The sequence below is a fragment of the Malus domestica genome, chromosome 15, assembly GCF_042453785.1.
Source record: "Malus domestica chromosome 15, GDT2T_hap1".
Lineage (NCBI taxonomy): Eukaryota > Viridiplantae > Streptophyta > Magnoliopsida > Rosales > Rosaceae > Malus > Malus domestica.
The window spans coordinates 30,600,485-30,672,573 of NC_091675.1; the positions used below are offsets into that span (position 1 = coordinate 30,600,485).

At 37.3% G+C, this 72,089-nt stretch overlaps 3 protein-coding genes across 3 annotated transcripts; 2 read left to right on the forward strand and 1 right to left on the reverse strand.

The window, feature by feature from the left end:
- Positions 1–10,993: 10,993 nt before the first annotated feature.
- LOC103401550 (probable mannitol dehydrogenase) lies at positions 10,994–13,342 on the forward strand. Its single transcript, XM_070814141.1, has 5 exons — positions 10,994–11,201; positions 11,421–11,534; positions 11,641–12,154; positions 12,521–12,674; positions 12,760–13,342. Exons 1-5 carry the CDS (start codon positions 11,098–11,100, stop codon positions 12,963–12,965), a joined length of 1,092 nt encoding a protein of 363 aa, XP_070670242.1. The 5' UTR covers positions 10,994–11,097; the 3' UTR covers positions 12,966–13,342.
- A 12,641-nt stretch (positions 13,343–25,983) lies between these two features.
- LOC114821759 (cytochrome b-c1 complex subunit Rieske-4, mitochondrial-like) lies at positions 25,984–33,911 on the forward strand (the record flags this gene model as incomplete). Its single annotated transcript, XM_070813159.1, has 6 exons — positions 25,984–26,184; positions 26,277–26,321; positions 27,120–27,601; positions 27,914–28,217; positions 32,141–32,657; positions 33,890–33,911. Coding segments are annotated over exons 4-6 (723 nt in total), but the record flags the coding sequence as incomplete, so codon positions are not given.
- Positions 33,912–49,279: 15,368 nt separating this feature from the next.
- LOC103425155 (dof zinc finger protein DOF5.7-like) lies at positions 49,280–52,281 on the reverse strand. Its single transcript, XM_008363228.4, has 2 exons — positions 50,787–52,281; positions 49,280–49,824 (listed from the first exon to the last, which is right to left on the reverse strand). Exon 1 carries the CDS (start codon positions 51,950–51,952, stop codon positions 50,801–50,803), a length of 1,152 nt encoding a protein of 383 aa, XP_008361450.3. The 5' UTR covers positions 51,953–52,281; the 3' UTR covers positions 49,280–49,824; positions 50,787–50,800.
- Between the last annotated feature and the right edge of the window lie 19,808 nt (positions 52,282–72,089).

Consider the following 72,089-nt stretch of genomic DNA (forward strand, 5'->3'; position numbering starts at 1 on the left):
GAGAGGGCCTTCATTCCTTACTTCTTAGCTCCATGGATTTCTTAGATGAGGATGGTTGAAAGGATTCTCCAAGTTTCCAAAGTTGAGAACCTCTAATTTTTCCACACCAAGGAGAGACTCGAAGAAGAAATTAGTGACCTTGGAGGAGGAAAGATTGCTAGCTAATCTCCTCCAAGGGGGCCGGCCTCCTAGAGAGAAAGGGAGAGACATTGTGTTCTTATCTTTTCTCTAAAAGAAAACCCTAATGAAGAAAAGGCTATAAAGTCACATTTATACCTACCTTCATAGGAGTGGCAAACTTGTAATAAGTCCAAAACCCACTCCTTTATCAATATGGCCGGCCATAGGGTTTTATTGGACTGTTTCAGCCTTTGTGAATTATTAGTCATTAAGTTGTCATACAACTTAAGCCAATGGGCTTGACGTTCGAAGCCCATTTGGGCCTTGAGGCCTAAAACTAACTCGAGGTCTTTAACGAACTTTATTCGTTTGATTAATTAACATATTAATTAATCCTTGCCATAAATAATTAAACCATTTAATTATCCTTACTCATCTCCGTTGTTTCTTCAATCTCTACCTTACACGGTGTACAATCCATTAGGTTCCTTTTAGTGAGGCAGTGGGCGATTAGAACTCTTTCAAATCGATTGTGAATTGAAACTTACTTTCAATTCTCCCCTTAGTGATTATACACATTTAGGGCTTCCACAAACCATGAGTGATACCTAGCAGTATGTCATGGTTACCCAAGCTAATCAGAAGAGGTGGAGAACCTATTTAGTTTAGGATTACAATACAATACAGTCTTTCTCTAATACAATACTCTTGACCACCTTGTTTGGTTTTATATTTTATTCATGTCTACTATCCAATGTGATTCTCTTACTTATATGATTACCTTGAATGTGAATTGGAATGATTTCCTAAATCTCATTCATATTCTAGCCATAGATTCTTAATCATATCATAGAGTATTCTCCCTCAAACAATTTGAAGGTTAGAGATCCTTTTTTGCGCATTCACTTGCCTCCATGGCTAAGTGGCTTAACCCCAACTATGTCGTGGACACCCTCGGATGGAGTAACTTTGACATAGTCAAAGATCAAGGACCTAACCACAAGACAACTATGATGCCTCAGGTCAAATAACTATTTTGCATTATCTCAACCATGAGTTCTCATGTGACATGAGTATGAGAACTCCTTATTGATCGCGTTCAATGAACTCATTTTCTATTGAGTACCTACGTACTTGTCTTGGTGTCAGTCACACCAATGACTCGAGATCAGTCACTCTCCCTAAGAAAACATATAGCACATATTGATCTTAACGGATTGTCAATGCCCAATTGGCAATCCTATGATGAGGAACATTTAGGATATGTATACGAAAGAGAATGGTCTCATAAATCTAACTTCTTTAGATCACATTCTCCCAATTACATATTCATTGGACTTATCGTTTAAGCGTATAACATTTATATGAGACGGCTTCAAACAATAATCTTTGCCCTTTAAATTAAACTATATTAGTTTAACATGTGAAATGTCCGTAAAGTGTCATCATATGATTGGTTTTAGGGCACATTTCCAACAATCTCCCACTTGCACTAGAGCCAATCAGCTTGGTCATCAATGATGATACCTCTTTTGTAGTCATTTCAAAAATGGCTGAGTAGTAGGCTTAGACAATGGATATCTATATGTTATCCATAGAAGCAATCTTGAGAATAATGACATCACCATTATACATGATTCTTAATCATGTGGTTTAGTCTCTCATTTGAGTTCGGATCATGATGAGACCTTGATTCCCTGGCTTGGGCTATCGCCCCATTAGTGTCGTAGTGGCGGTACACTAGAGACACTTTCTGGTTGGAACCGAATAGAGAGTTCATGAATGAACTTTCTCATCCAAACAACATTGTTGTAAGCTTCTATATGGCAATATATTTTGCATTCACAATGGAACACACTAAAGTCATTACTTTTAATGTTTCCATCCAAATATCTCTTTAGTCATAATAAAGAGATATCAGATTATCTCTTCATTCATAATGAAGAAATATCCAATGATGGATTAGATTCATAATCTAATACATTTACGCTTCCATTACGTTACTCTAATTCTTCCTCATTCTTGAGGAATCCATCCTTTATTATTTCTCAAATACTTAAAGATTCACTTGACAGTTGCCATGGTTCTGATCCTGGGCTTGCATTGATATCGTCTTGTATCAATCTTGTACAACTCATATCAACGTTTTCATACAATATGAAATACATAAATCACCTTTCTGCGTATACATAAAGGATTCTATTTACGCATTATTTCTTTGGGAGTCAAAGGGTACGTTCCCATTGAGAAGAGCTACCTCCTAGTCTTACTAGAGTTGTTCTTCTGATTGAAGTTTATCATCATATGAGAAACTTCCTAGTATCTTTTGTCTATCATTAGGGCTTGATATAATCCAATTATATTCTGAAATCTATCATTATAGATTTCCATCCCATGTTTATAGACTATGTCTCCCATATACATTCTATCGTTATAGAAAGTTTAAAGTCATAACTTTAACGAAGAAGTATTCTCTTCATTTCCAAAATTAATATATCATATATGTGTGTGTGTGTGTATATATATATATATATATATTCAAATTTAGGAACATGATTAACTCCCACTAATCTTTTGTAAACCTAGTAAACAAAAGATTCATTTACATCTTTATGAGAAATCAAATGATTTGATCTTTCTCTCATAAGACGCTTATAGCTCCTACTAGCTTGCTAAGATTCATGATGGATGGATCTCTACAACTTACATGTCTTGTGATTCATAGTTTCAGACATATATTATCAAGACTATCTTAATAATGGTTTCGGAAACCCATATTATGTCCAAACATTGAATCACCATTTAGTTGTAGCTAGCAATCTTTGAATTAATTGAAACCAAGACTATGTCAAAGATGGTTTCTTCCAAGTCAACCATTCTCTTTGATTGTAGTCACCTTAAGCTAACAATTAGCTATGAAGGTTTCATTATTTCGGGTCAAATGGTACTTTACCATTTCCTTGAGTATATGTCGTATATACACTCAATGTATTCATAAGGATTTTCATTCTTATTTCTTTCGAATTAAGAGGTGTAACTCTATGAAATAGTCATAAAGTTCAAACCATTCAACTGAGACAGTTTATAAATCATTCTCGACTACCTTGGAGCTTGTGGTGTAGGAATTAGGTTGTTATATTTGTTGATTATCATCTTGTCTCTCAAAGAACCCATTCTTTGAGTTCTATCTCTCGTTCATTTGCGCTTAGGCAAATCATATTGTAGGATTACAATGAACTACCCAACAAAACAACATTTGTTAGTTGGTTTATAGAAGTGATATCCAAAGGTTAATTTAAGGATATCCACAAGATAATTCTTAAACAAATATTGCTTATTAGCACACAACCCCAAATCTTAACACGATTAAGACTTATTTTTCTTTCCAACTACATCCTATGGAGTTATGAAAATTTTGGAATATCTTCTAATTGACAATCATATTGTCTTAGAAGTATATATCCTAAATATGGGTAATTGACAACATCCAACAAACTAAATCTTATTCAAGTTCGTTCTTCTCCTAATGGATAAATCCATTATCTTATGATACTTCTTTCCTTGATATCTTTCAAGGAAACTGTTCTAAAGTGTTACCTTTCCTTAGATCAAATCTAAGGAGGTAAATACTTTAGAGGTCTTACTCATCAACTTACATTCTTGAATTCTTTGAAACCTTTGCAAAGTATTCGAACTTGTGTTTATTCAAAATAAACGATAGTCCAACCAAGAGCAATCTTCGGTGAATGTCATACAACATGAGTAGTATTATGTTGTGGACAAGTGCCACTAACATCTAAGTGAATTAACCTCAACAACTTTGTGATTCTTTCTTCCTTTCCAAAAGAATAAAGATTCAAACATTTTGCCTTTATACAATTTTAACAAGAAGGCATTGGATCGGGATCTAACGATCCAAAGCATCCATCTATGACCAACTCGTAATTTATGTTTTAGAGGTATCACAACACAGTTGGGATTGGTCGCTACCTTGCAACCTTTTGGGTTTTAAGCATCGTTATATTCTAAACAGTTAACACTACCATTTCTCATATGGAATTATGTTCCTTTATTCAAATTGGAATGTAAAGACAATCTTTGTTTTTCCATTTTCTTTGGTAGTTCATATGAGGAAGTAAGTACTACCTGCTTTCATAGAGATCTACATTTGATTCACGTTCCGAATGTGAAGTATTTTGTCTTCTCTCATTAATCTTCTACTTCTTATTAGCCACACTTTTACAACGATTGTAAAACATAGTTACTAATACGGGATCAAGCATTCAAGTAGAAGAACCAACTGTTTTGAACTATTCAAAAACAATTTACAACACCTTCGAAAGGTGTGTTCTTGACACTTGCAAGACATTTCTTGCAAATACCCATTCCAATGTCCATCCTTTTATAAAGAAAGTTTGTTCCCTTGGAGTTATTTCACCTTCTTCAGTTAACTTCTCCTTTGACTACAATAGTCATGGTCCTTAAACTCCCACTATCTCTCTTGAAACTTATTTCAATTGTGTTATATACATCAAACAATTTGGAGAGCGTGTGGTTATTGTTCACTATATAGTTTACAATAAACTTAGTGAACCATTTGGATAGGGACACGAAAGTGAAGTCCTTCCCTAGTTTTCGTCTCTAGAAATGGTTTAACACTTCAACACTCAATGATTCAAAATCATCATAAGTCCATGTTGATGGATTATTTTTGTCAACCAACCATTATGTTCTAAACACAATTACAAACTTTCAAGGGTTGTTCAAGGCAACTCTCATTTCTTCATACAACAATTTGTAAGTGAAGAATCATGGCACATAAAGTGTCCATGCCCTTGTGCTTACTTCTCAAATTCCTTGTTTATGTAACAAAGAAACGAGCACTAATGTTTGCATTAACTAAGGGTTGTTCAAAGCAACTCTTACTTCTTCATACAACAATTTGTAATTGAAGAATTATGACATTAAAAGTGTTGTCCTCTTTATGATAGACTTATCTAACATGTTCTTCCAATGATACATTATCAATAGGAAGATTGTGAGCATGAGACTACTTAGGTACATATACAAGCCATTAAAGACAATCTATGGGATTGTAGTACCAAGTCCGGAAACTAAAGCTTTCGGCTTTTTCTTTGTCAAGTTTTGGATAGCGTTTGCAAATATATTGGTAAATAAATACATAACGAATATAAATTGATTGATTTTAAGCCATTTGATCCGGATCTTTAAATCAAATAGCACCACCCACTATTTTTTGGCAAATTCCATATCCCTCATCAGAATTCGAGAGTTTTGTAGGAAACTCTTAGTAGGGTATGGGAGACTCATCATTACCAAGCCCACCTTACAATGATACGATGTTGGCTAGCATCAATAATAATGAGAGAGTATGCTTACTTATTTGCATCTCTTGCAAGTACCCATCTTATTTGGCCTCTAGAGAATGAAGCCTCACAATGATATGATGTTGGCTCCATTGCACTTAGTTAAGTCATTCCCACCATGCAAGTTCGAGTAGGGGTTCAAGAACAACCTCACAATGATATGATGTTGATCATTCTCGTTGCCTACCTTAACAATATCATGTATGCATATAGAACTCCTCTTGAGTGTAAGCACGCACTTTGTACTCCCCCACGATAGGGTGAAGTCGGTGTACGAGTCACAAACGATCGGAGCCTACCACAGTGGAAGGCCACGAAAAAGTGTTCAAAGCACTCTCACACTTATCAACTTAATAATGGTTTGGTTGAGGGTTTTAGGTCTCATCACATATAAGCATGCATTTTAATCTTATTAAAACAATTTGGTCCTATTACAACTATTAGTCCATGTGATTGATTTAGTTGTATATGATACTCCCACTATGCTTGTAAAACAGTTTTTAAAGTAAGAGTATATGGTACTACTAACATAAGGTTTGCATTCATTGAGGACTATATAGTTGCCTTAGGACCTTAGGATGACTATGAACTTTTGATTCGATCCAACACAAGCCTAGTGTTGAATCTTGGTCTAGGGATGGTGATTGATTTTAGTTACGCATTTAATCACATTAAGGCGTGTTTTCTTATTGGGCGTTGGACCCTCTACTTCATTTTCATGCATATCAAATAAAGCAAGAAAGATATACTTCAAAGTAAAGAAGAGCTTATACTCTTTTACAACATTTGATCAAAACAAATTACTTTAAAGTAAAGAAGAGCTTATGCTCTTTTACAATATTTGATCATATCAAATTACAACCAAAATCTAATCTACACATTCCCATGGTTCAAACAAATTTGAGACGGCCTTTCACATAGCTCAATTATAGTAGGCTTAGGTTCATAATCACCCTTTCTTTAATTACTTAATGCTTTAACTAATTAAACTTGAATGCAATATTTTCATTTGGTTTTTGTTTCCATAGAATTGATTTAAATGGAGCTAAATGAAATGAAAATCCAATTCTCATTTAAAGATACAAAACTATTTTGTTCTCAACTAATTTGGGCCGAAAAACAATAACCTCAACCATTGGGCTATATTGCAAAACATAAACTTTTGAGGTCCCTTTGTAAAAACACAAAAGTCCACTATTTCATGTAATTACAACTAGAACCCAAAAATTTCATCAAATACAAAAACTTCATTAAAGGAGCAAAACAATTTGTCCTTTAGTGACTTTGGGCCTTTACGTAAAAACGTAAACTTTCGGGTCAAAACACAAATACACAAAAGTGTCAAAACTTTATGTAATTGTATAAAAGCACCAAAAGTACCCTACTTTAATAGGATGGCCGGTTTTGGTATAGAGGAGTGGGGTGAGACACTTTTGCAAGTTTTAAAACAAAAAATGATGGGTGATGGGTTGGTTTGAAAAAGGTGATTTCCATGAAACATGGTTTCATGAAACATGGGAAAGTAAAGTGTTGAAAGAAAATAGGTATGGGTGTCCACACCTAGTGATGATTGAAAAACATACCATCCATCACAAAACAAGACTTTATTTAAACAACCAAAAACTTTGAATCAAAATTCCCAACCTTTTTATTCTTGCCAAGAACATAACAAGAACAATGAAGAACATCCATGAAAACCCATAAGAGCTCCATGAACATTTTTCACCCAAAGACACCCCAAAAACTCTCAAACTTAAGGGAAACAACATATTACCATACTAGGGTACTTTGGGGTTCCTAATGTCACTTTAAAACACTTTTAACAAGACAAACATGAACCCAAAAAATCCACCCTTTGGATTTGGCCGAATTTCCCCAAAAACATGGCACCAGGTTTCAAACGCTCCTTACCCACATGAGCTAAAATTGCTCAGGGCATTAAGTCTAGACAAATACCAAATATCATGAACTACGAGTGACTTGATCTCTCAACGAGGGGACGTAGGCAATCTAGGGCTCAACCTTGGTGTAGTTGCAAAATCAAATAAACACCCAAATCCCAAATTACGATTTATTCAAATTAGAATCAAAGGGTATTCCTTTCCCAAAAGAAAGGTTGTAATTAATAGGCGCGTAGCCTAGAATGGGTAGAACTCGAATTAATAAAAACCCTCTTCGAAAAAATGAACGAGGGTGAAATTGTGTCAAATGAATTATTTGTTTACATATTGTGTACAATTTTTGCTCAACAAATGGTAATTCATGCGTTTGGAAAACTCTATTTGCGTGGTGATGGAATGTGGGAGGTGTTCAACAACACAAAACCTTCAGCCTGGATAAAAGAAGGCAGGAAAGCATTGATAGAGCAGATGCTCTGAGAACAACACAAGGATGAAAAAACTGATGCTCGACTAATCGAATTGTAGTTCTGTAATCGTAACACAGATAAACCCTTCAATCCAGCAAGAATTTATATATTACAACTCATTTAAATACACGAAATTATTAAAAAAAATCAGTAAATAAAAAACCAATACAGTCAAAACTAAATAACTTGGAAATCACTGAAATTAAAAAGCTTCATAAACGATAAAGAAGGGAGAGGGGTACAGACCATGAAAAAATTTGGAATTGCTGAAATTAAACCCCAATTTCCAGAAAGTCCAAATGTAAATTCACAAAAATCATTCAAACGAACTCCACATCATTCACGATCATTATTCAATAATCCAAGAAATTGAAATTGCTCACCTTGAATAAAAAGGCCCATAATCTGAAAACCACCGTCTCTGAAAACCAAACAAATTGCTTCATCATTCACCTATACTCCAGCAGAGGTTGAACTAATGAGTCTAAAGCAGCAGACCACTAACTTCAAATGACAAACCACAATTTCTCTCTCTCTCCCTCTACCTCCCTCAGTTGTCAAACCTATTCTCAACTATCAAATCTAATCAGTGCAGAAAATTATAATCAAAACCAAATAAAAATCTACACCCAAGCTCTGATTTCAATATAATTGGACAACAAAAAAGCAAATTCAAGTCCAATATAACCAAAAACCAAACAAAACTCTAAATCAGAACTCTAAAATCTTGACATCGCTAACCTTAAATACACAGGCTCTGAAGGCTGCAATCAAAAGCCCCAAATCCAAAAAACCACGATTTCCTAAAGCCAAAAAACAAAACAAAATTATACAGCATGATGGGGAATCCGAACCTACAAACAAAATCCCCAAAATCACGATACCCGAAATCACAATAACAAAAGCCCCAAATTTTAACAAAAGAAAATTACCCAGATGCACAACCCGAAGAACTCACCAAGAAACCCTAGCTCTTCTGCGCAAGAAATTCCTTCAAATCAAACCGAAAAACTGAACATGGGTACCTGAATTCAATAAAAATTAAAATACGATCAATTTACTGTTAACCATTTTTTTTCACCATTGAAAAAAAACTCCAAATCAGCCCAAACGATCCCAAACTCTAAAAGCCGTTCAAACCAACTGAACATCAAATCAAAGCCACTTCACAAATCCTCTTCAAGTCCACACCGAAAATGACGAAAAAGAAGTGGAATGCGCGGAAGAAACAAAAGATCAGCGGAAACAAACTGAGAAAATCAAGTATCCGAGAGAAAGAAATAAAAACCCCAAGAAAATTTGAGAGAACGATAGACGCGAAGCAAACTGAGAAAATAAGGGCTGAGAGAAGCAAATGGAAAGGCGAAAGAAAATTGGAGAGATCGAATCGAAAAGGATGATCGACGTGTGGAAGACAATGGATGACGCATGGGTAACGCTATGCAAAAGAGAAAAATAACGGGCAGAGCACCTTCCAAGAACAGCAACACGCAGCACCAGAAATAAGGAAGGGGCAAAATCGTCAACTCACCGCACAATCCAAAAAAACCCTAAAAATTACACAGCAAGAGAGGGGTAAAACCGATGGGGCACTGCTAATAAACAGTAGTTTTTCACCGTCTTTTAGAAGAGTATAATATATGTATATAAACCCCCAACAAAATACACAACAAACCCTCAACGCAATTAAACAGAACATACTCTTTTTTGCGATTTCAATACTTTCAATCACTCCATCTGTGCAACTCCGCAGTGAAAGCTATTGAGTCTATGACTGGACTTCTGTGATATTTATATTCCGATCTTCCTTACTTTATCTCTGGAAAATCATGGTCCCACATTTACCAACATTAAGTAATGATGTTACTAGCATTAAATGATGAGTTGGATAAATACTAAAGTTGGTTTTCACTAATCATCGTCTTTGGAGCTCTAATCGCCCAAATTGACCCCTTTTAGCCAAATTAAACTGTAAATTTGCTTAAGCTAAAATGGGTTGATTTGGAGACTGAAAGCTATATAAATGACTTGAGAGTTAAAACATACATTCATATTTGTTCATGACATCACTTAACACTAGTGAATCTAATAGATATCCATTTTCCAAAACTTTATGTAATTATTTAGAATGTTTTAAAAGGTTAAGACCAATTTAAAATTTAGTTATCCAAACTTAATCCTATATTAATTTAGTGAAATTTAATTAGTAAAATCTAAATAAGGCAAAGCAAATTTAATTCCACCTTTTTTAATGTGATTGGAGAAAATTTTCAACCTATATTATAACATGTACGCAGTGGCGGATGCATTGAGGGGCATGGGGTCTGATGACCTCCCGAACTTTGGTGAACGTTTATAGATACCTTGGATGCTAACTCTTCGAACTTCGGTGAATGTTTATGGATACCTTAGGTGCTGCCCTTTTGAAGATTAGAGTTGGCTTCATACATGCCCTCCAATTGTTTGATAAAATGTCTGGAAGAAGAGTGAATAAAATGGTTATCTCAGTGAATAACAAAACATCATCATTTTTGGACAAACATATTAATGGGATGCAATGATATCAAACATTGTTAGTGTGTTCAAGATAAGTGTGTTTTTTTGTTAAGCATCCATATGGGAGCAGCCTTGAAACATGTTAGTTACCTTTGCAAATAAAGCATTAACAGGTGTGCAGTATGCCTTTCCAAATGAATTCAGGCCTACCAAGACTCGATGAAATGACGATATGCATGCTATTTTTGGTAAAAAAAAAAAATTGCGCGCTAGACTCGCCTAATATTATTTCCTAGATCCACCACTACATGTACGCACTTGGAAAATATCTCCATGAGATTGTAACTTTTCTCACCATCAAAAACGTGCTATATCATATACTAACCAGAAAAGGAGTCGTCCAATTGATTTGGTCAATGTTCTTTATTCTTTGGCTTGGGAAAGGGTGAATAGGCGAGGGAGATTTTGGAAATGTCCACGAACCTGAATTATCCGTCACTGATGACTCTAACAATTTCAGAAAGATGTATTTGGTCGTACTCTTACATTTCTTGCATGTTACCCAACCATATAGTATATATATGTACGTACACCCCCAACAAAATACACAACAAACCCTCAACGCAATTAAACAGAACAAACTCTTTGCGATTTTAATATTTTCAATCACTCGATCTCTTTTGAAATTAGCTATCAAACACAGATACACAATATCTTAAATACAAAATGTCTCAAGAAATATCAGTTGCAGAAGAGGAAGTAGTGAAAGCCTATGGATGGGCCGCTAGAGATTCCTCGGGGGTTCTCTCTCCATTCCACTTCACTAGGAGGTACTCAATTATTTCTTCATATCAGCGCTACATTGATGATCAAATTTTTTTCAACAAACAATATCGTAGTTTTTCATCTTTACCGTTCATTTATGGAATATGTGGTTACATATCTTTTGGTGACAAATTTAGCAACTCTAAGTTACTGATGTATAAGTAAGATACAGGTTTCATTAGTAGTAACAAGTTGGTGTTATGTGTGTTTCTTTTTACTTGCAGAGCCACTGGTAATAATGATATCCGCATCAAGATACTCTATTGTGGCATTTGCCACTCAGACCTTCACCTTGCCAAGGACGAAGTTGGAATGACAATCTATCCCATCGTCCCAGGGTACGTACCTACTTTCCTTACTCAATGTATTATCTCTAATAATTAAGCTGATTTTGAGTAATTCTTTTTCGGTTGTCAGTTTTTACATCATAAATTTTTTTTGTAGTCATGAGATTGTAGGCGAAGTGACAAAGGTTGGGTGCAATGTCACAAAATTCAAAGTAGGAGACATAGCTGGAGTTGGGTGCATGGTGGGTTCATGTCGCTCATGCAATAACTGCACGCAGGACTTAGAAAATTACTGCCCCAAAATGGTGTGGACATACAACAAACACCACGAAGACGGATCAAGAACATTTGGTGGATACTCGGACAAACTAGTAGTCGATGAACACTTTGCTGTCCAAATCCCAGATAACTTGTTGTTACAAGGTACTGCACCTATGCTGTGTGCTGGGATCACAGTGTACAGTCCAATGAGATACTTTGGACTTATGGAGCCTGGTAAGCACTTGGGTGTTGTTGGACTTGGTGGCCTTGGCCATCTGGCCGTGAAGTTTGCAAAAGCTGTAGGAGCAAAAGTGACTGTAATCAGTACTTCCCCGAATAAGAAGAAGGAAGCAGTGGAGCAACTTGGTGTTGATGAATTTCTGATTAGTCATGACCAGGAGCAATTGCAGGTATATTTATAACATTTGACATTTCCATTTAACCTGCAGAATTCAGTTCCTTTTTGGGTTAAATGAACATTTGATAACAAAGTCCAAATAAGGCGGTTGTGGACCTGCACCAGTGAGATCTTTGTAACAAGAATTCACTAATTTGATTAACAGTATCTAATTAAAGTCCAACAACATAACACGTCAAACTGTTGAGCAAAATTTTTTTTCTCATTGTGACCGTTTCATTTGAAGTTTGTGTTTATTACATACTTAGATGTGATTACATGCAATTAGGTTGCCATGGGTACAATGGACGGCTCATTGTGACCGTTTCATTTGAAGTTTGTGTTTATTACATACTTAGATGTGATTACATGCAATTAGGTTGCCATGGGTACAATGGACGGTATCATCGATACAGTTTCGGCCCCTCACCCTCTCTTGCCATTGACTGAGTTGTTGAAGACCAATGGAAAACTAGTTCTGGTGGGTGCTCCAATCCAACCTCCCGAACTACCAGTTTTCCCGTTAATCTTGGGTAAGTTCATTTTTTTTCCCTAGCGGCTAGTTCTGCTTACATTTTTTGTTTTAAGATTGATCGAAACTCTATAAATCTCTAATAGGGAGGAAGCTTATTGCTGGTAGTGCAATTGGGGGAATGAAGGAGACACAAGAGATGATAGATTTTGCAGCAAAGCATAATATCACAGCGGACGTCGAAGTTATTCCGATGGATTACGTCCACACCGCCTTTGAAAGAGTTGCCAAGGCTGATGTTAAGTACCGCTTTGTCATTGATGTGGCAAACACCTTGAATTCTCCGTATTGAACAATGCATGGACAGAAAATTGGAGTGGCTTGAACCTTCGTAGCCATCGTGTGATGAGGGAATTGGAAGAGAATTGCTAGAATCGTTCATGCGCATTGCGGCAGTTGTTTTAATTCAGTCATCTTATATTTGATAGATGAAGGATGTGTTCAAGGTGTGTGAGTGAATTCTAATTTTTTCGTGGCGCTTGTTCTATTGGAAATAAAAACAGAATGATTTCTTAGAAGCAAATTAATTAACTCTGAAAATAAGTTGAACGTTTTACTCAGTATTTGTCACAGCCCGTCCCGGAAGATAATTTTCAATGACAATTTTACCCTTGGATGTTAAAGTGTATTGTGTGATTTAAGTTGGATTTGGACCCATTTATTATTTTTTTCCCTAAGTTGTTGGACCCAATTGGAAGTAAGGCAATTATTGGTTTTTGATTGGTGGCTTTTGGACCACACACATACCTTCTCTCTCTCTCTCCCGTGGACTTCTCTCTTTCTTCCTCTCGGCATTTTCGTACGGGAAATCCAAGAACCATCTCAAACCTTGCAGATCGAAACCAAGGTAAGCAATTTCGTGTTCCTTGTGACCTCAGGAGTCCATTGGTACAAGTTTTAGAACCTGAAACCTTCGAAAACCCCGTGAAACCTAGCCCTCGAATTGTGCACTGTTCATGCACACGTAAATATGTTGTTTTCAGGGAATTCTAAGCTCATAGGAAGCTTAATGAGGTCCTCACGAGTCTCGGGGTTCATTTGAAGAATTTGGACGTCGGGATCGTGGGAAACGAAGAGTTGCAGGTTTAGTCTGAATTTCGAAGCTTCCCGACGTGATTTCGTGAGATTTGAAGCTCCAAATAGGTATAACGCCATTCTTCTCACTCTAAGCTTTCATTTGGTTCAAATTTCATGAAAAATGGTTGAGAAACGAGTGAGAATAGTGAGTTTAAAGTTTTACCCAGTTTTCCGACGACCTGCGACTCGCCAGGGACGAAGACGGAATATTTCGTCAGTTTGGACAGAATATTTCTCACGGCGTAAGTTAATTTGGACAGTTTCCGTTGGGTTTTAACGTAATATTCCGAGGAATATTCCTAACGGCAGTTAGGGAATCCATCAAGATTCCTTGCGCGTGGTGGCGCGTTTTGCCGTCCCCTTACCGACACGTGAAGGCGCGTGGGAGGTCCAAAAATAATTCTAAAAATATGGGGATGATCCTGAGGTTGTATAGATCACTATGGTATATTCATATACCTATTTTGAGCAATGTATGAGAAGTTATTAGCTAGTTTGCCTATGTGCTTTAAAAATAACGTTTTTATAGTTAATTCGCATATAGGTGAAACTTATCCCAAGGACGAGCGTATCCACGGGCGACTCGGGGGCTACGACCCTTCGACATATCAGTGAGTGGGCTTTTGTTTTCAATATATATTTATATACTTGATATATTTCCCAGAAATGCTTTTTTAAAGAAAGTATGCTTTGAAATAATATGCCAAATGCTTCTATATTTTGATTATGCATTGCATGGTTGCATATATGTATAAATGTGGTGCCGTGGAGGCGCAGGTGAGTTCAGGTAAGTTATGTTTGGTTGTGTGAATCATCGATGATGTTATATGCGATATGTGATTAAGTAATATTGAGCTCATAAAGTTGCACCTAGGGTGATTGTGAATTAGCCAGAGATATGAAGTACATGCCTGTTTATTTACATCACCTCTCATACTATATGCTCATATTGGATCCAACTTAAGTACACAATCTTGTCGTATAAACCTTATTATGGTTCTGGCTCGTAGGTAACTAGCGATTTATCGCCTGGCTATTATGAGAGAATAAAATTGAGCATGATTATATTTCACCCAATCTTGTCGTACAGACCATTTTCAATGGTTCCGACTTATGTGTAGTATATTGCCGTATAGGTCATCGTAGTGAATCTGGCTAGATTGAGTTTGAGCTATGAATTCAGCCGTACAGACTACCACCGAAGTTCCGGCTAACATATCACATTTCTATGAAATTGTTCTTACCTGAATTGCTTACTCTGTTATATCTTGGCATAGCATAAATATGAATATGATTATGTGAAGCATGAACTAAATTTATATGATTTCAGATACATTCATTTATGTATATGCTTATATTCTGATTCTGGGAAAAATTATACATGTTTTACAGCGAGGGGTTAGTATATTGATAAATGAAATGATTTTGTAAAACATTTGTTTTCGTCCACTCACGTTTTTTGTTTTGCGCCCCTCTAGGTTCTAAGTAAGCTTGTTGTTGGTGGCTTGGGATTGTCGACTGTTCTAACCTAATTCATTAATAGTAGGACATTCCTGGTACTGTATAAATAGTACTTGTCCTACTGGACTGCACCTAAACTTTATGCTCTGATTAGGATGTTTACTGTTGTAATTAACTCCTATCACTTTCTATTTGGTAATGCACTCTAGTAATCTGGTTTTTTTTTATTATTCGTATAGTTTCTATCACGTGACGGCCAACATGGCTACGTCACCCTCGCATGACGGCCAACATGCATTGACCTCGGTCGGGGTGTGTCAATATTCTTCGATATGCAAGGACCACATTGGTAGTAGTACTATCATCTTCCTTTAAAATCATGGTTCTTTTTATATTAACTTATTGAGTCGAGTGCCATGCCCGCTGCGATGTCAGAGTTAAAGATGTTAGAGTTAGTTAAGCTATTCCTTAATGACAAGAGCATCTCTAAGATAAGCTGTAAAACCACTAAAATTATATATTAAAGAGTCAAATTTAAAAAATAATCATCTTCAAGAGACTCAATAAAATTTGGCGAGAATGGTTTCTTTTTTGTTTCACACAAGAAAATTCACAACAAGCTGAATAAACTGAATATCACTCTATTTAAGCTTTTGCTTGTGTAATTTATTTATTTTATTTTGTGCAAGCTATGAAACTAAGTTTGAAGTGCTTCTTATACGAGCCAAGCTCAATTAAAAAATTCGAGTTGTTTCGAGCTATTTATATAACTTGGTTCGGTCTGGAACAAAAATGGCAACTTGTTAGCATATTTTAGTGATATTTTATTTATTCTAAAACCCGATGGATGAATAATGTTCATTAAAGGGGCGTTTGTTTGCACTCGTTAGGGATTAAAGATTAGTCCAGTACCGTGTTTGTTACTCCCACATATTAGCTTTAATGGTATTAGCCTGGATACGCCTCAACTAAGGGCCTCGCTAGCAGGTCTTAGTGAGATCCCCACAAAACCACGGGACTGCTATGACGCATCTGTTCTTGCACGTCGCTTCCTCTCTCTGCCCCTTGCTATATCTCTTTGCACCAATAACCCAGACTCAGATTGATGTCGGCGCACCCACTCCTCTTCGCCGAGGTGACAGAACGCTTATTGGGTGGTGAATCAGTTAGAAAAGGGAAAGTTTATTTGACTATCGCGACTGGCTGGGGGTTGGGGTCGACAGAGACGACTCGAAGGTTGGGTTCAAAGACCTTGAAAGCTGGGTTCGAAGGCTGAATTGGAAGACGGCTGCCTAAAGGCTGTGGTCGACCACAACTGCCCAAAGGTGACGAAGATGGATTTGTGGTGCTGTCAGTTGGATTTACGGACTTGTGGTTGTGGCGTTGTCGTCGTTCCAATCTATGGCGCAATTCAATTTCTGGGCTAAGATTTCAGAGCCTCAGATGCCGATGGACAAAAGGATTGATTGCAATACAATTCCACCCCCCCCCCCTTTTTTCTTGAATTTGGGAGAAATTTATTATTATGTTTTAATTCTGAGAAATTGTTTGGTTTTGGTTTTAATTGGGTGTTGTCATAGAAAAGTGGATTTAGTTAATTTCAATTTTTCTTCTGTAATTTGAGATTTGATTGTAGGTTCAGGTTGGTTAGTTTATGATGTCGTAGTATCGAATTCTTTTATTGTGATAATTCAAATAGGGTTTATTCTTCTTAATCCGACACTGCATCAAACGTTTCATTAAGTTAGTCCAGCTTAGTCTATGCTAAGTCAGTCTAGTTTAGTCCTTGAAGCTAGTCCAGTCCGAGATAGTCTGGTGCAACAAACGCACCCTAACAGTGCCCACCCGGTTCTACCCCTCGTTCTCTTCATGCTTTTTGGGCTTTAATGGGGTTGGCTGGTGAATTGGCCATTTTGTCCTTCTCATTTTTGTTCTGTCTGTGTTAGGGGTGGGTTCGGTTCAAATTGGTTTGGTTTTTTGCCAAAACCAAAACCGAACCGAAATTTCAGTTCGGTTCAGTTCAATTTTTTTTCGGTTCAATTTTTTCCGGTTCGGTTTCGGTTTTTTTTCAAAAAATGAAAAAAAATTTGAAATCTTAAATTTTAACATATCCAATACAATCATAACATAAATATTCCGACTAGACTTAAAGATAATGAAAATAAACATTTAAAGTTCAACTAGAATTATAACATAAAGGTTTTTTTTTAAGTATTTTGGGTTTAAAGTTTAACTGTAAATAGATTTCTTTTTTAGACGATGATGATGGAGTACTACCTTATTCATTTCTCTCTCTCTCTCTCTCTCTCTCTCTCTCTCTCTCTCTCTCTCTCTCTCTCTCTCTATACATGTATTCTTCACTAGCAATAAGATAAACATTCTATAATATACTATTTATTTTGATTATTGTCTAGGTAACAATTTTTGATATTTTCTTTATCTTTATGGTCCGAATTTTTCTTATCCATATATGTGGTTACATAATATAATTTCTACATTCTGTGTTCAGCTTCTACCACCAACAAATTTTGAAGAGGTGTTCATCAATATTTTTGAATATATTGATATACTTTTCAAAATTGTTAGGCCACGGAAGCTACTATACTTGGCCATAGGTGAGAAAGTTTGAATTTTGTTTTTGATCTCGTAGTGTTTAATAAACTCATGAGACTTTTACACGCTGTTTGCTTTCCCTAATCAACCGCAGTGCAGTTGAGATATGTGTTCTTATATATGTGTTGCACTTAATGATATAAACTAGAAATATTGCATGTAATGGTATAAATTCTAATTTTTGTTGTAGATGGAGAAGCTTGGAAGACAATTTGAATTGGAAAGCAAACAAGTCCTACCAAAGCAGCAGTCCAAAGTATCATATTCTAATATAATAAAATCAAATAATTAAATAAATAAAATTTAAAAAATATTAATTTAATTATTTCGATTCAGTTCGGTTTGGTTCGATTTCTAGACCATCAAAATCGAACCGAACCCAAAGAGTTCGGTTCGGTTCGGTTTTTTCAATTCGGTTCAGTTTTTTCGTTCGGTTTGGTTTTTTGGTTTCAGTTCGGTTCGGTTTTCGGTTTTTTGAACCCACCCCTAGTCCGCGTTGTATTTTCTAGGGAACAGCATCTTCCACTTTTAAACTTTACTCTTCTTTTCTTCTCTCTGTCTTTTGTCGTTTCTCTCAATTTCTCCGTCTGTCTTTCGGTTTTGATTCTGATCGGACCATGTGGAAGAGTTTTTCACCTGTTTTCGTCGCTATTTTCCATGAACCAATCATTCTGCTTTAGGTGTGTTTGTTCATGCGTTGTTTTATTTTCTTTATGGTTAGGAAGAAATTTTTTTAATTGATTGTTGTAAAGTTTGGCTCTTCACCTATTTTGCCAACGTTTTCTTTATTTCTTCGTGCTTTGCATTTGGTTCTTTCCTCTGATTTCGTTTTTTGGTTGGAGGAAACTTTGGTCTTCCAATTTTAGGGTATTACTGCGACCTTAAATTGATTGTTGTAAAGTTTGGCAGTTCACCTATTTTGCTCAACGCTTTCTTTATTTCTTCGTGTTGATTTGCATCTGGTTCTTTCGTCTGATTTCGTTTTTTGGTTGTGATAAGACCCAATTCTCAATTCCTTTAATCAACCTGCAAGTCGCACAAGAAAGCTATGGAAGAAGAGGGAAGGAGCAGAGCTCCAAATATTTTTTGTATTTAATTTCTTTGTTGTAAATTCTGATGTGCCACATTACAGGAAGCTGGGCTCCTTTTATACAGACTCTACTCTTTAAAATGCCAGTTGGCATATTTAACAATTCTTAACAATTCAAATTAAAGCATAAACCTCAATTACATTTTGGGTTCATAACAATATTCCCCCCTTGAAAATTAGCCTTGTCCTCAAGGCTTAAAATGGAATTGTGGAAGTCCTCCCAATTAGCTACTGTGCTCAAAGCACCAACAAGTTGAATCCGAAGAAGGCACTCATTGGCAGATTCTTCCCAAGCCTTCTTCAAGTCAAACTCTTGAACTTCCTTAATCAACTTAAGGCATAAATCCCAACATATAGGGAGAAGATTGATGAATTCTCTTTCTGAAAAACTAGCATCTTCACTAGGCAAACAAAGAGACCTACAAGCTGCCAATCTTACAGATAGGTCTTTGTCTTGTAGCAATTTGATAAAAGACTTTTGGATTCAAACACCTCAATCCTTTTGGCAACCAACTCTACCAAAACTATGCTCCCATAAGTCCTATACGCAAAAAGCAGAGATTTCCATATAACCACATCAGGTTCAATAGGTGTATCTCTGATGAATATTTCAACATCATTTAACAGATAAGCAAGACCAAGAAGATCCCCCATGCATCTATAGTGTTCGATTCAAGGACTGAGCTTATAAATTTCAATAATGGCTTCGAAATGGTGAAAACCTTTATCCACAAACCCACCATGACTGCATGCAGACAACCCGCTGCAAAATGTCGGCTTCACATCACTCAACGCTTCCATTTGTGATAACATTTCCAGTGCTCCAACAGATTTCCCATTCAAAGCAAGACCAATTATCATGCCAATCAAGCCATTCTTCACTAAGACGTTGGTGTAAAAGCCGCCTCTTTTGCAGTATGTATGCACACATTTTTTATGGTCTAATGCACCCGAATGCTCGCACTCAGATATTACACAAACAACCATTGCTGCGTCAAAGTCATTGATAACCCAAGGTCGAGGGACAAGGTGTTGACAACTAACCAAATAAGACATACTATACTTTGAGAAAATTTCTGCAAGCTATGCATAACCAATACCAAATATTCCTCTAATCAGATTCTTTACCCTCTTGACTTCGTCTTCAATAGCATCACTAAGATCCAGTACATTCTCAAGCAGGGATACGGCCTTGGCATTCTCTTCATCCACATGTCCCAACCAGTCCAAAGCCTTAATTCTTGACAAAGCTGAGATCATATCCCCAAGAGCTGAAATAGAGTTGTTGATGTTTTGAGCTTCTTTAAGACTTTTCCCTTGCACTTCAGTTTTTGCTTGTCTTTCACAGCCACCCAAATGCAAAAGCCAAAGCTTGCTCATTGTAGACCCTTCATCGAACTTAAGCTTAAGTACATCAGACTGTGTAACCATCGCTTGAATTGCTGACACCATATTGTTGAATTCGGAAATCCCATCATCAAATTTACGCACTTCAGAAAAGAGTTGAGAATAGTCTTCATCCCTCAACTTGACATTACTTTCTAAATTGTCAGTAAGAGATATACGATATTCAAGAGACATAAACTGATCAAAAGATTGAAATCTGCCCACATGCGTTGATTGTAAAGAAATTGTCAAACTCAATGGGGAGGCTTCTTTTATTTCTTTGAGACATACAATATCAATGTCCTGATTGCAGTCTCTGTTGGCCCAATATGCAGCAACCATTGCATCAGTGGCAGATGTTGCAATTGCTTTAACAGCTGATGCTGAGTCTACAAACTGCATATGTCCTTTTTCACCACCACTACTTGTTCTGCGTGAAGAACTAATGTTTGGCTTATTAGTCTTAATAGATTGAGGCTGCACACTGTGCACAGGCATGCTAGTAGTACTACCAAAATTGCGTCCTTGTATAAGCTCTTCTGGAGGCTTGAACAGCTACAGTTCAGATTTCGATGTATCCCACTCAATGTGGTATTCCTTGGCTATCTCCTTCAGGAGTTTCAACTTTACTTCGCCCATAGGAATTCTAACAGATAGCTTGTCAATCAGCATGCGATTCACACCATAGCTGGGATGTACATCAACAGCGGTAGATACAAAATCTTTACCATGCTTTTTCTCAAAAACATTCGTTAGTGCAATCAGTTTAGAAATCTCAGAACACCTAGGAGAGGCAAATATTAAACTAGCAATTCCTTCTTTGAGACCAGGCGGACACTCCCATTGCTCTGCGATGATAAAAAGTCTAGATACTACTAATTCATAGAAGAGCTCAATGAACTCATTGGCAACCAAAGTGTTATGTTCTCTGATCACATATTCAACTCGGATTCGAGTAGTAGCGTTTTTACCAGATTGTAGGAGCAAGGCAATGTCACGCCTCATTTGCTTCACTACCACCTGCCCCTTATTCCTCAGTAGCTTTATTCGAGCCACTGCCCTCTTCAATTGCATTTTGTTGAATGTAGAGCCTCTACCCTTATCCTGAATGCCATTACAGTAACACATGTCACCAATTGGCATGGAGGAACCAATTATACTGCCCCCAAATGCCGCATGTGATGTTTGAGTTGGACTTTCAAAAGTACTTGTTCGAGCAAGATTGGACCTAAATACTCCAAACATAGGCTTCTGACTAAAACCAGATGAACAAGCAAAAGCTCTACCTAAAGCAATTGTACTTCCATATTCAAAACCAAGGTAGCAATTTAAGTCAAAAGAATAGAGCTGGATGGCAAGACAATCGAGATGGAGAACTTCAATACTGTGAACCAGTGGCTGAATGAACATATTGTCATTCTGTCTCTTAGACATTTCATCAAATAGTTTCAATGCACAAAAATTCTTCTTCACAAATTTACCCACAAGATACCAATTAACCCATCCAAATTTATCTTTCAAGTATGCACCATAGTAATCAGTCAAAAGATAAGGGAATTTAGCCTCCGGAGTTGTTGAAATGATACTCAAATTAAGAACTACCTCAGGTCCAGTTTTCGTAGTAGCTGAGAACGAGTGTTTATGGAGTAGCTGTGGAGTAGAGATCATCGTCTTCGATTCCGGAAGCAAGATGGTAGATGCAGCAGACTTGTTCGAGTGTGGCTTGATCGTCGAATTTGCCAATGCTCGCAACATTGGTGAAGATAAGAGCAATGGCGGAATGGAATGGTCGTGGATTGTCGACGGAATTCGGAGTGGGTTGCCGTCTCCGTTGTGAGGTTTTTGGTGACCGACCTCGATCGATGCAGCTTCCTCGGAACACAACGAGGCTGGATCAGAATCTCCCTCGACGCCAAGAGCCAAGTCACGGTGTAACTGAGCAAGGTCACTGCGGATGTCGGCGAGTACAGGAGTCACAACCTTGTGAATGGCGGTGAGTGTAGAATCTAGAGCTGCGTGGATCGCATCACGAATCGCAGCACGCATCGAAGCTTCAAATGAGTCGATTGCAACGGAGAGGCGTGCATCCATGGCAGGAAGACGGGTCGGGTGGGTGTGCACATGAGGGAAACCAGGATTCGAGAAGGATGGTACCATTGATAATACCCAATTCTCAATTCCCTTAATCAACCTGCAAGTCGCACAAGAAAGCTATGGAAGAAGAGGGAAGGAGCAGAGCTCCAAATATTTTTTGTATTTAATTTCTTTATTGTAAATTCTGATGTGCCACATTATAGGAAGCTGGGCTCCTTTTATACAGACTCTACTCTTTAAAATGCCAGCTAGCATATTTAACAATTCTTAACAATTCAAATTAAAGCATAAACCTCAATTACATTGTGGGTTCATAACAGGTTGCAGGGAACTTTGGTCTTCCAATTTTAGGGTTTTACTGCGACTTTGCAAGCCCTTTTTAGGTGAGGTATATAATTTATCTCTTTGCTCTTAAATTTTTTTTTTTATTAGGGTTTTTTGATTGTTTGTGGTTCAATTTTTGCCTGAAAATACCACGATTTTTCCCTCAAAATTCAAAAGAAAAAGAAAAAAAAGAGGAATGGGCATGATTAGTTTTTGGGTTTTGCCTTTGATATTTACGATTTTTGTTGTGGGTGAACAATTTTTTATTTCTTTTAGTGTTTTTAAAAGCCCTGAGTTTTGTGAGGAATAGATACGGATAGCCATGATTAATTTTTTAGTTTACTTTGACAGTTTCCTTTGTTATGTGGGTGAACCAAATTTTATTTTTTATTTGCTTAAAAGCCCAAAGATTAGTGAGGCATGGATATGCCTAGGACAGTAGTTGGTCCAATGTGTTTGTCAGTGTGGTTGAAGTTGTGCTAGCTTCATTTTATAGCTTCAGGACCATGGCTTTATATGTTATTCAAAAAGCTAAAAAAAGGGATGATTTGATAAATATAAATACAGGAAAAAGGAGAACATTTTTTAATTTAGAGGGTTTTGTTTATGTGTTTGGATCCCAGGTGTAACTGGATAAGTTGGTTTTCTTTTCATTTTGAGGAAATAGCAGTTTAGTGGTGCTTCGTTTCAATCTGTTTTCAAATATATTGTTTTGTGAAGTGATGAGGCAATCAGATTTCTGGACTTGATGAAATTGTTTGGTGCGATGCTCTTTCTTTGTTTGTATTAATTGAGTTTATAATGTATTTAAAGCCTGGATTATAGATTTGTTTTCTGTATTGAATGTCAAATTATTGGTGTATAGATACAAAAAAATGATTTAGTGTATGTATTTTTGTAACATCCCACATCGCCTAGTTGTGTGGATCATGTAAGCCTTATATGTATATTCTCATCTCTACCTAACACGAGGCTTTTTGGGAGCTCACTGGCTTTGGATTCCTTAGGAACTCCAAAGTTAAGCTCGTTCACACAAGAGCAATCTCATGATGGGTATCGTGCTACGACGGAGTCTAGCTTGGGATGTGGTGGGAGCCCGGGCTGGGATGTGACATTTTTTTTGTATGTTTGTGGAGTCTTTGAAAGGTTTAAGACATCGATAGATTTTTGGTTTGTCGTTCTGGGGTGTGATGGCTACCGTCGCATATAAGAGATTGAAGGGTTTTAATGAATTTGATAATTAAGAATGGTCAGTTAGCAATCTACATAAGAAAATTGTTAATAAATAGGTTAATGAGTTCTCCATTCCATTTTATTATTGGCTGTCATGTTTTTGTTTGGCTTTTGTGTATGGTATGATTGGTATGTGAGATTGCGTTTTCTGAATTTATTTTATTTTATTTCTGTGTATGGTGCAAGAAAATTATGAACCAAGAAACTCTAATCTTTTAGTTTTAAATTTTCCTTCTGTGAAGACAAAAATATAAGTGCAGGTGTATAAACTCAATTTATTCACATGAAGAATTTTCTACAATGCAAATAGTTAGTGCTATGAACAAGAAGAAATCGTAAGTATGGTAAAATAATTTCTATTAAAAAACTACAAATGACAAATTGTCACAAGACTATAGTAAAGTATGATGACTTCGTTCCCAGTTTAGTGTTCTTTTTATGCGTTGTCTTTGCTTTCGTAAATTGATAGTTGTTGTTGATAAAACTGATTTGGCTTTGCAGATCGGATTTTTTAACCGACAAAATTAAGCTGCAAATTCAATTGAGGTATGAATGCTTCCACTTATTTAGCTTATTCAATTGATGTTTTCGTTCACTGGATTTAATTTTTGCATGTTGTTTGATAAAACTAATTTGGTTTTGTAGATTAATTCTCAATTCTTTGATCAGAATTCCTCTTAATCTCAGTTTCTCAATTCTTTACGGTTTTAAACACCCATACCAAATTGTTTATGTTTAGCATAAAATAGATAATGATGCATGATAATGGATTACAAATTGTTTTTTATTTATTCAAATTTAGTTTTTACTCTTTCATCCTACATATGACTCAATTTTTCCATCCATGTCAACTAATTATAACATATTATTTATTAACTGCCATAAAACATTTTTTTGAACACTTTGTTTTACAATTTTAGGAAACGAAAAAACAAAATTGCTAACTCAGCAACGAACTTACAACGTTGACAAATACGTTTTCAAGCAATGACGACACAAACATTCAAAGGTATGTAAAATTAATTATTACTTTATTAATTTTGTTTTATTGACATTTTACATTTAATTTCAATTTTTACTAAGCTTTCTATTTAGGGGAATTAGCTAGTACTAATATATATACAAACTATCTTCTTTTCACATGATCTAAATACATGACAAACTACCTGCTTGCATATTGAAAGGTTAGATTGAATACCCAAAAGTATAAAAGTAGACATTTGCACAAAAGATATACCCTCTCCACACATTTTAATCTAATATGTTCTTTCACAGATTTAGAAAATATGGACAGAGCATATCTTTAGTGGAACAATGGCTTTTTATACTTTTGAATGTTGGCCTTAAACCTTTCACTAGACAAACAAATAATTAGCAATGTATTCACAGTAAGTTAGAAGAAGAAAGTATGTGTACAAATTGGTAATAGTTAATTCCTCTGAAGAGAAAAGACGGAAATGATGATTCTTACTCTAGATAATCAAAACTGAGTTTATCAATTTACATAAATCTGAACCGTCTTCGAATGACATTTAATTTCGTTTTAAAAATTATATTATTGGCAAATAAACTTCTATTTAACGATAGCATGATTTGCAAGACTTTTGAAACTCTTATATAACGCTATCACTAAATATATTTTATTGCATGACACACCAATTTCCATCTTTGTTGTACTAAATTGTAACAAATTTATCTTTTTTGATATTGGTCAAACTAAGACAATGAATACGCGTTCTCCAAATTCTCTACCCAGGTATGTATCCAATTTCACTTTATCTTTATTTCTCAATGCATTTGTTTGTATAAATTAATATAACATTAGTCAAAACTCCAAAACTTAGAAATTATGTTGAATCTATTTTTATTAATTTTTTAGTTGTTATTACCTACGAACTTTCTTATCCCGCAGCGGGCATCACTTCCTAATGAATTATTATATACTAAAACCCAGCAAAACACTGTTCACCGATAGTGTTTTAACTGTTTTGCCCCTACTTCAGTGTATTTTATTTTATTTTTTAATTTGAACAGCTACATAACTAAAATGCCCTTTGTAATATGTTTCATTCCGTTCTGTTCCCTTCCTTTTTCCTTTTCCTTTCTTTCTCCTTCTTTTCTCTCCTAACTTCCTCTCTCATCGCAACTCACTCTGGTTTTTCAGACTAATTTCTGTTGAATTTAGGCACAACGTGGCTCGAGATCACCACCAAACGATTTCTATTGAACTAAGGTACATGTAGAACAATTACATGTGAATTTTATCTCGATTTTTGTGTTGATTCCAACGAAACCTTAACGACTTCGTTTTCCGACGAGTTGTAGGGGTTTGGCAAAGCTTTTCCGACCAAATCTTTGGATTGCAGTTGGGTGTGTTTGCTTTCACCCTTATTCCTTCCGCCTCTATATAATATTTAAGTCGTCTAGGTTTTATTGCTTTCCCCCTTTCTTATTTAGTCATCTAGGTTTTATTGATTTGATTGTATTTCGTAAAATTAAGGGGGTTTTGTATATTTTTTTGGTGTCATTTGGTTGATTTGTAAATTTGGTCGGTTCAATTTTCTCAAATTCCATTGACTTCTCTGTTGGCTTTCACTACGTGCTTTAAATTTTAATTATATTCACAGGATTATAAGTACATAGTTAGAGATCACATGTTTTCTTGGCTTCCAAAGTGAAGGGAAAGAAATTACTTACCATATGTGGGAGGAGATGCACCGGGATTTCTTGTTAATTACAAGTAAATACTAGTATTATTATTGGTTGTTCTGGTATGATTTCTGAATTGATGATTTTAAATCAGACTTCGTTTAACTATATATTATAGTAGATACTAGTATGTAGTTTTAAACTATATATGGTTGGTCAAGGAGAAGCAATGACCTTGGTTTTCGAAGGGGATGCGTTACTTGTGATGGCAGCTCTTCAGCAGGACGGTCAACAGGATCACTCGCCGTTCGGAAATATTCTAAATGATACTCGCTTGATGATTCAGGCATTGACCCAATGGAAAGTTGGTTTTAGCGGTAGGGAGACGAATAAAGTGACACACAGATTAGCACGAATGAGTCTGAGTTGTGATAATTCTATTCTTTTGTTTGAAGAACTTCTTGATGTAATTGTGGATCTTCTCTTTGAGGATAGTAATTCCTGGTTTGTTTGGTGCAGGACATTCTTTTTCCTTTTGACCAGGTTGAAATTCCCGGCAAGGTTTTATCGAGACCCATTGTATGCACCCTATCCTCATTGATTGTATGTATTTCTATCGTTGATGAATATCGTACATTTTCTCAAAAAAATTGTATATGGTTTCCAAAAGGGAGATTAATATGTTCGAATGATTTTGACTAAATAAATGACTATGATCCACTCACACTTTGTTTATGGACCTAGTGAGAACAAGTCAACGTTTGAGAACAAGCGGGCTTGGCAGTAGTGCGGACTTCCTACTGTGTAGCGTGACTCAAATTTTCTTTGTTTATCTTTTTTTTTTTTTTTTTTTTGTAATAATGCATGATCGTGCTGTTGATTATGCTTGGCACACCACATACTATGTGATTATTGTTGTGTGCACAACTGGTATGCTTTGATGTGATAATGATAGGGTTGAACTCTAATTTGTCCCCAAGTGTGTTGTGTAGGAACTTGCAGTTGTAAATAGCTTTTAATATTTATAATAAAGAGCCATTTGGTTCAAATCTATTCACATCTTTCTTTCCTTACTTATAGCTTTATCATGAGGGTGATGGTATTTCATCACCCTTACGGTGAGGTTATATTGTCGATTTAGTGAAGGCCAGCACATTTTCGCCCTTAGCTTGATGGTTATTTGGGTTGCGATTGTCAGTAAACACTAGTTGTATCTCTAAAATATGCACATCCAATCAGTCGAGTTTCTCGGCAGCATCTAAAAGCTTCAAAATGTGATCCCTAATTGAGCCATTACCCCCTCACACTTATATGTTGTCAAGAGTGTCATAAGATGCTCAATTCAGCTTCATGTGGTTCCTGGAATTTCTCCTCAATAGCCTTGAAGTAATCAAAAGCAAATTCATGTTGTTTGATACCTCCTAACATGATATATGATGCCAGTCTCCAAGATTTACAATGCCAATTATTTGATCTCCACCACTTCTCAGGCTCTGTTGTATGAACTGTTATCAGTTAGTAACGAGGGTTATGGATTGTTGATTGCAGTATCAAATTCATTGAGTGTGAGCAACAACTTGATATCACATCCCCACTTCTTAAAGTTACTGCCACCAATAAGAATTGGAACGCTTGCCAAATTCAAGGTTTTCAGTGAAACTGCAGCAAATCATAATGAAATCAGTAAACTTGAACTAATTAGTTCTTGATTTCTCTACTGCTAGTTAAACTTTACATAACAAATTTGAACCAATTTGACCATATACGTAGTTTCAATGATAAATGTACACATAGACCAAACAATTCAAAAGTTGTCCAGTTCTCGAATTGTATCAATAGATAGTTCAACACTCATCACACATAATTCCTTTTGAATAACAGATTACTCGATCTTCAAAAAAAAAAAAAAACAAAATATAGTCTATAACGCGCATTCATTCTTGACATTGAACTGTAGAGTATTGTTTCTGAATCTCATATAGCATTCATTAGAAGATGGCACTCAAATTCAAATTCACGAAGCAAATCATCAAATAACATAGTATTTCAATTTCACATAGAGATTGGAATAATAGAAATCATAATACATACCCATGAGAATCCAGAGTGAAAACGAGAGAGCACAGGGAAAGCAATTTTCAATTTATAAATAGGGACTGTTTTTTACGAATCATAGTTATAAGAACAAGAAAAAGAAAAAAAAATCCATATTGTTGTAGGCCTCATTTACTGAATCATTATAAAGGATAGAGATAGGGGATGCGGCAATAGTAGAGAGAAAGAGAGAAATGTGTAATTGTGATGTGTGTGTTATCTCAACCCATTGTGCCTTTATTTATAGTAGTAGGGAAGGTAATTCCTTACCACAATAAGATTACAACTCTACTAGGATAATATCTAGTCTAAGAGATTTGGTAGAATCCCATAAGGATATCCCAGAGATGATAGGATTCACACAATCACATTCCTTATTTAATAGGGTTACAACACTCCCCCTTGAGTGTGTAAATACTCAAGTAAATAGCGCATAAGGTCTTTAGCGGTGAAGATAGTTCAGTTGATGAATTCGTCGGCACAATGAGCAAATGCGAGTCTCAGATCAACGAAAAAATGCATAAAAGTCTCGCTATGGTAACATCCACGATGGGATAAAAACCCATAGACTAAGAAGAAAAGTGAGAAGTCGGATTAAGTCAAAACTATATGTCTTCTGGATGCAAGTAGAAGAGCTTACAAGGGTATGATCAGCCCAGGATGGGTACCTCGTCAAAACCTAGTGGAAAATTGTAGGAAAAAAATAGTTCATTAAGATCAAGTGAATATACTTTGGAATACTCCCCCTGAGTTTGACAAAACTTCCAAATGAGAACTACAAGCATTGCATATAAATAGTTAGGCATACCAATTCCTCGGATAAGCTTCTGGAAGGTTGACTCCAGTAGTGAAATCGTGTAGAGGTCGGCAAGGTTATCTAGGATCGGCTTGCATGACTTCAAACTCTTGATGCTTTGCTGGTGTGATGTAGACACAATATGTCTTGGCGTAGACTTCGTTGATGTGTCATGTCTTGGTCGGGTGGATACATATGGCATAGTCTTCATGGACCATCGTTGAGACTCAATTATGGATGGATACAGCAAATACTTCGAATATGCTCAACAAGAGCTCTCAACCATGTCTCACATGTGGAGTAACGAAGTGAGGTGATATCCCTAACAAAACAACATAACCATTTGGGGAGGTGCTTTGTGTAGGTTTGATAAGTGACCTATGTAAGCATAACAAACAAGGCAAGCATCATTTCGAGGATCAGGAGGGTTAAATCCGCTCAGGATGCATTGGGATTAGCCCAAAACCATAATACATTCAGGGTAGCGGAAAAAGGTCTTTAATACCAATTCATTGGTGGCGTGTAGGCACGGTGCTCAATGAGCTAAGTACAACAAAGCACAAAGTTCAACTTAGATATGGAACTTCGGATTCCACAACCTCTTTAAGGGTCTCATTTGCATATAGCGTATAGAAGATCATAGGTATACTTAAAGGTAACACCTTCGGGGTGTAGTTCGACTAGTAGACCAAAGTACTATTAAACAACGCTTCAACTTCAGGTTAAGGCATAAACGAGTTTTTCCAAGATCCTTCATCTCAAATTCCATCTTTAGATGCGAGGCAGTTTTCTCAAGCTCTTCTAGAGTCTTAGTGAGATTCATGTCATGGACATAAACTGTAACTCTAGCAATTCATATCCCTAAATGATTAAATAATCACTTGGACATGCATACCACATCCGTCGAATTGCTTCAATCCATAAGTGAATGCCTTAAACGAGTTAAGAGAGTGTTCTGCGGTTTAGAACTATTTGAACCAGTTCGTGTAACTCTTCAGGAACTTACATGTAAATCTCTGTATTAATAGCCCCATAGAGAAACACTAACCATATTACATAATCCTGCAATCAATCATAGGGCATTTGAGAGAAACCTTGCGATCTAAGACGTGCATTATTGCATTATTTCATTCATCTCATTACGCTTCATTTTCCTCTTGTAATACAACACGGTTACCTTAGGCAATGTAGGAACGACAAGTCCAAAGCACACTTTGGGAAAAAATTTCACCTGGATTATAATTTCAATTGTCCAATCAGTTTTACGTTGTCACTAATCAACATAACACGGTTCGATATCGTCGCTTTTCATTTAAGTCGGTAGCTACCATATAAGTGATGTTAGTACCATATTATATTGGGCCTCATTACTTGGGCTTCCAAACATTGAGCCCATGATTCATGTAAAAGGGGAGGAGCCCTTAGTCTATAAAAGGGCATCGTCACCCTTACAATCAGAAATGCCTCACTCTCACATTACAAAGCCACAAGGCTTTCACATCTCCAAAGAGAAGCTCTCATATTCAGAGCTCTCATCCTCACAGAGAAGCTCTCTCAAACTCTCTCTTTCTCTGGGGGACTCCCCTTCACGCTTGTAATCCATACATTCATACAGAGAAATATAATCAACATCTGTGTGGACGTAGCCCAAACATTGGAATGAACCACGATACATCTTGTGTTCTTTACTTTCTTGCAGATTCACGGTCGGATTTACGTTGTTCCAAGACCCCTCCGATTTTGTGCATCAACATTTGGCGCCGTCTGTGGGAAATGACACGAAAAGTTGTGTCGGTTCTCTTTCATTTTTTCACTTCCGCCGTGAATCTGCAAAAACCCAGGAACCCAAAGCTTTCCCAGAAAAACCCAAAAAACCACCCTCAAATTTCTCTCTCTCTCTCTCTTTGATTCTCAGAAGAAAATAAAAAGCTTTAGTCTTTCTCTTTCTAGAAAACAATGGGAAACAACCAGTACTCGTTTTCTCTCACCACTTTCAGTCATTTAGGGAAGCTAGTGCATATTAAGCATGCTTTGACGGCAGTCGGGTTTGGCCAAACCTCTTTGGGGATCAAAGAACACAAAACCAGAGCTCTCTCTCTACTTTCTCTCTCTGGGTTCATCAGCAGTATCAGAACCTGAGATAACACACCGATCGAGTGCAACCAACACCGGCTGCACAGAGTATCCTTCCCACTCCCAGTTCATTAACTAACGGTTTTACTTATTCTTCCCATTTTACCCCTCCCCTCTTCTTCAATTCACATCCAAATACCATCCCACCTCCACCAGAAAAGAACACAAGAAAGTTCCAGATCAGAATAAGAGCTATGTGGAAACAATCTGCTCTGAGATTTGACTCGCCGGACTGTCCATGCCGCAAATCTAAACACTTTAACGTCGACGGCGGGGAGCAACGTCGCATTTCGATCGAAATCGACATGATCCACGACCCAATCATTCTCTTCCTCGACGAGCTAACCTCCTACCTCGACTCCACCAGCGCATTCATGGTGGTAACCAAGCCACCACCGCCTCCTCCTCTATCCTGTCCTGAAATCTCATCGACGGCCATGACTTCTCCGATGGGCTCAGATCCGCCTATTTCAGCCCTGACTTGTATCTTCCGTCCAAAGGTTTTGCGTCTGGTTCGTTCCACCAACTGTGGCAGCTGTCAAGAATCCTAGTTCAAACATACTTTATGACGAGTACAACCATGAGCGTTACCCTCTAGGTGACCCCAGCAAGCATGCGTTTGCCTACTTTGTCCTCACAAGGGGTAGGTTTGCCTTAGCTTCTCTGATTCGTCTGCCTATCCTTAAGTTTGTGCTAAGCATGTCAGCCAGTAAGGATGTTCTTTCCATGGCCTCGCTTGAGGTTGATCTCTCCAACATTGAGCTAGGTTCAACTGTGATTGTTAAGTGGCGTGGAAAACCAGTCTTCATTAGACGCCGAACTGACGATGATATCAAGCTGGTAAATAGTGTAGATATTAATTCTCTTCGTGATCCGCAGCAAGATGTTGAGAGGGTTAAAAACCCTGAAGGGCTCATTGTTGTGGGAATCTGCACGCATTTGGGCCGCATCCCTTCGTTTTGTCCATGCCATGGTTCTCACTATGATATTTTGGGAAGGATCCGCAAGGGACTAGCACCATATAATTTGGAGGTGCATGCAAGCACAGGTGGGTTGATGACCTCCAAAGAAGTGGTTGTGGAGCTCATGAGTGATGACCTCCGAAAATGCTTTTTACAAATGGACAACAGCGCAGAGACAGAGACATAGAGAGATGTGCGATGGAAAAGTGAAAAGAAAAAGCAAAAACAAGTCTGCAGGTGAGTATGTCTAGAGGTGGAGAGACAGAAAGAGGTGCAGTGGAAAAGAGAAAGTAAAAGCAAAAGCAAAAGCTCAAAATCCCTTCAATTGTGCAGATGCTATCCCACTATCCAACCATCTGCCATACCCACCTTCTGCAGCAGCCTTTTTAAATGATGTGATTTACTTTTCTTATCTTTTACAGACATCTGTATAAACCCACCAGAGTGTAATCATAAGTAAAGAAAGAAGGCAGCATGCCAAAAAAAAAAAAAAACGGCAAGCCCAACATAATGGGCTGGATTGTTATGTGGAGGGTGAAGGCCCATATGCCTAAAAGAGCCAAGCCCTATGGCTTCAAACTCCAACCTCCATCCCTCCACTTAAAGTTCACCCTCTATTATCACCAACCAGGTGATCAAAAGTACGTTCAGTACTTCAAAATTATTCAGTAGCCTGCCACTATTATCACCAACCAGGTGATTAAAAGTACGTCCAGTACTCCAAAATTATTCGGCAGCCTGCCGCTATTATCACCAACCAGGTGATCAAAAGTACGTCCAGTACTCCAAAATTATACATGAGCATCACTCATGTTAATCATACATAAACATTCATGAGCATCACACATGTCAATCATATATAAACATTCATGAGCATCACTCATGTCAACATTCATGAGCATCACTCATGTCAACATCCATGAGCATCACTCATGTCAATCAACATAAACATTCATGAGCACCATTCATGTCAACCAGCTTCGAAACTTCATGTACAGTGCTCTAGCTTCGAGAGCTCCAACTTCGAAAGCTTTATTTACAGAGTTCCAGCTTCAAAGCTTCACTTTCAAAGCTTCACCTACAAAGCTTCAATGCATGGTATACAAAGATCGCCTCCAAACAACCGCCACTTTAGCCCATACATGGATTGAATTTGAAGTCTCTAGCTAACAGCCTCTATTGACTGAAGACTTGGGGGACTATGTACCATATATTGGGCTTCCGCAATTGGGCCTCATGAAAAAGACTTGGGGGACTTAACCCATCACTTATGTATTGAGGAGCGAGCCCTTATTATATAAAAGGGACTCCTTCACTTTCATTAGAGAGCACTCATCATTCATGTATTGAGAAGCGAGCCCTTATTCTATAAAAGGGACTCCCTCACCATCATTAGAGAGCGTCGCCGCCTGCTGAGCAACCACCTCGCCGCAAGCATCACTCTTAGCCCATCACTTATGTATTGAGGAGTGAACCCTTATTCTATAAAAGGGGCTCCTTCACTTTTATTAGAGAGTACCCATCACTTATGTATTAAGGAGCGATCTCTTATTCTATAAAAGGGACTCCCTCACCATCATTAGAGAGCATCGCCGCTTGCTGAGCAACCGCATCGCCGCGAGCATCACTCTTAGCCTATCACTTATGTATTGAAGAGCAATTCTATAAAAAAGACTCCCTCACTTTCATTAGAGAGCACCCATCACTTATGTATTGAGGAGCGAGCCCTTATTCTATAAAAGGGACTCTCTCACCATCATTAGAGAGCATCACCGCCTGCTGAGCAACCACCTCGCCGCGAGCATCACTCTTAGCCCATCAATTATGTATTAAGGAGCGAGCCCTTATTCTATAAAAGGGACTCCCTCACCATCATTAGATAGCATCGCCGCCTACTGAACAACCGCCTCGCTGCGAGTATCAACTATAGCCCATCATTTATGTATTGAATAGCTAGCCCTTATTCTATAAAAGGGACTCATTTACCTTCAACGCCACGAGCCGAGCCAACCAAGGCAACATAAGCCACAAACTGAGCAACCTCGCAACATGTGTTACTTTTAGTTAAGCATCATTTCAGATTGAGCACCGCCTCATATCGAGTATCAGTTCTAGACGACATCTAGTTACTTCGGCCCACACATGGACTGAATTTCAAGTCTCCAGCCAAAAGACTCTCTTGACTGAAGACTTGGGGGACTACTGTTAGTACCATATTATATTGGGCCTCGTTACTTGGGCTTCCAAACATTGAGCCCATGATTCATGTAAAATGGGAGAAGTCCTTAGTCTATAAAAGGGCCTCCTCACCCTCACAATCAGAAAGGCCTCACTCTCACATTACAAAGCCACAAGGCTCTCACATCCCCAAAGAGAGGCTCTCATATTCAGAGCTCTCATCCTCACTAAAGAGCTCTCTCAAACTCTCTTTTTCTTTGGGGGACTCCCTCTCACGTTTGTAATCCATTCATTCATACAGAGAAATACAATCAACATCAGTGTAGACGTAGCCCAAACATTGGGGTGAACCACGATACGTCTTGTGTTCTTTACTTTCTTGCAGATTCACGGTCGGATTTACGTTGTTCCAAGACCTCTCTGGTTTTGTGCATCAACAAGTGAAAACATCGTCAATGATAATCTCATTCCAATTCCATTATCTCATCTAAACTAGTATACTAGACCAAGAACTTCAAGTCTCAGGATTAATCTCATGAGATGGAAATGATTGAGGCAACGATCGAGTATGGATTCATGTTGTGTTGTGATCTTCCTCTTTTAGGAAAGTGAATCCTATGAACTGAGTGATCTATCGTGCTTTTGGTCGAGACAGATTGATTGGTCATCCTTCGGTGTACCGAACTATCCAACAAGGATGTCCAAACTGTTCTCTAGGGGCAGCACACCTTTCGGGGATGTTGACTCGACATCTGTTAAGTACATCTATCCTTGTAGGCATGTTTGTAACTAGTATATATGATCTCGCCACTTTAGCTGGATCAAAGGAATGCATCTGGAGCAACATTCCGAAAGCTAGAATACATCGCATTTGCTTATCACACTTATGTGGTACAGGGATCAAGATGAGATATAGTGGGCAATATCCACGTAAATTCTCTTCGTTTTACAAGAACATTGACGTTCTTATCTCCCCCTAACGGCTGGAAGACTGTTTCATTGAAGTAACAATCCGTAAAATGAGCAGTAAAGAGATCGCTTGCAAGGGCTTTAAAAGAGCTAGTGAGAAGGAGAATCATAATCGACAAAGATTCACATCCTTCTTGGAAGACCCATATTGGTATGTTGCGGCAACGGAACTTGGCACATGGAATGGACACTCAAAAGGTGTAAGTATAAAATGTCACGTTCGTACCCAGTAACCAACTATAAAGTCGAGAATAGGTCGGGTGGGAATGGGCCTCAAGGTGGACCGACATAACTGCGTACAAGATGGCATAGCCCTAGGCAGAAACTGAAAGCTTAGTGCGTTCACCAAGTTCCGGGCAATCATTTAAATTGCACTTTATGATCACTCTGCGAGGCTATTTTGGGGTGAACATGGAAATTCAATGTCCAATTATAAACCCCCTAAAAAAATGCAATACTTATCGAAAACTTTCGATATAAACTCTCTGGCATAATCTAGTCTTCCAAACTTTATGGGATAATTAGGGTGGTGAATCCTTAAAATTGGCCAAAAGGTTTAGTAGCAATGTGTGTGGACAAACATGTAACCAGTTTGTCGATGCATCAACCAAAATCATAAATATTTATATGGTCCGTATTTTGGTTGGATTAGTCCATGATTATTCCCTTGAATCCACTGTGAAAAGAGGGTCGTTTCATACCTTTGCTAGGGATAATTTTGAATATCAAATTTCCCAAACAAGCGGGTTTGGCAAAGTGTGCTTGTAAACACAAGATCCTTTCTTCAAATAGGGAGATGCGTTGTGGCATTATTGTTCGACCTAAGTGTCCCAAAAGGCTGTGCCAAAAACAAGTAACTACTCGAATCACCTAGCTTCAAGCCAGCCACACGTGGCCTATCCCAGATGGGAGGTAGCTTATTGGCCCCAAAATATGGCTTCGAGCTTTGTATTTTGGAGGTGGTGCAAAGGTATTCCACTATTTTCTTCAGTGATTTCATTTATGACCATTGTTCTCTCAAATGGTAATTTTGTACCTTAATACAACAAGGAGCATGCCAATGCTCTTAATTAGGTTAGATAGACCTAAAGTCATTTCTAGAGATGTGATTTAGGTGTAAAGTTAGTATGTGTAGTATTGCATTCATTCAAATAACTAAATTTCCCACATTCATACCTAATCATGTGTTTAATTGAATTCAGTCATATGTATAAGAAACATGATTTAATTACCTCATATTTGATGACAGTATTGATAACATTATCCATAGCTAAAACAAACACCAAACTTGAATCTGGGAACATAAATTGTTCACAAAGTAAACCAAATGAACAAGGGGGTTCGACCAACATGGCCATTCATGTCAAAATCCTGCTCTTTTAACAATGTTCAATGAAGCAAAATTAGTCTCATATATTGACTATGAGAATGGTACTCCTCAATGACATTGGTAGGGGCACGAACAGATGCATAACCAATGATCTGTTCTATCAAAACGGAAGTAGATTTTGCAAGGTTGAGGTTTGGGAATACTATCATTATTCTTGAAGTGTTAGGTCTTATGTGCCAAAAGATCATGCCTCGGGCATGATGCCATACCTTGGCAAGCCTTAATTCTACCATATGTTGTAAAAACAAACTCGAAATTGGATTATGAGAGAGACAGAGCCAGACTTGGGTTTGAAATGTTCCATGCAAAGCTAGATAGGTTTGTTTGGTACGCCTTTACTGAAATAGAGCATACATTTTGGTGGGCCCCAGCAGAAATTGGGTATCACTATTCGGTAGACTTCAGCTAAAGCTGAGCCTAAACTGTATTCTCACATTTATGGTAGTAATCAAATTCGAGAATTTGGAAAACTTTCGCTTTCTACACTACTGCTTCATGAGTGAGTTAGAAACATGAAAGGATGAGAAAAGTATTCTCTAGTTAAAATTCGATCAGATTTATAAACTTCATAATCATACTTATTCATAGACTTGGTGTGCTTTAGGCAATATCTTTCACAATTAGACGGTCCGTAGGAGTGAGCTAAAGAGTCATGGAATCCTCGATAGGGAGGGACTTCCATTTGTTATGCTTCGGGTATAAGTCTTTGAATGAAGATCATAGTGGAGGCTTATGCAGCTCTTCCATTCCATTGTTGGCTTCAATGGTTTCTCAGCTTTTTGATAGTCAAGTGGAGATTCACGTCTTGTACCCACATAATGTAGTTTCTGCCAGAAACGTCTAAATCAGCAAAATCAAACTTGTGACTGTTCAACAATCCACTAAATGAAGGGAACAAGATTGTGATTGGTGCTATGGGAAATAAAACATCCATAAGCATCAAAGTTAGAACATTTGGGTTCTAAGACATGCTTTACATGAAAAATGTTGGGTTTTCATGGGTGTATTGTTTTATGAAAACTTTGAGTTTCAAAGGCACTAAATTCGAAACAACATGTTCGAGTTTAGTTATGAACTTCTGATTCATAAAAAGGAAGTTCCTGCAAGAACACATAATAACAATTATAAAAAAATCTTTCTATGGTAGTTCATATATTCTCCAGTCTTGCTTCAGGAACTTAAGGGTGAGCGCTTCGGGACTATGAAAAGATGTCAATGGTTAAAGAAGAAAAATAAATTATTGAATCGTTAATGTCCAAAATTGATCTTCAGGCCACTAATTTTGGATTTCTTGTCAAATTAATGGACTACTGGTTACTTTTAATTAAAACAATAGATCGGCACCATACGAGGTCAATTGTGGAAACAAAATAATGATATGCGGGTCATATAAGCTTTAGTTGGCGATGGGCTAAATGACAAGTGCATTATAGGTTAATTAGCATTAACTAAAATGTCTCAAAAATTAAATGGGTATGGTTATGAAGCGGGAATGCCAAAATTGGCATTGGGTAAAAAAAAACAACGCAACCCAACTTGATTGGGCTGGCTGTAACCTTTATGAGCCACAGAGAGGCTGCAAGCTTTTAGACCATGGGTTGGGATAAGCCCAACAGCTCAAAGCTACTGGAATTTGGCCAAAAATAGGCAAGGGGAAGTAAGCTTAGCTTTTGCTGGCTTGGGTTAGGGCACAACAAAACCCAGCGTGAGCTGGCTTTGGGTTTTGGGTATGGGTGAGGTGAGCCCAGCAGCACAGAACCTGCTGCTGGCGGGTTGAGACACCGGAACATGCCCAGCAAGCAGCAAGCTTACTGCAAGCGAGCCACGATGCACGGGGACAAGCCCAGCAACACAATGGTTGCTAGTTTAGGCCAGGGGCACGAGGGTAAGGCCCAACATGCGGCTGCAAAGCGTGCTCGAGGTGGGCTAGGACTGTAAACCCAACTAAAAACCTTCACAGGCCAGAGGCCTAGTCAGTCTCACATGTAGCAAGCCCAAAGGGCTGCTGCCTTGGTCCAGACGTCAAATGATGTCGTCTTGGTGGCTGCTCAACGCAGTTGGGCTACAGACCAGCTAGTGTGGCTCAGCTTGGTGCTAACAACATGGCTTGGAGCAGCGGCTCATTTAGTAAAAAAAACCTAATTTTTAATTTTTTTTTTTGGCATTAGGGTTTGAAAAACCCTAATTGCTTCTAATTTCTTTTGATAATTTGACTCACAAATTCCACATGGCAAAAATTGTTGAATGCATGAAACGTGTACATATGTGTGTGTGTGTGTGTGAGTGTATTGTAAATGTAGGGGGTTCATGCATTATAGGGAATGTTTTCATGTTTCATGGTCATTTCAAATATCTTCCTTTATTTTATGCATACTTGGATGGTAGAAAACAACAAAAGCCTTTGAATTTGTAGAAGAGCCTCCTCCAAGATCCTTCAGTTCCTTAGCTTTTAGCAAGAGCATGCTGATAATGGGTTATAGGCCTAATTTATTGAATTATTATAAAGGACAAAGAGATGGGGTGCGGTAGCAGTAGGGAGAAAGAGAGAGATGTGTAATTGTGAGGTGTGTATTATCTCACTCCATTGTGCCTTTATTTATAGTAGTAGGGAAAGTAAATTTCTTACCCCAAAAGGATTACAACACTAATAGGATAATATCTAGTCTAAAAGATATGATAAAATCCTATTAGGATATCCTAGATATGATAGAATTTACACGATCACATTCATAATTTAATAGAAATGCTATACATACTGGTTTATCACAATACCTAATTTGAACCAAGACCCGAATTCAAAACGATTGCCTTTCAAAAAGTTAAAACAAACAAAAACCTTGGTTTTCTTATCCTTTCTTGGGAGGCTTTAACAATTTTAATATGTTTTTTTTTATTAGAGTTTATTAACTAAAAGTATTTGACTCTGATACCAAATGTAAGAAAATTAAAGCCTCAAGAAGATCTTAGTCAAGCTAATAAACCATAAAGAACCAGATCGATAAACAAACAAAAAGTATAGAAGAAAAACTAACCTGCAGCAGTCGAAAAATATAAAGCCATGAACAAACAAAGTAGTAAACCTTCTCCCCTCTATCAAAACCAAATGTACTCAAACTAACAATAGGTCTTAGTTCAAATTTGAGCATGCGTTTTGTGAGAGTGGATGTCGCTATTTATACACAATCAGTCTATGCAATTCTCATAATAGAATCCTCATTCGGTACTGAAAAGTTACCTTATTGTATACTAGTGTTAAAATCAATTTACACTACCATTTAGTACAACGGTCTACTAGTATTCATCTTCACTTGTAAGTGAGAGGTCTTAGGTTTGATTCTCGCCAAAGGCGAACTTGAACCACATTATTGTTGGCACATTGTGAGGTTAAGCCCACACTTCCTCCTTAATAGACAATATCGTTTGTACCAATGTGAAATAAATAGCCAGCCTCAAGACTTGTACTTATGATCATATTCCAACATAATTATCTCTCATGCTTGTCATATCGCAATAATCTAAGTTTTTGAATAGTAAGGAAGAAAACTCATACAAGAAACAATCACACCAAATGCTTTTTTTTTTTTTTTTACAAAGTAAGATATCTTTCATTTCATTAAAAATTAGTACAAGGCCCAAAAGAATTGGGTAAACAACTACAGATAAAGTAAAGGGCCCAAGCAAAATGAGAGCTGCAACCTAAGATACAATGGAGGTCGACACAAGCTTAGACTCGAAGGCTGCAAAAAACAAACAATAAAAAACCCTAATCTCGAAAAGCAAAGACCACCCCGTTGTCACTGTCACATCTTTTGAGAAGTCAACCTCTGAGCTGAGAAAGTAGACACCAGATCCAAGTCCCCTTCACGAACCCCTGCAAATATATACAAACAAAGTAACATATGGGTAGAAAGTGAGACTAACGGGGTATGTAAAATACCCAAACATTTGGCCTCGACAGGAATCATGTTGGTTGAGGGAGGGGAAGTGAAAGAGGGAAGTGGATCTGATATCCAGTTTCTGTCGAAGTTTGCCGATTCGAGCACATACTGGGATGGGGGTGAAGTATCATAGCTAGGGAGGGGGAGGAAGGATAATTAAAAGACAAAAAGCAGTAAAAGCATGTGAATAAAGGGTGAAGCTCAAATTGAGACAAGCTCAGGGGATAGTTGAGACCCGGCTCAAGGAAAACTAAGATAAAATGAAGGGAGGAGACTAGAAATGGAGAAGGAAGATAAGGTGGATGTAGGTAGGGGGAAATGGCATAAAAGATGAGAGGGAAGGAAAAGAAGGAAGGGGCAGAGAAGAGATGAGGGAATGAGGAGGAAAATGAGGAGTAGCAAGCTGCTGCCTACCTTGAGCAAAGCAAGGGGCTGCAGTTGAAACTGGAAACTAGGGGGTGCTTCTAGATCTAGGATATGGAGTTCACAAAGAGAGACCACATTTGTTATCCACCGTCGAAGATATTCATAGCAAAAATATAACTGTCTAAACCAAATGCTAATATTTTAATACAAATTGTCTGGGCTATCTAGTTTAGGGGTGAAGATGCACATGAGCAGTTACTGTTCATTTAAGGGGATTAAGTTGCCTATTGCCCAAGGGGCCTTACTACACTAGAAGTGCTCTTAGCGCTTAAAATCAATCACCCAAACATAGCTTTAATTAATTAATTAATATTATCATTTATCAGTTAGTATTGATAAAAGCTAACTGGCCCCAATATCAATATGTCGAAGTAGAAAAGGTACTGAGCTCTCTCGTTGTGGCACTAGCAGACTTGCAGTACTGTAAGAGTGAAAGGGTAAAAGTTAAACCTTTAAAAGTCATGAGTGTAAATAAAGACTAGAGACTAGAGAGCGACTTCACATTTGCAAAACATAATGAAATGACAGGAGTACCCTTCATGGTCCGTGCAGTTCCATATTATAAGTGCGCAGCAGAGTAAGGAGCACGCCCAGCTAGGGGTGGGTTCAAAAAATCGAAAATAAAAAAAAAACCGAAAACCAAACCGAACCAAAGCCGAAAAAAATCGAACTGAAACTGCCAAACCCAACCAAATCGAATTTGGCCAGTTTGGTTTCGGTTTTGGTTTTTGAGGTCCGAAAACAGAACCAAACAGAAAAAAAAAAACCATATATAAATTCCTAAAAAATGTGTTAGCATCAGGGTTTCAACCCCTGACTTCGCGGTTGGGGATAATTGCTCCAAGCCAACTTAACTGTAGGCCTTGTGTTGTTATAATTGTACCAGTAAGTTATTTATTGATTTCTAATATTTAATGCTTTATAAAATTTCTTAAGTTTGCAAACCCTAGCCGTCACTCACTCCCATTTCAGTTTTCACCTTTTCTCAAACACACACTTTCCCCTTCCGCTGCTTCCTCTCTCTCTCTCTCTCTCTCTCTCTCTCTCTCTCTCTCTCTCTCTCTCTCTCTAAATCATTATCTCTCTCCAGTCTTCTCCTGTGAAGATGCTCCGTGGATTTCAACAGTAGCAAAGAGGAGAGCCAAACCACAGTGGCAGTGGGGCAGTCCAGGGGCACAATATGGGACTGATGGGCAGTTGACGGTGGATGAGGTTAGTCTTAGTTGGCAGCACCTACATCTTCAGTTTTACCTTGGCAAGAGAAGAAGAGACGACATGGTGGCTCTGAACTGAATCTGTCAATCTCTGATCTCCGTTTGTTGGGTTTTATTTGTTTTTCAGTTTATGGGTTTTTAATGTGGGCATGCGATATTGGAGTCCGATTATGGCATTTAGACGAACCCATTTGCTTTGTTTTTGTTTCGATCTGCATCAATTAGTTAATTTGTTGAATTATTTCATGATTTTGCAAATTTTAAAGTTTTAGAATTTTGAATCCTGGCGATGTACATTTCCTTGAAGAATATATGTTTATGTATTTGTTTAAGTTTTGAAAATTTGAATTCGATCTACTTGATAGGCATTAGGCAGGTTTCTTCCATTTACATCATTTTTTGAAAAGAAAAAAAAACCAAAACCAAACCAAAAAAACCAAAACCAAAAAAAAAAAAACTAATGAAAAGGGCTTGAAAACTTTGAGTTTTAATGATAAGGACAAAATAAAGGGTAAAGTGAATAGTACCAAGATTGACTTTTTAGTGTAAAAATGTGATTTTTCGTTAAAGTGAACAGTATCGGATGTTTTTCGTTAAAGTTCCAAAAAAAAAAACCAAAAAAAATTTGAACCAAACCAAACCCAACCGAAATTTTAGTTCGGTTTCAGTTTTGGCAAAAAACCGAACCGTTTTGAACAGAACCAGCCATGCTCTTGGATTTGTGAGTTTATCGAGGGCGGCGGGGCGCGCGCAGAAGGATATGGCAACAGAGAAGGGACAAAATCATAACTTGGTTCATTAAGTTCCACTTTCATTACTAAGTGCCAGCCTTTGTGTGCCTTATCAAAAAATAAATAATAGATTTAAGGACACTATATATGGACGAGAAAATTGAACTGATTGGGACTTATTTAAAAGTCAGTTAATAATCTAAATTTCAAATTTGCTATACAATTTACATTTATTTTGCCCTTTGAAAGTTCGAGCTCGCATATTTTCTTGTTGGAAGTCATTTTTATAAACCAGAAAATTTTCCAATTGACAATTATTCATGTCGACTATCTTTCAACGAAATCAAGCATTAGTTGGTAATTATGATCTTAATGAATCTCAAGGTATCTTAATAATTCCATTCAAAATGAATAAAATTGACACCTAAACTAAATCTTTCCGCCATTGTTGAAGCTTGGTGAAAATTTGACAAATAGCCATCATTACCATATGATGGGTGGAAGTTGTTATGGTATTAGATGAGAAGGATGGGATGGAAGGCCCGTGAGATCATGTTACGTTTGGTACGTAACCATATGTATATGGCAGCTCAAAACATTGGTTTTATGTGTTATGGCTCATGGGCTTCGTTTCTGGTTTGCTCTCTCACGGGATTCTGGCCACCTCTATCACGTGTCTCTCTCTCTCTCTCTCTCTCTCTCTCTCAAGCTTTCTGCTATGCGTGATGCATTTACGGACATTGCTGGCTTTGGCTACATCACTTAGCTAGCTGTTATTTAGCTAATATTGTACGAGTAGTCGAGAGTTTTAGGGCGTTCCACGTTTCTGCACTATTATGCTAAATCTTCAAGAACACAATATGATGCATGGTTAATTACAGTATTTGTCACATGTGAATCAAGTCATGTAAATAATGATCATCATCTTTTAAAATCATTTAGCTGTTGGGGATTCAATTTGTTCAAAGAGGACGTAGGTTAAGTTGTAATATTGAGAGATCCTAACGAAAGAAGTCTAGCATAAGAACTCAATAAATTTGGGATTTTGCTAACCACTGCAAATTGATTTTGAGTTGAACGCTTACAGTCAAACATAATATCAAATTAAACAGACTATATCCACTTAGGCCTCTTTGCAGGAGTCTAGCTTTATATATCATGCAACTACATGAAGTTAAATATATTTCCATCATTCACATACAACATTAACATTAGTTGTCGGTTCGTTAGAATGTAGATGTAACAGATTTTGCAACTCCAGCAGAAATGCCGCATATATCCCTTACTAATCACTTTGCACTTCAATGTGCAGAACAGAAGCACTAAATATATTGGTTTGAATGTTGCAGTCAAAAGCTGTACAAAGTTTTGTGAAATACAAATTGCGATTAACTTATCTAAAAATCCAATAAGACTAAATTGAAATGATGAAGGTGGCTTGGTGGAAAGTGCGTGTGTTTGTCTGAGAGAGAGGAGCTGTACCAAAGTTTTGTGAAATACAAATTGTGATTAACGACTTATCTAATCCCGTAATTAAAAAACTAAATTGAAATGATGAAGGTGGCTTGGTGGAAGGTGTGTCTGTGTCTGAGAGAGAAGGGGGTGACAGCTTTCCGACCTCGCAGGAAAATGCCAAAAGGGATGACGCAAATGAAAGCGATTTCCTCGTTCTCTACTGGTGGAGAAATTTTTTATTATGACGGGAATACGAATGGTATACCACATATTTTTATGTAAGTGATGAAAAATTTTATTTTTTAAATTATTAACTTTTTAATACACAAATTCCACCATTTTTATAGTGACACGTAATGTAACACCTCGTGTGCTGGTTACATTGAAAAATCTCTCTTAGGGGTGGGGTGTGGGGGCCAGTGTCCCCATTGTCCAACAGGTCATCAAAGACACAACAAAACAAAACTTATTGCAAGGACCAACATTATATATTAGGGTAAATTACATTTTACTCCCTCAAGTTTGAGGTCAATTTCAATTCCTTACAACATCTTTAAAACATTTCAATTTCATACATTTACTTATCATTTTATTTCAATTTCATACATCCGTTAGAAAATCCGTTAAGTAAATTGTTAAGTGATGACGTGGCAAATATGGAATCCGCATTTGTGCTGACGTGGCTGCCAAATTGTGCCACATGACAAAAATAATATTTTTTTATGCATTTAAAATATAATAATATTTACCCTATGAAAAAAATAATAAATAAGAAGAAGCGAAAACCAAACAAACCCAGAACCCCTGCACCCTCCCCCTTCCCTGCAGCCCAAACACCCCATCCCGCCCCACCCTCACCTCCGCAACCCCCCACCCCACCTCCACCTTCCCGGAGACCGCCGCCACGCCCAAAAATCCCACCCGAGCCACCCCTCCATCCAAACTCCTGCGTTTTCTGTGGGAGCGAGACCGCCAGCGAGCATCTCTATGAATTGATCGGCAATAGGAAGAGGAAGAAGAAGAGAGAGGAGTGCATGAAATTAGGGTTAGGGTTTGAGGACTCATCTCCTAGAGAGAGAGAAGCAATCAGAAATGGTGAGTGAGGAGAGGACTGAAAATGGGATTTTTGGGAAGGGAGGTGAAGAGAGTGGAGGAGAGGGAGATGGGTCGTGGGGGGGGGGGTGGGCTGAAGGTTTATGGGTTTGTTTGCAAGGGTGGGGGGTTGCGGGGAGGTAGGTTTGTGTTTGTGTGTGTGTGTGTGTTTTTTTTTTTTAACGGTAAATTATTATAATATTTTAAATGAATAAAAAAATATGGCCGCCATATCAACTCTTAACTGATCAATAGATAGAAAATGTAATGAATATATTATATTGAAATAAAATAATAAGTGAGGTATGAAAGTGAAATGTTTTGAAGATGTTGTATGAGGTTGTAATAGACCTCAAACAAAAGGTGGTAAAATGTAATTTACCCTATATATTATGGTGATTTTGATGATGACATGTTTGATATCCTTACTTAATTGCCACGTCCATGTTTTACTTAAAAAGAAAGAACCTCCTTTCTCGTGTGCCCTAATTTGTTTATACCAGTTGAGCCCTAGCTAGCTCGATTATCAATGATATTGTGAAAAATGGCGCCCGGTAACAAAGGTCTTAAACTTTATCCCATGTTTTCATCCCTCAATTCTCATATTAGTTTATCTTGTTCTTCAAATTAACTTCGTGTTGTATGAGTAGTGCTTCCGTCAAATTTCTCTTCTTTTCCGTCAAATTTAAGGGTATAGTGGTCTTTTCATACAAAAAAATCTAATTTATTCAAAAATGATAAGAGCTTGGCTCCTTAAGGTTAAGGAGGAGTTCCTCCTCAAAATACTTCGTTGCCTACTCAATTTTGCGCTTATAATTGAAACTGTTCATATTATAAATCACTATGTAAAGATCATTTCTTCAAAATATCAATTAAAACTAAGATCATTTAATCCTTAAGGAGTTTCAATCATAAGCACAAAGTTTTGTGAATATGTCACGAGGTATTTTGAGGAGGAATTCCTCCTCAATCCTTGAGGAGCCAAGTCTTTCTAGTTAAAAAATTCATTTTCATATTTTTCGGATGAAATTTCTATTTTATCCCTCAACTTAATGAAAAAGTTGACAAAACTAATTAAAATGATTACTAGTGCAACAAATGACATAATTCGAAGAAGGAAAAAACTATTAATAGAGTTCAGCGACGAAAATTAAACTCGTGGTATAGTTAAGGGACATTTGCTGCAAATTAGCCTGAGGAAAAATCAAGAGGATTACTTTATAATAAAATAATGTGAAAGTGTCGTCTTAGGGCATAGCATGACATGTTAAAATGTTGACTGTGTAACGCATTAGTGTATATAAGAATTCACTTGATATGTAATAAATGAAATGAATAGTTTTGACAACGTTACAGATACTTAAATGACTGTTTATCATTATAAAATTTTACTATGCATGATGTCGGTAGAATATATGTCTTTCATAACAAAATGCAAAGAAATGGATTAATTAATATTATATAAATATTAAGTCGACATTCAAAAGATTAGGAAATGTGATCAAGGAAAAAGTTAATTAGTCTTCCATTATCTAGTAAAAACCATTGAGCGTAAAAGAGGTAATCCACAACTCCGTTTGCTTCATGTCATCATGAAGCATGACGCCCTCTGAAATAACGTGCGGTTGAATAAAGAAAGATGTCTGGCTACTCGTAAGCATGAACTTCGTGCTCTTTCTAGAAATGGCCCCACAACATATATACATGCATGTTTAATTGGATGGTAGATGTCGATGATGAGGTTAATCAACGGACACACACACACACACACACATATATAGTAGGTGGTGGCCCACAATGGGGTTGTAGGATAAGGCAAGTGAGGATATAAAACATCCTATATTTTCTCAACTGGGAGAGTCATGAGTTTCTTGCAGATAGCTCGAGCTAGGTTGTAACTTGTAAAATGACAGTTGACACAAACACAGTTTAACAAAAACTCTCTCTCTCTCTCTCTCTCAGTTCTTCACGTTAATCACGCAGCTTCATGTTCTTCCGTTGTTGAGCCCCTCATCTGTCTCTGTCTCTCTAAATTAATTAATATATATATATGTAATAATTTTAAAATTATTTCTTTGCATGCATGGATGTTAAATTGTTTACAAAAACGTAAACAGAGAGAGTTACGTATATATATATATGTATAATTTTAAAATTTGCAAGAATAGAAGTATACTGGGAATGGTTATGATTGATAATGTATTGAGTATATCTTCTTTTCATATATATCTTTACTGAATCCATGTGTGTCCGAGAGAGAGAGAGAGAGAGGAGGATGAATGAAAAAGTAGAAGCAGCATATTTGTAAATGGGGGGCCTAGCAGTTGGGAGTTGGTGGTGTCACAGTGCCTTAAACCCTAAACCCAAAAGAATGATGCAATAAAGGGTCTGAAACACCCTCAACTGATAGATACACATACATACACACACACACACACACACATATATATATACACACACAACTGAAACACCCTCAACTGATATATATATATATATATATATATATATATTTTTTTTTTTTTTTTTTTTTTTACACACACACACACAACCTTTTTGCCTTGCTTGTAGCTAGCCAGCCCATTTTTTAAGAAAGGTGTAGACAGAAAGGATTGGCCTTGTTTTTACAGGACATGGTAATCAAGTTGATGGTTCTCCCTCATAGATGAGAGAGAGAGAAAGAGAGAGAGATGGGTTTCATCCATGCAAAGATTTCTTAAGCATTAAAGGACAAGCAAACCATATATGTATTTATGTAAGAATGCTGCATGGAAAACGCATAATACCTAATTAAGTAATTAAAAGCATGCATGCTTTGCTTTTTAGGGTACACATATACATAGTTGAGTAAAATATTCATGGATATAACTTATAAGGGGAAATGCAGGATTCTTTTTTGGGGTGTGCTATCGGATCGAATAAATTGAAGAAAATCAAATGCTAGAAGTTATAAGAATGGTTGTATGGATTCGCATAATCCTTCTTTTTGTAGGAGCTTTATGCAATATTTCTGCTAATAATTTTGAAAGCTGTGGCCCGTGGGGTCTGTTTTTAGTTTCACATAAATAGGCAAAGTGCAGAATAAAGTTGGAAGGTGAAAAAAAGCAAATCCTCTCTCATGGATACAATGGTACATCAAATGTAGTCTGGTACATCAAATGTAATGATACAATGAGTTAAAAAATTTAAAAATAAAATTCAACTAATTATACTATGATACTTATAATGCCCAAACATATTTCTAGCCCATTAAAAATTTTCTCTCATGAAATGAAAATGAAGTGAAACAGAATCTCAATGAGGATTCAGAGGAAAGATGAAGATTTTTTATTCAATAGCATACAGCAATTAGCACGGAGGAAAGAGCTCGATCTCCAACACTTCTAAAAAGCTACACATGAATATTTTTTTTTTTAAACCAAAAAAACCGAACCCTAAGCACTTTTCTCTATCTCTCTATCTCTCTGGTTGATTCAAATGTTGACAGTCCTTCATTGAATACACTTTCAAACCACCACTTTTTCAGACAGCACCAAATCACACCACACTGCCATACTAATTATTACAAACGCAACCCCAATAAGCAACAGATCTATAGAGAGAGAGAGAGAGAGAGAGCAGGCAGGCTAGGTTGCCTCACATGGCAACTATTGCAGAGCTAGGAAGAGGCCCGACAGTGGAGGCTTTAACTAGCTGGCCCCTTACTGCTACTCCATACAATGAGAGATGAAGATGGAGCCTGAGACTCAGTTCCTTGACTGATAGAGATGTCTAGAGAGAAGGAGAGAGAATCTACGCGAGAGACAAAGGCACACTTACTTACCAGACAGTGAGAGTTGTAGACGCCGACTGAACATAAAACAAATCAAAGATATGGCATTAAGTCCCATTTAATAACACCCCAAAATCTACATACACAGATCCCGATGGGATTAATATTTTGAGACGAGGGGGAGAAACTTAACCCCTTCTTAACTGAATTAGTATATTAAGTACTGAGCAATGAGATCAATTTAAACCCTAAATGATGTTTAATTACCACATCATTGCCAAAAGAATTCATAAGGTACTAAAAAACCTCATGTAGATGTAATCCTATAATCCTATTCTATTCATAATCATTCCTTGATTAAGTGTTCGAAGAAACTTAATTAGGCAACAACAAATTTATTTGTTTCAATCTACATATATATAGATTAATAAATAGTAGATTTTCTTGTATTTTGGTGCAAGGCCAGCTTAAAATTGCTTTCAGTTCATGGAAAGCTACTGTATTTATTGTTATTACAAACATCAATCTTTCAATCTAATGTAAAATGCATAAGAAAATGGGGAAACTACCATGAACATATATATCCACACATTTGAGCACCACCTTTTTTGGGTCATATATTGGTCATCCTTACGTTAAATACTGGATAATAATAAATAAATATAATCTTGAAATTAGGGCAAAACGTACTATTTTCTTTTTGGTAATGAAAGAGGGACTAAATTTGGAGATAAAATTTTGAAAATTAATGACATGAAAGTTAATGATTGGTTTATTACTTAAACGTTGATAAACGTGTTTATTTCTATTAGTGACACATTATTTAGTGTGCAAATTTAGTCTCTCTAGCATTAATTTTTCTTTTCCTTTTGTTACCAGTTAACTTTTACAGTTTTGCATATGAATAACCCCCAGCATAAACAACATCATAGGAAACATATGCCAAATTGTGTTTTTAGTTCTTAGATAATTTCTTAAACAAATTAATAAAATTTTCCCCATTAATTTCTGATTATCATGCTTTCAAATTGTCATCTACCTCTCTCTCATGATCTAGGGCAAAGCATTGTACTGCTGCCAATCATGACTACTCCACGCTGGAATTCCATGGGGCCAGTTGCTTGCGTTCTCATTGCTGGCTCCGCCGCCACCACCACCGCTGTTGGTTGGCGTCTGAGTCACCGCTGGTGCATAAGAGTTCCCGAAGAACCACTCGGTGGCAGTATCTCCACCTTCTTTTCTTCCATGACTTACACCTTGATGATGATCAGGTCTTGGGGATGATGAAACCTCCAGATTCTGAAACAAGCTTATGGGTGTAATCATCTGCTGCGTTTTCTGCTGGTTTTCAAGCTGAAACTGAGTTGACTGGTCATGTTCTTCCGTACCAAAAAACATGGCAAGCCTCTGCTGCTGCAATTTCCAGTGAAGGTCTTGGTTAATAGAACTCAAAGACTCGATTGAAGACGCAAGGCTACTGTGCACGTTCATTGCACTCATCATATTCTGTGTACTAATTAACCCACCACTACCACTAGCACTGCCTCCGCGGCCGCCCAAAGTGAGCGGATAATTAAAACCCAGAAAAGAATTATTACAAGCGTTTGTCCCACCGCCGGCTGATGGCTCAAGAGTACTAGTACTCAATCCGAAAGTACCCGAAACGTCTCCGAAAGCTGGAAATGGGTTGTTGAAATTTATCCCAGTTGCTGGGTTTGTAGAGAACTGGTTGCTATTATGGAGCCTAGATATGCTGCCGAGCTGAAAATCCATGGCGGGGGAAATGCCGTGGAAGAACTTCAAGCCGCCGAGCATCATATTCTCTGAGGAGGAAGAGCCGGCCGAGTCTTTTGATGGGTCAAAGCTGCAGGACAGCCTGGAATTGGAAGATGAGGAGGACCTAATTTTCTTGTTCTTCCGGCAGCCGCCGCCGATGGGGACGTTGCGTAAGGCGCCGCCTTTGGTCCAGTATCTCCGGCAAGTCTTGCAAAAGTGGCGTGGCTGCGTGAGGCTGTAGTTGTTGTAGTAGCAGAATTTGGTGTTGGGTGAGTCGCATCTCGGGCAGTTGAGGGCTTGCTCTGGTGGTGGCAGCTTTGGCCCCGATGATGATGACGACGTGGCTTTCGGCCGGCTGCCGCCTGAGCCCTCTGTTGGGTTCTCGTTGTCTTTTGGCTTCGTCGGCGGTGCGGTATCTGAGGACATCATTTTGTGTTTCAGAGAAATGTTTGATTAGTTTGTGGGAGTGGGTTGTGTTGTTTTCTGGGGTGGTGGTTTAATTAGTTTCCTTTGGGAAAGCAAAGTTGTAGTCAATTCATTGGTTTCATGCAGGAAATGGATAGAGAGAAAGGGGAAGGAAGGAGATGGATGTTGAATGTTTAAGAGTGCTTGTGATCTCCATCAAAGAGAGAAATAGAAGAAAATTTGATATATGTAATAAGGTGGGTTTTAGAAGCTAGATCTGATGGAATAAATAAAGCTGAAATATATGGAGAGAGAGAGAGATAGAGAGAGAGAGAGAGAGAGAGTTACAGTAGAAAAAAGAAGTGGGTTTCTATTTCTATATATATAGAGATGCAGGTGGGGAGGAAGAGGACAAAGGAAAAGAGGGAGAAGAGACGAGTAAGATGATCTGAGAAGAAACGATAAGCAGCTGGCAGAATAAAAGACATCCACAACCAAAACAACAAAACAATTTGGATGGATCGGTTCCTGATGCTTGAAGAGATGGAAAATGTGACACAGCACTCAAATTCAAAATAATCGTTTCATTTTCGGATGAGATTTTTCTGTGTAATCGGCACACAAGATGGTACATCATGTGTCACTATACAAACTATGAGATATGTATGTTAAAAAGTTAATAACTTAAAAAATAAAATTTCATACCACTTACATTAAAACACGTGATGTTCCACCCGTGTTTCCGTGACAATGGAAAGTTTCTTCATTTTCAAAATGGACTATGCACGTGTCATGTTTTTACACTGTGTGAAAAGAAAAAATTACTTTTATAGATGACCGCACTGTAAACAAAAAACTTTTACATGTACCAAAAATACTTATCACGTAATGTACTATTTCACGTTATAAAATGAGTAAACGACAATGTTAATAAGTGGTACTTTTAAATTATTGTAAATAAAAATTAATAGACCTCTTATGATTTGAATGAAATTGTATTACACAACAAGGCGTGTTCCGAATTAGTAAGAAATATGAGTGGTAAATTTACCCCTATGTTTAAACAACAATGTAAACCTGATTAACAATAGTAATTAAAGTCACTTTAATTAACTCATGAGAGAATAAGAAAGAGCGCGGCGGGGCAGGAATAGACACTTATGAAAAATGTAAAATGAGATTTTTAAAATGCTAATAACAATTTTGTATAACATTATATTATTAAATTAAAACATGACGTGCCAATAAACTGTTAATGTGATTAATTAATTACTTATTGGATGATGAAACATGAATGGGTATGGGTCATTGGGTCATCGTGTCCCGGGTGAGTAAACTGATGGTGAAATGAAATCTAAGCTTTAGGATGTGATATGATAGAATGTAGGCTAGAAGAGTGAAAGAAGGGGCAGCAATGACAGGAGGTTCAGTACTGATAGTGAGGAAGGGTAGAAAGAAGGCTGAGTCAGTACTAACAACAGTAACAGTGGGAAGTCTGTCACTCACAGTAGCTTTGTCTATTCCTTCCCATGAAATGTCCCTTTTAAAACCAAAGATAACCACACATCACTTTAAAACTCCCCAACTGCAAACAAACACCTCCTATAGTGTTAAAGAAATTATTGCATTAAACGGGAAATTATTGTATAGAACGGATCACCCTTATGTGAAATAATGACTTTGTGTACGTAATGACATATAGATCGATATTGTATGCTAAAATATACAGTTTCAGTCCACTCATATTTTGTCATTAAAAATTAAGGATAAATCTTAGTTTACTACTCTCAAATTTTGTGGTTTTCAACATTTAGCACATGAAATTTTTTTCGTCCAAGAGTTATACCTAAAATGTTAATTTTGGGACAGTCTCATCCATCAGTTAGTCTGGCTGTTAAGTCTCCCGTTAACTGATGACGTGACGCGCCATGTGGACAATGATTAGGCGCCACGTGTCATTAAGGGTCCACGTGGAAATTCAAATTTCAAAAATAAAAAATATATATTCGCCCAAATTTAAAATATTAAAATAATTAATTAATTTTTAAAAAAAATAAAAAAATAAAAAAAGCCCCCAGAACCCCCTTCGTCTTCCCCACCCAACACCCTTCCATCCCCTCCACCCCCTCCAAGACTCCACGGCTCCACCCTTCCATCCCTTCCACCCCTTACCCACCGACACCCTTCCCCTTCCATGATACCCACCCCTACAACCAAGCGTTTTCTAACATCGCAGAGCTTAAAAGTCTGCAACTTTCTGCCATTTCTACAGCTTCAAAGCTTGTGAGTAATTTACTAGGTAAAAATCAATTCAAATTTTAATTTTGGGTGCATTTAGTAGTTATTTTTCTTGTTTTGCAGAGGAATTTTGTTTTTATAGGATTTTTCAAGAATCAGAGCAAGCTAACTAGCTCCAATGGAGGAAAACGGCTCTCTTCTCTCTCCTAGAGAAAAACACACTAAACTCACTTCCTCTTTCTTTGCGAATCCGAGATTGTTCACCAGCTTCACCTCAAAAGCCGTCTCTGAATCTGACGTCATAATGAGCCCAATCTCCATCCTCGAAATGAAACTGTTTCTAGGCCTCAGAAACCCCTTATGGTCTGAATCGAACACCCCCGGAACCCCGGAACCTAAATCCAGACGCATCCAGTGGGACAAATTGGACTCCAAAGGCATCGGCCTCCCCATCATCGACGCCCTCAACAAATCCGACCTGAAACCGAAAACCTCAACGTCACCGTAGAGCTTAAAAATCTACAGCTTTTTGCTGGTCTTCTTCCTCCATTGGTGAGAGAGGAAGGTCGAAGTGGGAAGGGAGAGTGGGGATCTTGGGGGAGTGTGGGAGTGACTTGGTGAGGGTGGGTGCAAAGGAGAGAGGGAGGGAGGTCGGAAGAGGTGAGGGAGAAACGCCCAAAAGTTTTTTTTTTAATTTTTTTAGTTTTTATTATTTTAATTTTTTTAATATCCACGTGGCGCCCAGTCATTGTCCACGTGGATGCCACGTCATCAGTTAACGGTAAATTTAACAGCAACCTTAACGGATATATGAAAGTGTCCCAAAATTATAACTTTATGTACCACTCTGGGATGAAAAAAACTTCATGTACCAAATGTTGAAAATCAAGAAACTTTAAAGTAGTAAACTGAGATTAACCCATAATTATATTACGTGACAATTTTTCAATATGACAATAATGTTTTCCTCTAATTAGCCATTATTTTGGATACCAGTACTCAATTATGTGTACATAAATGGCTGACGTATCTTCTAATTGAGGCATATGTCGTTAGAGTTTACTACAAATAATTCAAAGTATGATCTAGCAATTTTGGACACTACTATAGCTTGTACGTAAGTACCAATGTACCACTCACCCAGTTACCAAAAACAAAAGGGTGTTCTCACTGGGAGCTTCAAGCCTTCAATTATGCTATTAATTAGCCAATTATGAACAGACAAGACAAGATTAAAACATCATGAGTCCATTATTAATATTCTCTAATTAATAACTTTGTCTGGAAGTTAGAGAGAGAGAGAGAGAAGTTGTACTAGGTCTCATAATCCAAAAGGAGGTAGCTAGGGTTTTGAAAAGCTTAATTGCGAGTGAGTGATGGATACATAAACAAGTACATTTTACTCATGGCAACCAAATGTCGAGTCATCGACGACAAGGATAAATGAGAACATCCGTCGTCAATCGAGCACATGACATAATAATGGATTAGAAAGGTCCATTATTGATGAGGATGAGTTAGAGGAATACCTTAAGTTGCAAAGATGAGATTGTAAAGAAGGTTCCAAGCCTGAGATACGTACTTTAAGGATCTTAAGTTATAAATTATGTTCCTAGGTATAAGATGATCAAATGCACTATCGAACATCCGCAAAAGCCAGTTTAAATCGTATTCAATAATGGGTCTCAAACTAAGTATATAGTGACATGAAATATACATAAAGGTACTCATCTATGAGATTGTGTTCACTGAACATTGACCAACCATAGAATTGTCCGAATAAAAGATTACTTACTTGTCTATCATATCATACTTCTGAGTGTTGGAGAACTTTTAGGTCAAGGTGAACTTAGGCTTTGTGAGTACTCATTTACTTCCTTGGTTCGCTTTCGTGCCAAGTCTTGGAATATCTCGAAAGAATTAACACGTCTTAGGAAACATCCCGATTGTATCGATGACCCAAAGATAGCATGCTTAAGCAAATAATGGCTTTCTCAAGTGAGGCATGGTGTGAAAGCTAAAAGTTTATTAATTAGCATGAGAGAGAACTTGACATGATTGCATGGCGTTCTAAGTTGGATAATCTGGGTTTACGGAGACCCATAAACATAGCAAAGATACCCATCCAACCAGTTTTAAAGGCTGTGTTGTGTGTCTGTGTGTGCAACTTGAGAATTTAACAATCGCAGTTACATTTTTTTTAGGGTTTTTATTATAAATGGTCCTTGAAATTGACCAAGCCTATCAAGATGGTTACTGAAATTGAAATTCGATCAATATTCTCTCAAAATAGGTGTCGTAAATCAATGTAATCATTATGTCACACTTCTGTCAAATATTATGTTATGTGCTAATGTGTCACATAATTGGGTTCTACAAGTCTAACAAAATATTTCCATGGGAATTAAAAATATTTAAATAATTAAAAAATATTATTATTTTTGTATAATTAAGAATAATAAATAAAAGGAAAAACTTTAAATAGAAAATGATGAACTTCTTCCTCTTCCAGACGAAGGCCTCCTGAAAGATTGTACGGACGCGTTCTTCGATGCGCCTATCTCTGCAGTTTTCACCACCGTCCGTACTGGATTGTGTCAGTGCTTTGGGTGGTAGTAGAGTTCTAGGGAGTGGAGAGTAAAGAGTGAAGATTGTGGGTCAAAAGACAGCGCGCCGATTAGAAAACGAGAGATGGTTTGAGAGGAAAGGGATCCTCCCCAGATCAATTCTACTAAATTCATCTAATCAATCAATTCGGATCTTTGAAATTTGATCAAACGATTACAAATATGAAATCCTTTTAAAATTTATAATAACTTTAACCGCTACATCAAATTTTAAAGCCCCAAATTAAGTGATTAAGTGTATTGGTTTGAGATTTGATTTGAGGGTTACTCATTTGTCATCAAACTCTGCCACTTATTATGTCATTCCACATCTCACTGTAAAATTATTGAGTGTTTAACGGAATGGATCGACTTTGACGATGGGAGGGGAAGAAGATCAGCATCTTCCTTTTTTTTCTCCTTTTTTATTTTTTTAATTATACAATAATAAAAATTATTTTTCTTATAATTTTATAGCGTGTTTACGTAAGGGGAATAGAAAGGAGGGAATGGGGGGCACTACTTTCAAGGGATTCCATTGCTTACCAACACTGAGGGAATGAAAGTGTGGGTGGGACCCATCTAAAATGGGGAATCAGGTTACTGATTTTCTCGGAATTAAACTACCAAACAATAGGTGGTATTCGGACTCCCTGAGAAAGCATCCATCCGGAATCAACTTTTTCTGCCCAATATACCCTTATCTCCTTCCTTCAACCTCTGTCTCTGCTCTCTCTATCAAATGAAGATTTAGCAGGTTTCGTGACCTGCGGGATTATGGTTTCATGACCAAAATCAAAAGGGAAGAAGATGAGGATTTTGGAATTTCAATTTTGATCATTCGTCGGCCGCAGAGGAGACTCCACTGTGACTGGAAAGGGGAGCGGTTGGTGGGGACTGGAAAGGGGAGGCGGTCGCATATGAAGAGAGAGGGATTTATAGGGGAGGGAGAGAGAGCAAGGGGAGGCAACTGGTGGTGACTGGAAATGTACCTTTTCACCGCCGCACTCGATCGTTGCACCGTTGAGGAGACTCGACTGTGAAATTTGTTGGAAGGGACTGTTGCAAAACAAAGCGATGGAAGGATACAGAGTGAGTTGACACAAGCTGTGACCAAGTGGCTAGGTTTTTATATCTATTTTTATTTTAATTAATTGATTTTTCGAAGGTTTATTGAATTATCAATCATAATCCAAAAATATTGCCGCGTGATTAACGTTGGTTGTTATTATTATTTTTGTTTTTTTTTTTAACTTTTAATTTTTGATTGCCGCTTTTTTTGGGTAATGGGGTAAGACAGAGGGTCTCAATAAAAAATGAAAAAAAGAATAAAAGTTTTACTAAAGGAAAAAAATATACTTTATACTATAAAAAAAATAAAAATAAAAAAGTTTAACTAAAAATAATTAGCATATAAATTAGATTAGTTACAATAGGGGTACTTTAGTAATCACGTTAATTTTCATTCTGATTCAAGTGAATTAGGAAACAGTTTATATAAGTTAATGTCATTCATGCTCCGATTCCAGACAGTTTTAGTAAACAACTCCAACAGGAATTTGATTCTGATTCCGCCTCATTCTAATTACGGATTAGTAAACGAGACATTAGTACTTTTAATTCACATGGAAATATTTCATTAGATATGTAGGACTAAGTTATTTGTCACATCAATACAAAACAGAAATTTTGACAAAATTATGACATTGACAGAAGGACCACATTGATTTTCGACACTCATTTTCAATGATCACATTGATCCAATTTCAATTTCAGAGATCATATAATGAGTCAATTTCAAAGACCATTTGTGATAAAAACTATTTTTTTTAGTCTTGTTACATGTTTGAATATGGATGAACTACTTTCCGCTTGGAAATAGTATATAGATGTACAACACTTTTTAAGAGAGTGAGAAAGTGAGTGAAGAAAACGATCCTGCTTAATTTCCTGGTTTGCCCAGCACATTACTAGACAAAATATTGCTTAACTTTAGATCGTGAAGATTTGTGCATGTATATTAATTTCATGTCTATTCAAACCCTGGCACACAACAATTTATTCTTTCCCTCGATCTTAACTTGGGGTGGGCATTTGGATTGGAAAACCGGTGAACCGGGATGAGCTGGACCAAAACGGTCAGTTTGGACCTAAACCCTAATACATTAGTCAAAAAGTCTCAAACCGAACCATTCAACTCGGTTCAATCTACGGTAAAAATCTGGTTCGAACCAAAACCAAATTGAGTTTATTTTAAAGTACTTTTTAAAAATTGATGCATGTGTCTATTTGCTTTTGAGTTTTTACTTTATTCTTATTTAAGAATGTACAATATTAATATATAGATAAATAAGTACACAAATAGATGATAAAGTGCATTTATATGAGTCTTGATAAAACTTTGTTGAAAATTTCAACTCAGATGAAGAAAAAAAAGAGTGTTTCACACCAATTTACAAAAGATTGCTATCCTTAAGTAGCACATCGTTCATTTTATTCTGATAGAAAAAAAAAGTGTTTCACACCAATTTACAAAAGATTGCTATCCTTAAGTTGCACATCGTTCATTTTATTCTGATAGCCCATAACGTGCAAGTCTATGTGCAATGCAATTGGCCTCTCTTTTCATGTGTAATATTGGACTTGGTGGAGAGAGAAAAGAAAGGCTTTCATATCATTCATTGCATTTTGCAACACTGCCCAATGTGATTTGTCAACCTTTCCCCTCATACGTGATATTATATATTAACAGACCCAAACGACCACTGCTACAAACGGTGATGGAGTTTCCGAAAGCAATCAGTGGTAGTTACGACAAACGTTGTATGATTGATTTCACTCAAGTGCATTTGTGACAAATGTTGATAGAGTTCGTGTTTCATCAGTTACTCAAGTCCTACCTGACTTGATTTCTGGCAAATAAGGTGTTCTTTTCATGATCAGTTATTTCCAAGTTACATTAATTCCATACTCGGCAAGTGAGTGTTGAACCACATGCTATTAAAACCTTAGTATTTGCCTAATAAGCTTGGTTTCTGTTATGCCAACTTATATCTCTACAAACATTATCATTGATGCGGAGCCTCGTGCCCAAAACCTAGACCTTGAAAGTAATTTACACAGTATCATACGTAAAAGTCAAGGGCCAAGAGTTTCCTTCCTCGGTCGTGATAATTTTCTTAGAAATTTAGATATGCACAACCCTACAAAGCATATGTATATGCATGGTCGTTTGGCCACTTTTTGGTACCCCCACACCAAATCAAGGTTCTCGAAGGATGTACTTAGTGTTGGAAAACCTTTCTAGTTTCGAAAAATACTTGGGTTTTGATCCAACACATGCATGCAAAGAATAAAGACAGAAGCCAAAATCACATGCCAAACAAAATCCAGAACCAATGAATCTTTGTATTCATTCTTTTATGGAATTAAAATTAAGAATTGTCTAAAGAAAATCCTGGTCCTGCTACATGTAAAGGAGTTTTCAAGGATTGCTATGGTCAATGTTTTGGTGGTTTCTGCCAATAGATTGGTCATTACAACTCTTTATGTAGAATTATCAACAATTATTAGTGGTGTGGAGTTTGCTTATCAGCGAGGTTGGCATTGTCTTTGGTTGGAAAGTGACTTTTCTAGTATTTCGCTATCCAATTGACTGATTTTGTTCATCCTTGGCCTTTTTGCACACAATGGTCTATTTGTTTAGACTGCTTCAAAAGATGACTTTCTACGTCTCTCACATATATCGCGAAGAAAATGTTGTTGCAAACAATTTTTATAAAATGCGCTTGTCTTCTCCAACTTTGGTATGACATGATTCCCCTCCGTTGGTGGCTCGTGCTGTTTTGTTTTCAGACTATGTTAGCTTGCTTGGCTTCTACTTCTCAAATTAATGTGCATCTTAGTATACATGTTTGTCTCACTTTTTTTTGTTTTTTTCCTAACCTTGTCATGGTGTTCAGCTTGTATTGCAAGTTTAGACCTTTTAGGTTTCCAGTCCCCCCCTTTTCTTTGTATCATTTTTGTTTTCATTTCTAGAGGGCAAAGGTTTTTATCTGCCTTCTTTTTCATGTTCTTTTTTATGATCACACAATTGCCCCTAACTATGCATTGGAAAGGCAACTTGTTCCCCATAAGGATGGATAGTTATCCAAGGACCATGCCTTTTTTGAGTAAGTTGGAATACGTACCATTTAGTCTTCCTTCTTCATGTAGTGATCTGACCCTTGATGATGAAATAGAGGTGCTTAGGATTCAAATGTGCAATCTTGAATATCGTGCCACAAAATTTGTAATGATAAGGCTTTGCATTTGTTGCGTGTGCACTAGAAACAAGAAATTTTCTCTGATGTTTTGTACTAGTTTTAACTGTTAGATTCACTGATCGCAAGTGAGTCAGTCCATATTCAACGGTTAAATGATTCCACTACGTAATGTATATAACCTCAAATCTTTCTCGTTCATCCTTATAAAAAATCCCCAAATTATTCAAAAAAGAAAAGGCTTCAACTTTTCTCAACCATCAATTCAAAATTTCTTCAAACCCTTAAGTATATCATCAATGGTGTCTTCCATAAAACTTTCTAGGTATCATATACACCCCCAAAATAAAGAGCCTTGAATACTAGAAGAAAAGCAGCTATACCTAACAAGATTAAGTGAATATCCACAATTGTAGTCATTTTATTTCTATCTTTCCATACATAACCGAAGAATGAAAAAGATTCTTCAAGAGTCTCGAGTCCCAAAAGTGCATGATAAATACCACCAAAGCTCAATATTGCAAAGAAAATTAGGTGAATTACTCCAGACACAAAGTATGGAAAGGTGTCTAGAACTTCCCTACTCGAACCTACCCCCCAACTTAGAGTAGCTAGATGAGGAAGTAAATCATAATAGGATTCTCTGGTACAAAATAAGCCACTTTAAATAGGTTCATTGCTTCAGCCTAGAATAGGATTAATCCGGCATGGGCTACATGAGCCCCTAGTAGTTTATCGGAAAATTGATAAGTTGGGCATTCTCGGCCCACTAGGCTAAACCGGTGGTCTCTTGGTCACGACTGGCTAAAGCTAAAGTTCCATTAAAGAGCAATTTCCATAAGGTAGGATCTCCCCAGGGAATATAAGGTTTTCATGAGGCTGACCTTGAGCCACCATTTTCCAAGAATTTGCCTTACATCATTCCATTAACAAGGGTTCGTAATTAAGAGGAAAGTTAAGTCTTTGTAGAGGATCGTTAGGACCTTCTAGGTCAGTGCAAAGGTTTGGTGGGAACCCGGCTAGGATATCTATGCTAAGCTTCTCACATCGTCCAATTCTCAACTTCTATATACCAGAATTTACCATTGGTTCTTGGATTTAGGCTTGCACTTCCCGCTTTCCCAATTCTTGAAAAGCATTTTGATATGCTATAACATGGCTATCTAGAATCTTTCTCCGACCCGCGTTCAGACTTATCACCTGTTTTGAGCTATTTAATTAATGGTATGGAACCAGGCTAGGTATCCAGGAATTCAGAGTACTGCACAATGTTAAGAAGGGATTTGACAACCATTGCTGCTTCACAACCAGACTCAACCTCATTTGGGAACCATACACCATATCGTCTTTTGGAAAGACTTGGACTGGTTTAAAGGTATCCTCTTAATTGATAGGGATTGGGATGGGGATATAGAATCAGTTAGTGACATACCCCGACCAAGAATGTCCATTAGGACTCCGAATCAAGCTGTGCTGGCCGACACCTAGAAGGTGATAAAGCCATAAAGTGTGATGATGTGGAAAATTATGAATAAATTTAAACCTAAGAGTGCCTAAATACCAGAGTGCACTAGTGAGCGAGAATGAATCCACTTCACACGTGACGTTAGAGCATAAGCAAGTACAGAAGAGTGAATTAAGAATCGTACCCTTGAACAATCTTCAATACTAAAAATCGCCACGATTCCTCAACGATAAGAAAGCTCAGCTAAGAAGACATGGGGGGTGAAGACAAGACAAAGGTGAGTGGCCTAGTAATTAAAATTTTAATAGAAGTCATATAAATTGCTACAACCCCTCGCTACAACACCTGTATAATTTCTAGACTTAGAATATAAAAATATACATCTTTATTTACATCTATTGATTCAAGTCATGCTTCACATATTTATAATCATATGTTAACTTATCGCATATTCGTCACGTCTACTAGCCCATCACGTATTCACCACATATGTTAGCTCATCATATATATTCATTATATATACTAGCATGTAAGTCGGAGTCACCTCTAGTGACCTATACGAACTCATCAGTTATGGCTAGCATATAATAGTCGGAGTCACCTCTAGTGACCTATACGATATATTGATATCTCATCACATATCTCATCAGTTATGGCTAGCATATAATAGTCGGAGTCACCTCTAGTGACCTATACGACATATTGATATCTCATCACATATCTCATTAGTTGTGGCTAGCATATAATAGTCGGAGTCACCTCTAGTGACCTATACGACATATCGATATCTCATCACATATCTCAGAATTCTCGTTGATATAATATATAACTTACATTGCACATAAGTCTACGCAATTCGGTCTAGAAGATCTATATATCAAATCTCTGATCCGTAACTTCCAAGGATCCACATTATGCTTCTAGAACAACATACTAACGTTTCCGAACGATCAAACGGTCGGATCTCCGCCAATTGCCAAAACCAAATGGCGGTTAGCATTTTATTTTACAAACTTACAAATCCAATTCGAGGAGATCCATACATTGGATTCCCAATCCATAAGTTCCTATATTCCTCAAATATTATGAATAATAATCTATCAAAGTTTGATGATGATCCAACGGTCGGATCGTCGATTCATATAATGGCCTATTAACGTATCTTAGAGAATTTTGGCTCTAATGATCAATCTACATCATTCACTTCTCAAAACTGAATTCAAGACATCAAATATGTCCTAAAAATAGCATTGGCAGCCTTCAGGACACGCGCTGCCGCACCAGCCGCCGCAGGTGGCGGTCGGCCGCCCCGGCTTGCTGGAAAATTCAACTATTTCTAAAAATTACCAAAATTTTCATATTTTAAGATATCAATGAGTAGAACAACTTTCATACCTGTGACCAAGGCCAATTTGGCCTGGAAGGGCTCCAATTTCATCAAAACCCATCAGAACCCTAGAAATTGGTGTGTTTCAATTCGACCTCCAAACGTGTTCCGACACCTCCACCACTTCTTGGGCTTTGTTCCTGGGTTTAAGGGGAGTGTTTTGGTTATGATAATTGAATGAAATTGTTTCAAGTTTGGTGGATTTCGAACAAACTTTCCCACATCACCCATGGTGGTTTTTCCACAAAATTTCAACCAATTTCCTTCAAATTTTGGATGGAAGTGGAAGAGGGAAGGCTATGGTGGTGTTTTCAGGTAGTGGTTCAAGACAATTCATCGAAAAGTGGTTGGGAAATGGATGAATTCGGCCTTGGAGCTTGGCCGGGTCGTGCGGGTCAAGAAGAAGACCCGGCGGTTCACCTCCTTTTCCTTCTCCCTCATTTCCCTCCTTCCCCTCTTCTAGTTGGCCATCCACTCCTTTTCTCTTCTCCTAATTTGTCTTCTCTTTCTTTTTCCAAATTGGGCAGCTTTGCCCAATCCTGTTTTTTCCCCTTTCTTTCTCCTGATTCCCTTCTTTTTCTTTTCCCTCTTTCCCGTCACATACACACACACACCCACTCACACACATACAATTGTCCTCTTAATTAGTATGCCATAATATAATATAATTAGAAATGTTATTTCTTCAAAATACTTTCGGTTCGTCACTCCAAATTCATTTCCACTTGCGCATACTCCTTCGTATCGTCAATTACCTCAAAAATACGCTAAAAGAATATTTAGTACATCTCATAACACGCTAGTCAATGAAAGTCAAAACCTTCGTCTCTAGGGCGTTTTCGTAATTTTACATTTTAAAATTTATAAATTAATAAAATCTAGGACGGGTTGTCACAGTTAGGGTTAGGGTTGCCCCTTCTCCCAATCCACAGTTCAGCAATGAATTAGAGAACATTAGAGTGTGTCGGCCAGAATTAATCATTTGGGTAATGTAGATTCCCGCTGACCATCGTAACTGGAAGTGGCTAATATCCCTTGGCTTCTTTACTAATCGTGGAAAGGATTTTGCCTTCCTATACCAAACGTGTAATGGGATGAAGCTCAAGATATACATAAAAGGACTCACCTTTCCAAGCCCAAGACTTCTCCAACTTTAGAGCCGAAAGAGCAAAAATGATCAGCAGCTCTTCTTCCACACCATTAGTTGTATTTTCTCAACCGTGATTGCTAATTATGGATATAGTGTCTGGAAGCCTTGATGAGGAGGAACAGATTCCTTTGAAAAGGAAAAAGCGTATTACTCCTCTAGCGCCAATAAGTTTTAAAACACTTGCCCTAGTATCTTTAGTTGGTGGGCCACAGACTTCGCCTCTTCTGTTTCTGAAGCCAGCACAACAACCACCACCAAAATCTAAGCTCAAACCTCTACCTTCTTCTATATCTTCCCTTCAGTCGGCTAGACCTATCGAGGACCTTTGTAGAATTGTCATTCTTTCATCTACAACTTTGACCAGGTTCGAGGGGACTTCACAACCTTATCTAGTGATTAGGCCTTCGGTGGATCACGTTGCCTTCCCTACAGACGCCAGCAGTTTTCAAAATGTGGACTATGCTATGGTCATTCTCGAGGCCACAATTGCTCTCATGGACTACAAAAAGGTTCATAGTCATTTATAAATGTTATGATGAGTGCTACAAGAGTCGCTACGAGGTAATCTTTCGTTCTTCTTTGTGAATTTATTTCAGCACTTTTATCCTTCTTTCTTAGTTTTGTTAATTAGGCCAACGTAAGAACTAAAATGACCTTATTCTGCCAAATGGGGTAGATACTTGAGCATATGTCTGTGCAAGAGTCAAATGAACTGCTGAAAGGGAACAACAACTACTAGCTTAACCGGAGAAACTTAAGAAAATTTAAGTCGAGCAGCAGACCCTAAAAAATGCTTATGTGATGCTGCCACATTCGAAGAGATAAAAGCAAAAGATTACCAAGAAGACCTGGAGAAAGCGAGTAAGGATTTAAGGTTGGAGCATTGAGGCAAAATTAAAGTGGATCAAACTTTGGTACATTTGAAGACAAAATCGATGCAAACACTATCTTTATAGCAGAATGCCTAGGTGTTAGAACGATTTTCTCTTCAATCGGAGACATAAAGCTTCGTCAGAAGGTGGATTAGAAAGAAAAGACTTGTATTGCAGACATCTAATAACTCATCGATGTGCATAAGTCAGAGCTTTGTGCTCTTCGTAACTCCTATAAGAAGGCGGTTGTGGCAGTGAGGTTTTCACCCATAGACTTGGTGATGGTCCTATAAGTCAGAGCTTTGTGCTATTTATAACTCACATAATAAATAGGCTTATTTATTGATTTACCCTTTGAAGTTGTCTTTTAGTTTCACTTTATCCCTAGAAACTGAATTTATAGACGAAATTCTGAGCGTAGAACACATCATTAGAAGACGTACCAGTTGCGCTGCCAAGTTTGTGCAGTGCATCGTTTAAACACCAGTTATGCAGCGCACCATTAAATCAGCGAGCGACACCGTCGTTGCTGACCCTCATCCACTGACAACCAAGTCACACCACCAAATTATGCAGTGTGCCATTCGATCATTGGCTGCATCGCTAGTTGTGAGTTGTTTGACTAGCGAGCGACGCCATCGTTGATGGACTAAACCCACCTACTCTGCTTGCTCCGTTCTGTTTCAGTGAACCCATATCTAAATTTCATTAGTCTACCAGAACCTAGACCCGAGAACTTCAATCCTGAAAACAGAGAGTCGCACCCGCTGCTACAACCTTTACAACTTGAACCCACTGCTGGTTTGCACCCCGTGCCATTGCCTGACCAATCTCGAACCTGCATCTCACCACTGCATCTCGCCTGCAACCTAGCTGTAACACCATTTGCACTAGTTTTTGGAAGTCCCTAGGGGGAAGATAAAAAAAAATAGAAAAAGTAAAAACAAGAAGAAGAAGTGTTGGAAAAAAAAAGGGAAAACAATTGTTTTTGAGTTTTTAAGGCCCACATGGGTTGATAGGTTTGTGTTGGAGACTTTTCTAAGTTTATTGCCATTTTTCTTTTTTGCTCTACCTCATTCACTATTTTTTACATTGCAATCAAAATGGCCCGCAATGCTAAGGAAAATACTTTAATCCGTGGTTTGTCCTACCCTCTATTTAACAAGTGCTTTCACTGTAGCTTGAAAGGTCATTCAAAAAATTGGTGTTTCAAACTTATTGGCTATCCTAATAATTAGGACAAGACTTGTGATCCCCATTGTAACCAGTCGCGTGCATTGATTGTCTAAGGTAGATTCTGAACACACAAGTAATGATGGTAAGGTTTTAAAGGTTTTTACATCTATTATGAATAATACATGGATAATTGATTATGGTGTTATTGAACATATAACTTGTGATTCTAGATAGGTACAAACCCTAAAACATCCCCAAAACTGTTGTGAGTGTCTCTTTTTTCTAATACCCTAAATCTGGATTCTATACTAGTTGTTCCTTCCCTTGACTATAATTTATTATATGTTGCTTAAATAACAGTCGATGTACATTGTCTTGTGATTTTTTGGCCTTATTTTTGTGTTTTTAAGGACATTCAAACTTGCAAGACGATTGGTTATGGTACTAAAAAAAAAAGCTCTACTACATGGAGCTAACATCGAACAGTACCTAAATGCTGAGTCAAGCTCTTGCAGTGGAAGAAAATCAGGGCGATTAGAAATAAAGTTTTGGAGATTTGGTTGTGGCATCGTCGACTTGGATATGTTTCATTCGGCTATTTGCAGAGGTTGTTCCCACCCTATTTGTTAAGCATGATATTTCTAGCTTTAAATGTGGTGTTTGTGAACTGGCTAAAAGTCATCGTACTTCGTTTCCACCTAGTTTGAATAAAAGTTCACTCCCATTTATGATAATTCATTCTGATGTTTGGGGACCATTTAAAATTGCTACACTTGGTGGTGTTCATTGACTTGTTACTTTTATTGATGATTGGACACATATGACTTGGGTTTGTTTAATGAAGTCTAAAAGTGAAGTTACTTCTTTGTTCAACAATTTTACAAAATGGTACAAGTACAATATAAGTCACAAATACAAGTTCTTAAGAGTGATAATGGTGATGAATACGTAAACTATGAACTTCGTGCTTTTCTTGATCATCATGGTATTATTCATCAAACTACATGTTCATACATTCCACAACAAAATGAGGTTGCAGAACGCAAGAACTGTCAGCTTATAGAGGTTGTTCGTGCTTCTTCACTCGAGGCACATTTCTCGTTATCCTTTTGGGGAGAAGCTCTCACCTCAACTGCGTATCTCATTAATCGTGTTCCATCCTAATCAGTCAAATTTCAGACACCATTGCAGACTCTCTTCTCATACGTTGATGCTCCTTTAGTTTCCAATCTTCCACCTCACGTGTTTAGTTATATGGCCTTCGTTCATATCCATAAATAGTAGAGAAGTAAGCTTGAACCTTGGGCCTTACGACGTGTGTTTGTAGGGTATGCCTCAAATAAAAAAAGGGTATCATTGTTATCACCCTTCAACGAAAAAGTTGTTTGTCACTGTAGATGTTGCATTTCATGAGACTGATATGTACTTTGCCAATCCCGAGTCTTCACTTTAAGGGGAGAATCAGATAGAAGTTCAAACTCTTAATTATATTATTCCAGATATAGATGGTGTGAATGATTTGGATTTTAGTGGTGATGTCTTGGACATAAGTGGTGATCATTCACACGAAAACAATAATGTGAATGAATTGAAACTAAGTGGTAATGTCTTGGAGACAAGTGGTGATCATTCACATAGAAACAATGTTGAAAACCTTGAAAGGGACGAGTTGATATCGCTAGATAACTCACTGCCTGACAGCTCACTGCTAGCTTCCGCATCACCAGACAGCCTTGTGTCGCCAGCTACCTCACAATCGATCTTGCCACCCTTGAGTCCCAATAACCAAAATCAATCATGTTCGATCCCAGATGCACCACCACCACATCGTCTACCTGACCGTGTCAACCGTGGTATTCCTAAACTTACATATGAAGCCGACCCCAAATGAAAAACTAGGTATTCGGTGCATAAGCCCAACCCCGAGTCTAATGTGTTATACCCGTTAAGTAATTATGTGTCTACCAATCATCTGTCAGAATCAAATAAGTCATTTGTGTATCAATTATCTATTGTATATATTCCTAACAGTGTGCAGGAAGCTTTAGCTGCTCTACGTTGACAAGCAACAATGAATGAAAAATTGAAGTCTTTGAAGAAGAATGCTACTTAGGCGATCATGAACTTGCCAGCTGGCAAGAAACCTGTGGGATGCAAATAGGTCTATACAATGAAGTACAAAGCTGATGAGACGATGGATCACTTCAAGGCAGCACTGGTAGCAAAAGGATATACTCAAAAATATGAAATTAACTATACAGACACATTTCTCCTGTGGCCAAGATTAATATAATCCATGTTTTGTTGACCTTGTTTGAAAATCTTAATTAGCCCTTATAGCAGTTAGTTGTGAAGAATGTCTTATTACATCAAGATTTGACAGAAGAGTTACATGGAACTCCCACCAGGGAGTAACATTCCACATATGCACAGACAAAAGGTGTTCAAGCTTCGAAAATCATTGCATGGGTTGAAACAATCCCCAAGACCATGGTTCGGGAGATTTACTAAGTCTAAGTAATTGTGATCACGTTGTTCTTGAAATGTTGGAACGAGAAGCTTACATCACTCATTGTATATGTGGATGACATGGTAATTATCGGTAATGATCCAGATGAGCGTGCAGCCTTACAAAAATATTTATCTACATAATTCGAGATGAAAAATCTTGGGTCTTTGAAAAATTTCTCAAGATTAAGGTATCAAGGAGCAAGTTAGGAATCTTTCTGTCACAGAGAAAGTATATCCTTAACCTGTTAAAAAAAAACTAGCATGTCAGCATGTAAATGAAGATGCTGACATGTCAGCATAAAAGCGTCTTCACTGAATATTTCTACTAATCTTCCTGTCATAGAGAAAGTATATCATTGGCCTGTTCAGGAATCTTCCCACTAACCCCTAATTTCTCCATTGCTAATATTATTGTCTCCATTAAGCGTTTTCACTAAATATTTCTACTAAATTTTTTAGGTTGAAGAGGATGACGAGAATATTAGTGGTTATTTGTATTCCAGTTTAATTAGAGTAGGAACAGATAAACTCATTCCACATTTTCTTTCATTTTTAGTTAGGCATCTATTGTTATTTTCCACAATTTTTTTGATTGTTTGTGTTTGATGATTGTGGCATTTCAGACAAAGGTATATCCCAAACCTAATAATTTTGTGTGGTTTTTTCTTCCTTTTTCACTTCTCTTCTTTTGATTTCTTGTTTATATATTCTGTGTTTTCTTATGACAATTTTGAACCTTTCCTTTTTGAATTTGTATGCTTTATGAGCCATCATTTAATTAGCTTTATATATATATATATATATATATATATATATATATATTATAGCTAGCTATAGCTGTAGGTTTATTACAGGTACTGATATTTCTTGTAGATGCTATATATGCTAATAGACGCTAGTCATCGATTAGGTAGATGCTTTTTACATGCTTGCTATACAATTTGATTTACATTGTGTGATTGATTTAATTACTTTTTTTTTATTTTATATAACGAGTGATGTATTGAGAACTTATTTACTATTATGGTAGTATTATTATTATATAGCTTTCGACTATATATGTGATTTCAAAACATAATTATTATGTTTAAATGATTTATTACTAGATAAACTTGATCCACTCACACTTTGTTTTTCGATTGCTTAGGACATAGCGAGAACAAGGATACTTGAGAATTCATTGATAGTTATTCTGCCAGGTTCTAGGGTTGGGCTACTTTTCTTTTTTGTCGATCGAGCCACTTTCCCTCATTTCACTTGTCTAGCCTTCTTCATGAACTTGTACAATAGACGCCACAAAGATAGCAAACTCTATTGAAGAAATAAGGAAACGGGCAATGGTTTGGCATCAGATATCCAAGGGTGTAGAAAGAGCAGTTGTGAAAAGCAGAAAAACCATAAAAAAAAAACGACGATTGTTTGTGAAGGTTTCCACAGAAAGACCTCTTAGTTCTGATAAACGAAGCATAATTACAGGTACTTGGGAGCATATCGATGGAATGAATGAAATACGAACAGTTAATATAATATGGTCATAGATATTAGGTTGTAACTTGATCATGAGCGAATTTGTTGATGTTGCACCCATGAAGTATGGAAAGTGCTAAACATTGGGAACTACCTAGGGAAAAGTTAGAAACCGAAACAAAGAGAAGCAAGAGCCACTTAAATAGTGGAATTGATTGTATTTCATCCTTTGTTCTCCATAGCAACTGGGGATAAAAAAAACACCAAATTTGATGACTTATGAAAGACGAAATAATAGCATGTTATTAAAGGCGTTGCAACATATGTCGGGGAGGCCTTCGTTGATTGTGTACAAACAAAATACGAGTCCAAGGGCAGGGTAAGAAAAGGTTTAGCCAATGGAGATATTAACTCTTCTGGTGGAAATGATTGGGCCTAGCTATCTCTATAGGACCTTATAAAGGAACGAGAACGGTTGAGACGTTCCATATTGTCGAGCCGAAGGCTAGCACTTCTGTACGTGATCATAGTATGTCACATAGTCTCGTCCCCATAACATTGAAAAGTACATGTGCACTATTTTCGGTTCACTGATAAAGAAGATAGAGTTGGGGTAGGGGCCTATGATGTGATACTTAAGTAGGACCTGAGGAGATACATGCTAACTATGGGTAAGAAGCAAAAACCATTATGTAAATAATTTAAGGGAGTTACAGATCTTTTATACTACCATTGATCAACACTTTCAAATGTCATTTCTTCCTGTCACATTCGTCTTTAGGATGATCTAGTCACAGGGTTTCACTTCTTAGTGAGCAAAAGATTTGTCCCTGGCTGTACATTCAAAGCTTATAGTAGAACTCATTCGAGATGGCTTGGTGGTCTTAAGAATGGTTCTGGTGGAGGTTTCCCTTAGGAATAACGAAGATTAATAGAATCAAATTCATGTTCATGCTAATACCAGAGTGGATCCATTACCAAAAAAGTGACTTCCTTCTCAGGAAGTGCAGAATAATCAAAAGGATTG

What these genes read in the sequence shown, in the direction of transcription:
- LOC103401550 (XM_070814141.1), top strand. Translation starts at nt 11,098, where the DNA reads ATGTCTCAAGAAATATCAGTTGCAGAAGAGGAAGTAGTGAAAGCCTAT. An exon ending in ATGACCAGGAGCAATTGCAG is followed by an intron (nt 12,155 to 12,520) that starts GTATATTTATAA and finishes ACATGCAATTAG; the next exon opens with GTTGCCATGGGTACAATGGA. An exon ending in AGTTTTCCCGTTAATCTTGG is followed by an intron (nt 12,675 to 12,759) that starts GTAAGTTCATTT and finishes AATCTCTAATAG; the next exon opens with GGAGGAAGCTTATTGCTGGT.
- LOC103425155 (XM_008363228.4), bottom strand. Translation starts at nt 51,952, where the DNA reads ATGATGTCCTCAGATACCGCACCGCCGACGAAGCCAAAAGACAACGAG.